At 42.7% G+C, this 72,089-nt stretch overlaps 2 protein-coding genes across 2 annotated transcripts; one reads left to right on the top strand and one right to left on the bottom strand.

The window, feature by feature from the left end:
• Positions 1-35,772: 35,772 nt before the first annotated feature.
• Positions 35,773-44,574, top strand: C3H14orf180 (chromosome 3 C14orf180 homolog). The gene is made up of 5 exons (XM_009947182.2): positions 35,773-35,816; positions 37,102-37,213; positions 39,579-39,702; positions 41,596-41,622; positions 44,372-44,574. The coding sequence occupies exons 1-5, from the start codon at positions 35,773-35,775 to the stop codon at positions 44,572-44,574; spliced, it is 510 nt and encodes a 169-aa protein (XP_009945484.2).
• A 14,038-nt stretch (positions 44,575-58,612) lies between these two features.
• TMEM179 (transmembrane protein 179) lies at positions 58,613-67,759 on the bottom strand. The gene is made up of 4 exons (XM_009947183.2): positions 67,458-67,759; positions 63,225-63,362; positions 61,604-61,682; positions 58,613-58,792 (listed from the first exon to the last, which is right to left on the bottom strand). Exons 1-4 carry the CDS (start codon positions 67,757-67,759, stop codon positions 58,613-58,615), a joined length of 699 nt encoding a protein of 232 aa, XP_009945485.1.
• Positions 67,760-72,089: the final 4,330 nt, after the last annotated feature.

Raw genomic sequence — 72,089 nt, 5'->3', positions numbered from 1 at the left:
TGGACAAGACACCAGACAGGCAGACTGTTTTGATTTACAAGGCTATGTAAATAAATACCAGTGACGTGTTTTGTTCTTCAGGTTGCTGTATGTATCTCTTCCTTCTGGGCTGCTGTCAATGCAAGGCTGTGAATTCACCTGCTGTTGCTGAGTTACGAGTGGGGAGGTACTGTAGGATGGGGAGGAAAACATGGTGAGAAAGCAGTTGCCTGAGCTATGCTGCAGATGTTTTTTTTGTCATACAATGTAGGTGCTGCATAACTCTGCAATTGGTAGTATCAGAAAATTACTGGGACTTCCCTGTGTCTCTGAGATTGTTAACATTCAAATACCCAGTGTCTCAGCAGTGCAACCTCTCTTCTCTTCTTCTGCATGCTGTTTTTTCTTTTTTCTAAGGGGGAGTTCATGTTGGTGTGGGAATTGCTGGATTGAGGATGAGTTATGTCCATCACAGGCCAAGTTCCTCATGCATTTCCCCCTAGTGGTAAGGCACAATGACTTCCCAAGGGCTTGTGACTCCTCAAAGGGTGCTGTGTCCAGCACAGCCACCAAAAGCAACCGAGAAGATGTCTTATGTCAATAAAGAAGATCTCTGAGCTGGAGAGAAAATCTGCACCTAAATTAGCTAACTACGTTAGGTGCCAAAAGTAGAGTGACATTAACATCTGCCCTCTTCCACAAATGAGAATTTGGTTCCTGAGTACCAAGGAGGTGGTTTTGTAACCCAAATCCTAATAGTTACCATAGTTTTCTTCTTCCTTCAGCTAGCTTTTAGTGCTTGGAGGACTCCAGTAAAACTTACCAGTCAATGTAAGTGCATAAAATGTAAGTAAATTAATATTGGGTCAGGCAAGACATAGTGCAAATGTTGTATGTAATGAAGAATATGACCAGATACCAAACATGGCAAATTTTGGAGAAAGTTCCCAGCTAGCAGAATTTCAAAAGAAAAAGGAAATAAAATACAAGCATAATTATGTCATTATTTTTATGACCTGCATATTATGCCTTATGCTAGTCATAAACTTTCAACTTTGGACTTGTGTCATAAAACCGTATTTTGGGGGTGATGGGAGGGAATAACATGAGAGAAGAGGTCATGAATGTGACTCTGTCCCTACCCTTTTCTCCCAATACATGGTATCATCAAAACATTACTACACAAGTGCTGGTGACAGTTTACAGAGACAGAACTACAGGAAAAGAACTAAAATGCCTGAAAGCCAGAAGCACAACCAGAAGCACATCAGAGTTCCTGCAGCACCACTGCACCAGTTCATAATTCAGAGAGAAAAATACAGATTGAGTCTTAGTTCTGTGCTCTCTCTGCAGCTGCACTTTGCCCTTTTTTTAAGCTACAGTCTTGTTTCCTTTCAGCCCTCCAAAATTTCTTCATGGCCTCCATCTCCGTATCGTTGATGTGCACTGGGTATTTGGTCAATTTATTGGCAACTCAACCTTTCACTTCCTCTTCAGTAAAGCTAACCAGGAACAGACTATGAATCTTGTTTTGGTCATAAAAAGCAGAAGTTAAAGAGGATGCGGAGCAATAAAGAAGGCTCTTTCAGCCTAGCATTTACAGTTGTCTGCTCACTTTGCTTCTCTCTCATGGCTGGAAAAAGAGGATATTGTTTACAGTGCTGCCTTTGACATGGTAAGTATGGATTTATCTTGAAAAAAGTTAATAGTTCATCCAAGTGGTTTCTCCTAGCAGGAAATTACACACCTCTACCACTCTGGCTATGAATGGCAGCTTGTCCCAGATTTTTATCTTGCCTCTGGCATCAGCTGAGGTTCACAGGAAGAGTATGATGACATCCCTGTCATTCTGCTATTGGACCTGATGTATGGAGCACTTCCACCTTTGCATTGCTAAAGGAATTGCATGTAGGCTGAGTTTGTAGAGCTTAAGGTTGGAAGGGGCTGTCAAAACCTATCATGCTGTGTCCTGTCTCATCCCAGCTTATCTTTCACCAGAAGTTACACAGACTCAGGAATTTCTGGTCACTGCAATAACATTTTGTCTACCTATGGCATCGACCTCTGGGTCTGCTTCAGGTGGATTCCTGTGCCTTTAACAGTGATGATGTGGTTTGGTCTGGTACTGTCACACCATCTTCCTTGTGTCCATGAAATTGTATGTGTTTTAAGAATTGTTGAGCCTTTAAGCCTGCTGCTATCTCTTCAGGGTCTCCAGAAACCCATCAGCACAGGCTAGACATCCCTTGGTGTTACTGGTGTTGTCCTACCTCCTTGGTACTTTGCTACCACCACTACTTCCCCTTGTCTGAATGGAAATTACCAGGTCATCCCAGCCTGGTGTTTTCCAGCTCTTCAATTTGCATGGCTCAGCAAAGCAAAGCAGTCATCCAGGTCAAACAGTAAGGAAATTCCTTCAGGAATTGTGACTCATTGACAGAAGCAATTGGAGCAACCTACCTGTCACCTGAAGAGGCAGAGATGTCCTGGACAGGAACATTGACAGAGAGGCAGAGCCATCCTCCTCCAGCACCTCACTGCAGGCACAGGGGTATAGAGAAAGCAGAACACATTTACTGCCGTGTTGGGCTGTAATCATCCTGATATGCAGAAGGTGATGTTCCCATTACAGCAGTTCTTTAATTCACTTAACTTCACTGGGAAGTTATCTAATTTGTTTAGTTTTGTTCAGAAGTAAAGTAATCAGAAGGCTTTTGCTAGAATTATCTCCAAAGAGCTAGAGTTAGCTCTCCAACTTGCTAAATTTAGCTCCTAATATTGACAGTGTGGGAAATTCAAGCCTTGTGACTGGATTTGAAAGCTGTTTTTTATCTTTTTTCTTGTTTCTGAATCCCCAGCTTCACACTACTGACTGCAGAATATCCACCATCATTTTAGAATAAATATGTTAATTCTCAACATTTGCAACTGAATCAAATGTATGATATGCACCAGGACTACTTTTTTTGCACCCTGAAAAATAATTCCTAGTTTTAAGTCCAGAAAAAATCTCTGCCACCACTCAGTCAGACACTTCCTTATAGGTAGAACCTCGGCTGAATATCACTGAAATGGGGCATATTGGGAATCCTGTTCCACTCCCAGCCTGCACAGCAGAGATGGACCAGATTCTGGCAAAGGTATCTGTTCCTAAGGCAATAGATGAGTGCTAAAATCCAACCAAATGTAATTAAATTCTGTTAAAGGGTTAAAATTCTCTGTGGTCTTCATGAGTCAGAAGTGTTTTGATGAGCATGTATGGGATCAATGCTGGTGTATTTTCACTTTCACAGACAGGAGTGACGGTAACTCAGTGACGGTGAAGGACACTCAATGAGGCCAGGATGGTGCAACAGCTAATACCATGGCAGGAGCAGTCTGGCAAAGGGACCAGTTTGCTTCAGTTTGCCAGGCACAGCTTGTCAAGGCAATTGCTAGTTCCAGCCCCAAAATGAGTAAAGCAGTCAAGACTGTGATATCCATGTTTCCCCATGAAAATGTACCAGTGGCCGAAAATCTCTCTCCCTCCTTCTTTCCCCCTCTTCTCTCCCTCTCTTACCTCTCCGCTCTCTCTCCCTCTCTGCTTACTCAGGTATATAAAGAAGTCAGTGCATCCTGACAAGTTCCTGTGCAACCACAGATCCACAGCAGTGATCTGTATGCAAACTTCTAGCACCAGCAAGCACGAAGTAATTCAGCTTAGCTTAGCCCACACTATAGGTGCCACCACCTGTATTTACTTTGGGCTAATGGCATGCATTAGCCCATGCAACATAACTTCTCAAAGCAAGGAAAATTGTGAGCCTGAGCCCTCTCCAGTGTGAGATGGAAGGAGGGAGGTGGAATGCTGCAGGTAGAGATCACTGGGTCCATCCCAGGCAGGAGCTGGAGCATTGAGGGTCAATGCAGTCAGTCAGTATTTACATATACACATCTGTACTGGTAAGGACTGGAGGCTGACTGGTCCCAGGTCCCCTCTCTGACCTCTGATGCCAGAACACAAGGGCAGAAGGTTTTTACAGAACACTCTCAGCAGCCAGCACTTGGAGCTGAGGCACTTCTTACCAAGGAACAGGATGGATAGATTATTCATCCATGACTTTATCCAGTCAGAGTTTGTAGCCCTGTAAACTTTCAGCATCCACAACATATTGCAAAGAGGAGTTTCTCAGCTTACACGTACACTGGCAATAAGGTACTTCTTTTGTTTTTCTTTCAAACCTGACAATTGCACTGCTTCTCCCCAGCTTCGCAGCTGGAAGATGCAGAGAGCAGTTGCTCCCCTTTTGCCGTTCCTCATTTTGTAATCTCTGATTATATCACAGAGTCACAGAGTCACAGAATATTAGGGGCTGGAAGGGACCTCGAAAGATCATCTAGTCCAACCCCCCTGCTAGAGCAGGACCATCTAGAGTAGGTCACACAGGAACGTGTCCAGGCAGGTTTTGAATGTCTCCAGAGAAGGAGACTCCACAGCCTCTCTGGGCAGCCTGTTCCAGTGCTCTGTCACCCTCACAGTGAAAAAGTGTTTCCTTATGTTAATGTGGAACCTCCTACGCTCCAGCTCACACCCTTTGCCCCTTGTCCTGTCATTGGCCATCACCGAGAAGAGCCCAGCTCCATCCTCCTCACACTCACCCTTTAAGTATTTATAAACATTAATGAGGTCACCCCTCAGTCTACTCTTCTCCAAGCTAGAGAGACACAGCTCTCTCAGCCTTTCATCATAAGGGAGGTGTTACACCCCCCTTAACCATCCCTAGACAAAAACTTTTCTGAACTGAAGTATTCTAGTCTGTGTAACCATTCCTTCTGTGGGAGCCACCACACATCTGGGTATCTGTGCTGCCTTTTTCCAGCCCTTCTCTCTCCTTTTAGAGACGGGCAGAGCCAAGCTGCAGTACTCAGCATGCGCCTGCATAACTTTTCGTTGTGTTTTCTTCTTAGTAACTTCTAACTGGTAATTTGCCTATTTGACTCTGATGATTTGACCCTAGCATTTACAGAGAGCTTAGCTGTTAGGGGAAGGAGTGCAAAAACCCACCTTGATATCTCTATCAGGCGTGGGAGCCCTGGCACTCATGGGGCCAGGCATGAAATTATTCTGTTATACTAGTGGAGCTAAAGTGATTCTCAGTCAGAATGTAGTTAGCAAAGAAGTCATCAGGCAGGATAACAGACTGACCAGGGCTTGACTGGAATAGGGGATCAAGCTGCAACAAGAAATCGGTAGGGAGTTGCAAACCTATCAGAAGAAAGGAAAGAATCTTTCAAAGCCAAGAACAAAGCAGTGTCTGTCGGGAGCACAGCAATGAGCTAATTGAAGCGTCTCTCTTCGTTCTTCTCCTCTTTGGCTACAGGAGCACCTGCTATCACTTAAAGGCAGCTCTCACTGTCACTTTCTCCTTTGGTTCACGTGCACTTGTTCATCCTTTGAGCTTTAATCTTTTGCTATTGATTTCCACCCTGTTAGCTGAAATATTGTCCTGCTCTTTGAGAAAGGCAATCACCCAGACCACACTATTGCAAATAATTCGTACTTTGGAAAACAATGATTGAATTCCCATATTATTCGCTGAAGCAAAAAAACCTCTACCCTGCCAAAGAGAAAATGCTCTGCAGAGATAAGATCATAGAAATTCATCAAATTGGCTTCAGGGGTTGCGTGTGTGCACGTGTGTGTTGGGTTTTTTTCTTTTTTCTTTTTTTTTTTTAATTTGCGCCACCCCAGAGAGATGCTGAGATTAAGTGTATTATCCTTAGATATGGGGGCTAACCAACCCAGTGAGTCCTGTTACTCAGGATTCAAACTATAATTCACACTCTGGAAATTGCAGATCCACCCTGAGATAAATTTCAGCTAGAATGCAAAAGAGCCAGATACAGTTTTACATGCATATTTAGTTTGTATTCATGTATATACAAATCTTCTGATAAACTGCCATAAATCTGCTACCATATGTTTCAATGATCCAAAGGAGAACTGTGTGAACATAAGGAGTTTTATTCCTCCCTCAAAATGTCACATGAAAAATAAAAATGTATCCCTGCCTTATCTGGGTGATCTGTAGAACTTTTAAGGCTATCGATCCATTTTATTATTATTATTTCACTAAAACATGGCACATTTGATAGCAGAAGCTACTGTTAAATATAAGTGCCTCAGATTAGGTATCTAAATCCATAGCTAAAGGTACTTCAGTAAACTTAGGCCCAGCTTTTCAGATGGGTGCTCCCTTTTTTTGGTATATCTGTACTGTCAGATTAATGTTCTCCAGATTTTCGTGGTGAGACATGTGGGGGTCCCCTGCTCAGTTGTGCACCGACCGGTTTCGCCGGTGAGGATACCTCAACATAGCCTTGGATGTTTCTGTTAAAGATAGTAGAAAAACAGAAAATGAGCAGGTCAAGCTCCAGGGGGAAAGAAGAGACACCCAAAGAGCTTCCAAGAGGGGCATATACAACACAGCATTAGTACCAGGAGGACTGAAATAAGTAAGTGAGCTCAGTCCCTTCCACAAGCCCCCGGTTTGCCACAGAAGAGGCAGGTTTTGCACTTACACATTGCACTCTGAAGGCACCATCACCAGGAAATCAGAGTCTAGGTGGGCATTTCATGATGGTCAGGGGGCATCGCTCCATCCTACTCTTCTGAATTTCAGTTGAAGAATAAAGAAGAGAGAAGGATGTCCAACCAAGGCTCTGATGGTATCTCTCTCTTCTGTTTCCTCTCTGTGGTACTTTTCCTCAGTCACAGATCACCAGACTCTTTGGTATTTGATCTTGTTTGTCTTTATCACAAACAGTTCCTGTTTTGATGGTATTTCCCTCTTCCTCATGCCATTTCCTGGCTTTTCTTTTGTAATTATGTAGTAGTAATGGCTCTTAAAACTTTCTACAAGGGTATTACATCCATTACAACAGCAATTCCATTTTAGTAGCAATTCACATATAATGAAAAGAGATATTAAATTGGAGGTGATGTTACAATAAAAATCATACCATTATAAAAACAATATAGCATTAAACCCAGTATTATAACAGAAATATTTTAATAAAGGCACTAAATAAACCCAACAAAAGAAAACCAGGGATGAAACAGGGACAATGAGTTTTTTACTGCCACACTGATTTTCCTTTGTTTTAATGTATTGATGGAATATTTCATTGCAACAGCTCCATGATTTTATCATAAATGTAAGCCATAAAGCATGTTTCTTGCAGGCAGTGTAATTGCTCCATTTCCTTTCTAACAGTAGGAAAGGGCATGTGTGGTACATGGAAACAGCAGAGTGAATTACTGACTGGACGGAAATCCTTTCCTGCTTTGCTATATTTCCTGCATTTCCTCTGCCAGAGGAGCTGGAGTGGGAGCAAGGAGAGCTGGTCCATGAGGACCTGGATGGGAGAGTGTGTAGCATGACGGAAAGTGACAGCAGCATTTCCAGGATTCCCCACAGTGCACAACCTACAGCATGTATTGCAAAAAGAAAATATGTCCAGATAAAGACATCCTTTCCAGGGAGAGGCAAATTTTTTGGTAAAAAGTCTGCTCAGCTCCACAAAGACATAGTGATAAAGCATGGTATTGTGTACCATGTGTATTAAACAGCTCGTTCTTTATCTTGTTCTTTGGGAATGAAGGTCCTCTCCCCCTGGCACAGAAAAAAATTGGAGAAAAACATTTGATTTCAGATTCACATAGTAGTTTCTACCCAGAACAAAGATGTGCTCAGCATAAAAGAGATGATGGCTGCCGGGGTAAGGGAAGAGTTTTTGAAATGTTTTCAAAATCGCCCAATATTTTATTATGAAATTTTGTAAATGCAATTGAGCCAGAGAGCTTAAGTGCCAGGATTTCTACCTCAGCTTTGGGACCCTGTTCCTGGGAATCCCGGATAAGGCGGGACTCTGGGAATTTGAGCATGAAGGAAGCTTTTCTGGCTCCCTGGTTGCCTGTACAGTGTGCTGGGAGCCCAAACTACCACATTACCAGCTGGAATCTCATTGCCTTTGTAAACTTCTTTACCCTTTTACACACAACATCCAGGGACTTCATTACCTCACTGCTAAGTTGGCAGAGGGGTTGAGACTAGATGATCTTTAAGGTCCAACCCAAACCATTCTATGATTCTATGAATGAAGACATCAGGACATGTAAAATCATACAGGTCATCTGTTCACATATATTGTTTTTCAGCTCTTAGTAATGACTTTTTCTTTACTTATTTAATAAACAACGGAAATATAACCAATGAATTTAACTGTGGGGATGGCAGTCCTTGTGATAAGCTTTATTTATAATCATTCAACCTCAGCCCCTAAATTTTTTCTTCAGAATATTTGGTAGGAAACAGTAGTCCTTTAAAAACCTGGAAAGCCTAAGAAGCCATTGAAATCTGTAATTGAAATGCAAATGGAAAGCCTCTAGCACATCAAATCAATTTTGCTCTTAATAAGAAAAGGAAATAAAATGTGACACGGAAAAGTCCTGATGCCCTACATAAAGGTAAGGCTTTTTAAGTAGTCTGGTGCAAAACAGAAATTCCTGTTTGCTGTAGTGGTAATGTGATACAATTAAAAGGCTGCTGTTTGGTTACAGAAGCAATTTTCTTCAAGGTATGAACCTCCCTTTAGACCATAAAATAAGCATTTCCAAGCTCATGTCTGCAGTGTCTGGCTTCACTGTATTTACAACTGCTCCAAACAAATTCATTATAGGGTGTCAGCTCTGTGTCTCATTGCCCTGGTTTTACCCTGGTATTAGGATACCTGGGCCAGAGATAACCTCGCTGTGCCCGGATTCATTATCAATGCCCGACTCTAATGATCATGTTTCAGTGTTTAGTCCAAAGATCATGGAAGTTAACGGAAAGATTCATTCTGACTTCCATCCGTAATTAGGGAGAAGGAGAGCAGAGAGGTTTGACTTTTAAGGAACTGAATGATTCATGTAATCAATAAATAGATAGAGTTAGCATAGTCAAACAAGGTATTCTCCTGAAAAGTTTTAGAGGGTACTTAACTTTCTATCCAAACCTTCCCTGTTTAAAAAGTTTTGAACCAGACACTTCTTTTATATGTTTTATTTGTTTTTAAAGAACCATTCTATCCAATTTGATTTGAACTAACCTGACTTAAACTGTTCTACTATAATATCATCCAGAGCACAAGCACGAAGCTAGACAGTGATACAGATTTTCTGATGCTTCCATTTAGAGCGTAGGTGATTAACTTCCTAAAAAATAAGAAAGCAATCATTTATCAAAGACATGTTTTTTGATTGCAAAAGTGCCTTCTGCTGGATTGATGTAAGAATCAGGAGGTTGTGAGAGTGAGAGTCCCGGCGATAAGGATCACGTGTGGTCAGAGCAGGGCCAGTGGAGCGACTGTGGCATTTGAAAGCTGCCATGGGGTCAGCCCAGCAAAGTCCTCCCAGTTTCTGTCCCCTGCCCTTAATTCTGCTCAGGTCAGATGTGATGCTCTTCTCCCATGTGCCCTGATGGCCCTTGTGCCTGAGGTGCGGAGCATCTTCTCTCGGGTCTCAATCAAAACACACCTTTATTGGCAGGAAGGAGGCCATGCTGTGATGCGCTTCACATACGTTTATGTCTGGAAAAGAATAAAAACTCCGTACAGTGCCATTTAAGATGCTGAGAGCTGGCTGGCATGTGTGACCTTGATGCACAAAATGCCATCTTCACTTTTCCATTTTCCTCCCTTAGTAGAGAATAATTACATTAGTGGGAGATCTCAACCCAAGAGCAACCTGCTCCACTGACATGAACAGAAATATTCTGGTGCTTTCAGTGGCTTTTGGATCACACTTGGGAGTTCTAATTCTGCATGATGCTGAGTACCCTCCACTGTGGTAAACTCAGGTTACGCTTCTTATGAGGAGTTTGGGAAATTCCACAGCTTCTAGGACATTGGTCTCAGAAAGTGTTGCAAGGTGTTGCAGAGGAAGATGTGACTGCAATACTGGTAGCCACATGCCTGATTGACCCATGAAAACATGCTGGCACAGATTTTCAGATTTCTGAACATCCTGCTGGTTGAGCAGCATAAGCTGAAATCCTGCCTGAGTCCAGTGAGACGAGGCAAAGCTAACACAGCTGTTCTAATCTATGTGTGATCATGTCTTTCCTCACTGCACAGGCATGTTTTAACTCTGTCGTTTGCTTCATTCCCCATACAGCACAGAAACAGTCTTTATTTATTGGTCCTGCCTCATACTGATTTGTCAATTACAAGGTTTAGCTGGTATATCAAGTTTATTTGTATACATTTCATAAAAGGATTATGCAGCAGAAAAGGAGAAAGAAGGGACTGAAAAAGCTATCGTTTCAATCGTGCTATATTTCCAATATAAGCAGTATTTTACCTGGTAAATGACTGTCTATTATGAACTGTGCTGCATATGTTTGTTGCCTCTTAGTACCTATTCAACAAACTAAATATCTTGCTGTGGGTTAAATGCAATGTCAGATCATGCTGTCTCTCAAGAGAAATACATAAACGGGTGGTTATTTCACTGGAAAAAATGATGCATGTTCCCAGGGCATTAGGGAAATATCAGCAAAAGTTATATGGCATAAAAAATATAGGAGCTGGGTTTGCAAGCCAATGTTCAATCACTGTAGCCTTGAATAGCGGGTTAAATTCGGAGAGGGCAATAAATCCAGCCGTAGCTCTTTAACCGGTAGAGCCAGAAGTATGGATCTTGTGCCAAGAAATAATTTAAAGGTGAACAAATTCGTTTCTAAAGCTTGTTCAAAGATAAATAGGGAAAAACCAACTACATATAGAGGTTCCAACCCTCATACATTGACAGCTACAGATGTGTCTCTGAACAGGTTCTGGGATCTGTGGGTGTGAGAGAGGATCCATGCACTGTGTTGAGCATCCTGGCCATCATACAGCACAACATCCCAGCATGGCTCTGAGTTCATGCATCTTCATGATTCTGGGTAGATAGTCCGTGGGAGAGAGATTTTTGGAAAGGGTAAATCTCTTAAATTCCCAAAACAACCTTTAGCTGACGTATGTGGGAATAAGCAACATGAACTTTCTCTCTCTGTGAATAAAACCTTTAAACTGATTTAAAAAAAACACAGTTGAAAAGAGGAGTAAAGCAAAATTCAGTCTGTCAGAATAACTGACCCACACATGTTCCTGAGTGTACTGTCCTTTGCTGGAGATAGACCTTTAAGTTAGCTCTTCCTCTATGTTTTGAGGGGAGGACTTGCACCTTCCTGTCCTACACAGCACAACACTGCTGAGTTTTGTTAAAAAAGAGCATTAATCTTGGCTGATCTTAAGCTTCAGAACAAAAGCCCACCCTTGGTTCCTCTCACATCTCACTCCTGCAAGCTTGTGATGCAGGTGATATGTAGCTTGGGGATCAATACAATGCATTTGCCCATAAAGAGCAAACCTAAAAATAAACACAAAAGAAAAGGACCTGGAGACATGCTTTGCTGTCACTGGGCTATGTATTTACCCCACAGAACCACAGAATGGCTCAGGTTGTCAGACACCTCTGAAGACCATCCTGTCCAACGCCCCTGCTCAAAGCACAGTCAGTGAAAGCAAGTTTCTCAGGACCATCTACAGTCAGGTTTTGAATATCTCCTAGGATGGAGACTTTGCAACCTCTCTGTTCCAGTGTTTGACCACCCTCTTAGGAACACGGGCCTCAAAATTACCTCCTGAATCATCACATCTGGTTCCCACATCATATAAGATCCTTCATCAACTGGTACAAACCCAGCTTGGCTTTGTATAGTTCTTTTTTTATTACCAAGATGTTCCATTTCTTCTGATGGCAAGAAATCTTCTTGCTGTTTCCAGGTTGAATGTATTCTTAGCCCTTTTGCTCTTGTGCCAGCACTGCTGCTAGTTTAGGTAGCTCATCCTGCTCTCTGGTGCTTAACTCCATTTTGCTGCAGAAAGCTGCCATGTCTCTCCCCTCTGCTGTCTGTCATCCCCTGCTGCCTCCAGGCCCAGGAGACTGCTGGCATTAGAGGAGTTTAGAGTGAGCTCCAGGCTCACCTATACATCCCAGCACAAATCCTCATACCTGGGGGGGGGGGGTCTTGATCACAGCAACAAAAAATTGCCTCATCAAGATTAGCGTGTGTGGCTTTAGACTTGACTCCCTCTTCACACTCCCTCCTGCCTTCCAGATGAGGATCATAACTTGTGCAATCTTGATCACAAAGAGTAAGGCCTTTGTATGTGATTAAATCAATACTTTTGCAAGTCTACTTTGGTTCAAGTGGGTATTTTTTTAATTTGCTTTCTTTTAATGAAATATTTCCCTTTCGCTCCCAGCAACTACAGCTATGCTGGAACTGCTTTGCAGTGAGTCTGAATACTGGTGCAAAGTATGAATGAAGGCCTTTCAAAAAGAAAAAAATCTGTTTATTTAGCCAAACCTCATCAAAAGAAGTAAGCTCAGTTCTAGCTTCATAAGCACGCACACAGAAAATGTAATTGTTTCTTGGACAATACTTGGAAAATCCTGCAAACGTGCAGCTGGAATCCAGTGCAGTCTGACCACAGAAACAAAGACGGGGCTGCAATAACCGCCAAACACCAGCAAGGGGAGATGAGGTTACTCCAAAGCACTTTCGTACCTCTTTCCAACCACTGACGAGGTCAGGTTTTGTTTGCTTGCTTTGCTCTACCAAAACAAAACCCACAGTTTGCACAAAGACTCCCTCTTGCACAGGCATTTGTCAGCGGTTTAATTGTAGTTAATAAGCAATGAGAATAAATTATGTCTCCCGTATTTCTGGGATCCTGGTTCTGTCTCTGACTGGAAAGAAAGCTTGCCAGGTCTCATGTTTGGAGAGTGACGCTAGGATATCTCCCCATATGTCCTCACCACCCCATGCATCTGCAAAGAAGAGCTGTTGTTTCTCCCTTATGCTGGAAACACTCCTAGTGCACACAGTGGGACAGTGGGTCCTATACTTGCAATTCTCCTCTCCAAATGATATGGAACACTCAACAGTGCAGGGGTGTCCCACCAAGACACTGTCCCTCCACAGGGAGCAGCCCTGTTGGACACCCACAGGGACAGAGCAGACACAGCCCCAGCCCCTGGCCCTGCACCTCCACAGCCTGGCCGGGTGTGCAGAAGAGATATGGCAGGTCCATGATTCCTTCCCTCACCAGTGCAAAGCTCAGTCCCTCGTATGCCTGAGTGTGTGCATGAGACAAACACAACAAGGCAAAAAAAATACCCTTTGTAGTATGTCAGGAGCTTCTCTGGGTCAAGCAACACCAAAGTTATGACTGGGTTGTGGGTCAATCTCCGTCCCATCACTGCACACTGCTGAGCAAAACAGCGGTAAGAAGGTGTCACCTGCTTAGTGACACATCTTCACTTTATCTCTGACTAAGGCACGCAGGCCAAAACCTTTTATGGGTTCAGCCTAGTCACACTTCTCTGTGTCATCCAACTCTGACACCACAAAACAAGCATGAACAAACCAGCTATAGATAGGATTGTGACCCCTCCACAGAGTTTATTTTTCAATAGTTGACTAAGGCTTTCAGTATTTTTGCCCTCAGTGATCACTTATGAAATCTTGCAGGCACAGAGAGTCCTGAATGATTTAAGGACAGCCACACAGTGGGCTGGAAGCAGCATGAGGTCTGGAACACAGAGCCTCCACCTTTGTGTGCTAATCAAAGGATCCAGCTTTAGATCAATCCCTCATATCAGAATTGCACTGCAAAAATACATAATTCCATGGCCGCTTCCACAATCTTTGTTATTAGATCAGCACTGATTATGTACATTATTGCAAGACAAAAAAAGCAATCAGTCAAGGCTGTATCTCTGTTCTCTTGCTCACACTGGTATCACTTTATCTCTCTCTCTCAGTGCTTTCACAGCTTTCATAACAACAGCATATGAGCATCTCATAATCTTTAATGTACATGTCTTACAACAGTCCAGTGAGGTGTGACAATATTATTATTCCCATTAGAAGACTAAGCACCAAGCAATAAACTCTCATATTCACCAAAACTGTTTAAAGCCTTACCCCCGATAGCTAATTCCCAGGGATAACAAATAAAACACCATCAGCAAAGTAACATCAGTGGGACTTATTTTCTCAAGCAGAAGTTAAGTGCCTGAATACACTTGTGGTTGTAGATGGACACGACTTCTCCAGGCCTCAGCATGAGGTCTCTGTGGGAGCCAATACTCAGCCCAATGCCAAATTTTAGATCGATGTCTTGTCCACCAAACCATCCTTGGAGAGCGGGGTTAGCAAAATGCTCCAGTGTGAAGGGGAGGAGGGGGGATATGGATTTTGTTATACTTCTGGTGACCCTCAGGGCTGGAGCAGCATGAATATTGCTAGTGATTTTAGTTAAAGACTGATGATCTCTTTTTGCCCAGCTAACATTCCCACTTGCATGAAATCTTTGGGGAACAGAGGAAATTTCAGTATGGTAAGCAATTGACACTATTATTTTTAAAAGTCTCTTCCTGTTCTTCCCAGAGTGATACAGTGCTGTGTCGTGCTTACAGTGTTGCCATCTTGCTGCCTCATTCTTCTGAGACCATTTGGTTTCAGATGTGAAGCAATTATCCAGACTAAGCATCAAGGAGAGGGGCACAGGGGGCAGGGGGCAGGTTCAGTCAGACCTGAAACAGGAGTATGGCTCCTCATTCCTATAAATGAAAGGCAGCAGAGTACCCATCTAATGGGACACCAGAGCTACCTTAACCCCCAGGTAAGCACTGTTGCCATGGTTTGCATAAAGGGGCATGGGAGAGTAACTCAGTGTCTGTCTCAATTATTTGTATGGCATCCATTGTAGTAGTAAGTGAGAAGCCTCATGATCTTTCATGTATTTGTCCATATAGCAGCCAGGTAAAGAGGTTTTATTATGCACCCTTTTTATAGGAAGGAGTACTGACGATAAAGGAGAATGAGAGCATGTCCTCAGCAATAGATTCAATACACAGACAAGTTTGTATTTTCTAATTGGACACTTATAATTTCAGGGTGGGGTGTTTTACTTACTGAAAACCTACCCAGTTCTCCAGGTGGAAAATACATTAAGATTTATGCTTGGATGTAATGCCAGTAATGCGAGAAGCATGGAAATACATTAGTTGGATAGAAGTTGGAAGAGTCTCCTTTCTAGCAGGCATGTTATTAAGTAGAGCACGTACTGCTACAGCCATCCAAAACAGATTAAATCTATTTACATAACCCTAATCCACCTCTGGCTGAATGGAGACAGTAGCTTGCCCAGGACAGAAGTAAAATTTCCAATAAATTGGATAGTTGCTCCCCAAACTTCCATAATACCCCGAAACCTACTGCATCTCAGCAGAACCAGACAACCTCCCATCCATTTGCAGTTGGAGATAAAAAGTACAAAAACATTGCATCAGGAGTTTTGAATTCTCCTTGCTGGATGAAGGCAGATTCTTAGTTATTAAATATTTACCAGATATCTAGTCCAGGTCACACATCTGGCCTGAGCATTTCCCTTGAAGCTAACTTCGAATATTGTAAAAATACTTAGTCTCCTTGATTGAGCTATACTGTTTAAGGAGATAAAATGTGAACAAAAGATGTAGTTAATAGGCTGATTGGTTACATGAATATTCCTCCCTGAAGTATTATGGTGAAATGTCTTCTTTTAACGCCTGAATGATTTTGTTGAAGTAGTTCAGTATTGTCTTATGCATCACCTTAAAGTTTGAGGATAGGAAAGAAATGTTAAAAAATTAAATTGATTTCCTATTCAAGTCCCAAAAGCTTTTTGCAGCAACCTTACCTGCTCACTGAGGACTCTACAATACGCTGAGAAAAAAAAAAAAAAAAACATTTTGTGGGAGTCTCTGGTTTAAATACAGACAACAGTGCACTGAGTTCTTAAAAGATGTCACAAGGAACAAAACAGATCATAAATAGGGACAGCAAAGTTCTGGATGAATATTCCAGGACTATACCTAATCAATTCTGCACACATAAGACGTAAGTAGCTCACCAAGCTGGTGCATGTATAGAATCCAACCTTAATTAACTGTGTGAATTTTGGGTTGCTGAAAAACCATGTGTTGTTAATTTAATAAACCTTCATTAATGTTTCAGGTAGCAGTGACCACCACAAGAACCATTACAAATTGACCCTTTTCAAATCCTCACAATCATGCACTGGAGAGATATACCTAATTGGGCTCATTAAAAGTAAACATTGATTGACAGGGCCGCTGGGATCCTTAAAAGAGCTGCGTGGTCAAAAAGAATCGCTGCATTCCTGATCTCCAGAGCATCAGCTTGTTGGTTGTTGTGTCTGCCATTGTCCGAAAAACAACAGGATAACTGCTGACAGCAAGAAGTGCATAAGGCAGCAAGGAAGGGTGTGGGATTACATTTGCAGGTAAAAGGCCTTAAATAAGGAACATTTCCACACTCAGGTCACTTTCACTTCCACGTGGCTGGCGGGGAACTTACACTGCAAATAAATATGGAGATAAAAGAATTAAGGACCTCTGAACGGTGATTTACTCTTGTTAAGACTTTGGGGCTGTTCCTGCAATGTTTTATGGTTTGTAAGTTATTAGCACCTGTGCAAAATGAATGTAGAAAAACATGGGCAAATCAATAGCGTATTACATAGGCATCAGTAATTACATAGCAGTGGGGAACTGGGCCTTGAGACTTTTCAATTATTTTCTGTTGCAGATGATGTTCAGACACCGTTTGGGAAATCATGTTTCAGTCAAACACTACGTGTTTTGCTCAGTGTAGGTCAGTATTATGGAGGTAATCAAATAATATGGATCTCTCTGGGCTTAAAAAAATCTATCAATTTCTAAATCTCCATTTCTTAGTCCAAGCCAAAAAAAAAAAAAATTTATTGTCTTATGATATAGCTTGAACGTCATCTGTCTGGAACACCCATGTCATTGTGAATGCTCAGACACTGCCCTGGACGTCTAATTCAATGCCCACTTTTCAGTGTGTAGTTTGTCTGCTTTTAAAGTCAGTCTCATATTTTCTTCTGTAGAATGTATAAATTTATTTAATCTTTCTGTATTCCAGAACTACACAGACATGAGCACTTTAATGACATCTAAAAACCCTACTGCACATCAGAGGAGTTCTGGTAACAGCCTACATAGCTGTTCCAAATGTGCAAAAAATGGACAACAGTATGACCTAGTGCAGATCTCTCAGGTCAGTGTCATAAGTTGAATTATCTCCCAGTTGCCTTGATCCGTAAGAGCACACGTGGGTGGTTACATGGGACCTGCCAATGTGCAGTCACTTGCTCAACTGCCAGAGTTGCATGGCTTGTCTGAGCCCTTTGCTTTATCTATAGCCTTTAGTTTTGCTGCACCAAAAATCTCTTGGGTGACTAAGAGCCACAGGAGTTTGTCCCAGTTTGTCTCCCTCACTGCTTGCTCTGGTTTCTCACGGATGTGTGAAGCCCAGATGCAGAGACATCCCCACATCCCAGGGATACAGCAGCTCTGCCTTCTCTCTGGGCAGAGGGCAAACACTTCAGAACAGGCTGCAGTGGAAGCCTGGGAGGCACTTCATGTTTCATTGCAGTTTGAATGCAGTAAAGAAGTGGAAGTGTCAAAAAGGTTTAGTGTGTTAGTGGTTAAAATGATTGTGGCATGAATGGACTGAGGGCTGCCAAAACCAAAATAAGAAGAAAGTGTCTCTGAAGGTACTCCTGATGCATCATTTTGACAGATGTGCAGCTCCCCGTTAACTGTAAGTAGCAAGGGAGAGCTGGTTCCTCTGCAACAACCTCCCTGGCCTGAGACTGGGAGTAGATTTGGGATGGACCGAGCAGAAAATATATTCAAAAACAGCTGTCTTGGTCAGATCAGAGACGTTTCTGGTGGTCTGCCACTGCACCATTGCAAGCAAAAGTGATGGGGCTGAATGTGCAAATAACATCTTTCACCGCTTTAGACCTTAGCAGGACCCAGGCAGGGTGGATATCAGTGACCCTCTGGCCTTCAGCATGAGAATTAAGACTATCCCACCGTCACAGGGTCTGAACCCTCACTGGAAAATATCTTGACACTCTCAGATTGCAAGTTGGGACACTCTTGCCAGGACCTCATAGAGACCCACCTCAGGCACCTACTAGAGGCCAATCTTCCTTGTCTCCCTTTACTGACCATGGAGAAGGAGAGATTTATTCAGACGACAGTTCAATTCATCCACTGAATTCAACCCTTTCCTCCCGTGCTTACATGGGGAGCATCAGGAGAAGAAATTTCCACCTTAAGCATGCAGAAATGCTCCTCCATTCCTGCCTTCTCCATTTCACCACCCTTCCAAGGATCCCACTCCCAGCCAGCATATGCTTTGACCCAGAGTTACCGCTTAGTCTAAGGGCTGTGGGACTGTGAGCTGTGTTTGACAGGGGCACTTCCATATTTCTGCTGCATGTTTGATATGTGGTGTACATCCTTGTCCTGGTTTCCCTACATTCGCCTGCTTAGCAGGTGGGCTCTGGACCATTCAGCAAGAATGCAACAGTCTCGAATATCAGCCAGGATAACTTACACTGCTCAGACAAGCATTTTGTGGGAATCTGAAAAGGAAATAGCACAAAAAAAAAAAAAAAAAAAGAAAAAAAAGAACACAAAAAGGTAAACACATTTTGTTATTTTCGTCACTTGTGTTTCTGCCTGATTTCTTTGGAGTTGTTTTCCTGACAAAAATGAAGTGAAACAGCTATGTTAGAAGTGCAGAATAGCCTGTGCAGTTCTTGGACTGCCTGCTGCTTCATATTTATTAATTGAGAAATCTTTGGGCAAATTGCCACTCGAGCCACAACATTGTTGATAAATTCAGCAGTTGCTGGTACTCCAGCAGCATGCAATGAAGGTGAAGGAGACAGATTACGCTGTGCAGCTCTATCTGCAGAAGGTTGATTATATGGTTTGCTTCCTAATTAAACATCTAAACATCCATTTACTGAGGAAAATGAAATTGAGGAATTGTCATTTAGAGCAGCCTTGTGTTGAATAAAGTGAAAATTCCTGGACCACAAAGACACTGTACTGGCCAAGCCCTCTCCAAAAAGCTGGTTGGAGCTCATATGCATTTTGACATAATGAACATATCCTAAACCTTGTGGCTCTTTCATGAGCAAGGGTGAAATGAAATCGGATGCGGAAGAAGCAGTAAAATCAGCTTCTGTCCCAGCTTCTAGTAGGGACTGGGCCAGAGCTGTGATTGCGAGCAGTAGACACCGCAGCATTGTGTCTGCTGGCATCATCACAGTCCCTGCCTCAGTGGCACAAAAATCTCCATTCCAGTAATTACTCCAGCCGGTCCTGAAGAATCACATGTGAGAGGCTCACCACTTAGAGGAGGAGATGTAAGGGGGAGAGAGGGAGAATTTCTTTTATACTGTCTTTTTTCTTGTTCCCTCAATACCTTGTCTCTCTCTGATGCTAAATCAGACATTTACAAGCATACCCAAATGCAGAAATTACCATATGGGCTCAGCGGGATATCTGGGAATGGTTTTCCCCATCACAGATACGTATTAGGTCTCATCCTGATCTTTAGCATTATACAGCATTTAATCTAAAGTGAATAATTAAAAATCAAAGTAAAATGGCACTGCAGTTGCTTCTGTGGAGGAGCTGTGGAAGCCAAAGAATGTTGCCATGAGAATAAATTACTATAAACGAGCCCTCAATAACTTTAAACGTTGATGCTTAGAAGAAGAGAAAGTCTAGGAAAGGTTTCTGGTGGATGCTGAGGGCTGAGAGTTACCACGCTGTTGTTTGTGTGAAGGTGGCTGCATTTAGAAATGAAATTGTATGATGTGATTGCCTGTAACAGGGGACTGCATTTAATGCCTAGTGCATCCTTTTGCTTCTCGGTCACCATCCAGCAGATCTCCAAATTCATTTCTTCATCATTTAAGGACTGTCATTTTGAGAAAATACAATCTCAATGAATGCTGTTAATATCCCATCCTGTCAAAAAGTGCTAGAGAAAAAAAAGCCACTAAAAAATTTGAAAACAAAAACCAAAACAACCCTTTATTTCATTTGCATTTCACTTGGGTGGAGCCCTGCCTTGTTGTTGTTGCTGTTATCCAGCTCAGCTAAGTCACTTGCACAAGCATGGTACAGTTAATGGAAATAGGGTGAGTGAAGTGTTGATGGAGAGAAAGGCTGAGCACGACCAACATCACTGACGGTGATCCCGGGAGTGAGGGCAGACATACTATGGAACTAGTTTGGGGTTCAAGGGAGAACTGGATGAAGGAGGCAGGTCCTGAAGTTGAAGGTGGCACATACGGTTAAGGTGAAAAACTGCTCTCCTCTGCCTTCCATCCCACTGGTTGCTGAATATATCAGAAAAGTCCTTAACCACTTAAAAAATAAATGAAAAAGACCTAGACCACATCCCACAAAACCTTTTACTACTTGATAACTTTCTTCTTGGGTAACAGCTGATTTGTTTGTTCCTTATGTCCTTGTTAAATGGAGAAAGGGTGCCTTACCCGGATGCTCCAGCAGACTGTCATCCTCCCCAACGGCCATCAGAGGTCAGCTACTCATGCTATTCAAGTCCACGTTTTAGCTGTGTGTATAAAAGCTAGTTTTCCTCCTAGTCTTTCCGAGATCATATTTATTCTGCTCTAGACGCTTTGCACAAGACATTTTAAGAATCGGTTAATAGTATCCCCTAACAGACAATGTCTTCTTTAACTACAATAAAGGAAAACTAACTAGATTATTCTGCTTTACCATCGTGTTCAAATTCATGTTTGGACAAATTGGTCTAAATTAGCACCTTTTGTTGCATTTAACAGAGCTAATTCCGTTTGCAAATGAGGTCTGACAAGGATCTAAGAAATTGCTTCTCAAAAGTTCACCTCTTACTTCAAACATAAGATCTAACCTTCATTTTCCATATAGCTCTTTGTTAGAAAAAAGGCCACAATATAAACACAGACCATCATTGCAGTGTCCATGGTACAACAGATGGTATTTGCAAAATTAAGGGAATGATATAAGCACCAATGATTACAACAAAGCACACTCAATACACAGGAAAGGCATACAGTTTATCTCCAAATTTAGTGGTGACAAGAATCTGTTGCACATCAGCTATGAAAATAAATGACAAAAATAATGAAGCAAATTGCATAATACTGGACTGTTAAATATTATTACCCTACCAGGAGCCCAAAATAAGTAATATTAAGACTTGACTATATGTGGCTTTCTGTAAATGAAAAGCGTATGGTTTAAAGGAAATGGTAGTCACTTAAAGCTGTCAAGTTTATGTAAATAAAGAAAACAGATACAATAGAGTCTTAAGAGCAAGTTTCTCCAAGAACAAAGCAGGCCACAAATGGTTCAGCAATTCCCAAGGAGCTGGTTGGGGCTGATTGGGCTATTTAAGCGATGTGTCTCACAGGTTACTAATGTGAGCAACAGTCTGCCTGCTGCATTTTAAATTACCAGCCACTGCCAGCCCATTGTTTTATGTGACTCCCCCTCTGGATAGATATATTTATTCATAAATAGCTGGCTGTTCAGTGAGTCTCCCTCCTCTTTGTGGAACTCACTAAACAGTATATTTCTTTAGTCAACTCACACCAAAACCACCCCATACAAGCTTCTGAGATCTTCATTCAGATGTACGAACACTTGGTCATTATTGCCTTTTGAAGCCTGAAAGAGGGTCAAAAATCAGTTACTAAACGTTGCAGTTGGTCACCAGACCTCTGTCAAGAGCAGAAGGGCTACAGGAACGTTTGAAGAAGCAAAAGGGGTAACACTCTGGCTTGAGACAGGCTCCTCTCGGGACTGAGGGCTCTGGTTAAAAACTGCCCTGGGGGCATGGCTTGATTTGCCACAGGCTAGTGTCACAGCAATGGCACCAGCACAGTTCAAAACTGACTGCATGCTGTAAAATGCTATTATCTGAGGTAATTTCCTGCACTACAGGTCTCACTGACTTCATAAAAAGAAGAGGGACTTTCGGCAAACGAAGTGAAGGAATGGATGCACTGCAGAGGTGACCTGGTGGCTTTCCACAAATATCACCAGAGCTGAGCGTATTTAAGCCATCAGCAAGTGACCTGCATGGTGTTAGTGCTGCAGGTAGCAGTGGTGTCAATGAAGCAGAGACATTGGGACAGGGCATCTGACCATGATCTCACTCTGTGCAATGGCAATGAGCACCATGCTGAGCCCATGGACCAGGAGCAATGCCAGGGCATCTGAGAGCAAGAGGCCACTTCTCCATCGCATAAGCTAGCAGGCAAGGAAGAAAAGGCAAGAAGGTGGATCCATTCCTCTTTTAATAACAAGCATTATAGTTATTCTGAGGACTGGAAGGTGGCAAAACCATCATAGTAGTGATGGGAAACTGCCAGTAGATGTTTGCAATGCTGTGACACTGCATCCAAACCTGAAAATTTTGTCATGCAACACCACCCTCAGCCATGGGATCATACCAAGAGAAAAAGTACAGATGAAGAACCTCACAGCCTGCACTGAAAAAACAGGGGTATCACAGGGCTGGTAAGATTAAGGATTCATTCCTCTTTTCATTCTCTTTCACTTGTACCCTGAGCTTGAACAGGAGTTGAAGGCTTTGTAAGATGAAGACTTCAGCATACAGTGAATTTCTGAGCAGAGTTATTACCTCTGTTGCCTGGAGCAAAAGTGCCCCTTGGGATGTTTGACAGGATATAGTGTCTGACGTGATGATGGAAACAAAAGAAGTCCTCTCCATGGCAGATTTAGTCTCTTGAATTTACTGATAATGCACTCTCCTCCAATAAATCAAAATTCCACTTCAAATGTCTGTTCCGTACACTGCTGACACAGACGGAAATGCAAACCTCCCATAAAAGTAAAAAAAAATGTAAATTATGTTCTGATAAACAAAGAGAGACTTCAGAAGAAGGAAAAGAGTTTTCATTTACATTTGAAATGAACTCTCTGAAACACAGTTACAGAGAGAGAGATACAAAGAGATGGTAATGTTGGACACCTGGGTTGTTGTGTACCAAGACTTCGATATGAGTGTTAGTTTGCACTTTGGTAAATCCTCCCTGCCTTTCCCATTGCAGCCCAACAAACTCACCCTGGAGAACTCACACGCAGCGCAAGGTCACCCTGAAGGGACCTCCCCTTCCCATTCCTTCCAGCGATACGTATTACAATGTCACTCCGGTCTTCAGGAAAAAAAATTTCTCTGCCTGCACATAGTGTAGGTGTGATCCAGCTGACTGGGTGGAGGCATCTGCATCAGAGCTAGTCCTTCACACTATGGGGAGAGGAATAGGCACCCACAGGATAGGACCCATCTGCTGCTGATGCAGACATTTAAATTAGGGTGGATTAATTGCCCCTAAAACACTTGTTTGTCTCCCTTGACTGTAGTGTGAGCCTGGGATGATGTGCTGAGGTGGGGTATCTGCAGGGCAGCAATCATCAGAGGAGCTGAATCCTGACTTTGCAGTTGGTGAGAGAAACTTTTCTGAGGTGAGTGAGATCCTACACAGGGTGAAAGCACTCATGCTTTTACTCCATCCAGATGAGTGTGGATCTGCTGTCGACTTTTGCCAGCTGGCGGACCTGAAGAGGAGTTGAAATGAAGCTGGACCTTTTGTAGCTTTTCTAGTTTAGGCTGGTGATAACATGGGAAGGAGCAGAAGAGGGAGGATGCTGCATTTACAACACAATAGCCCACGTGTGGTAAGGATGGTGGAGAATAAAACAGAAGTCCTGGTTCATGCCCAGCTCCCCCTGTGGCAGGTCATTTGAACCCCTACAGCCTGCAGTTCCCAAGGCAGCCCAATTCAAAGTGCACTCAGCAATGAAACCATGAACACTGGCCCCTTAAAGCTAACCCGGTCCCACTCAGAGGGGGACCCGGTGCACGTCTTCTCAGCCACATAAAACTCAGATATCTCATCTAAGGTAGCCACCGTGGCTCCCTGGAGAAAGTATCTCAGAGGGCTATTAGCTGTTCTGGTTTAGAGCTTTTAGGATGGGATAACTGCTCTCTGTGACTGCCTACACCTCTCCTAACTGTTTATTCACCCATTTACTAAGGAGGATATATTTCTCTAAATGAAACTCAGCAAAATATTCAGAGCACTTTGAATCCACCTAGCTGTTCAAAGCACATTGAGGGCAAACTTAGTTCATCAACACACAACACAGCAATCCTTGCTTGGCAGGGAAATCCTCTCTTCTTTCCTCTCATCCCTGCCCTTGCAAGGGGTCCAGGAGGTGACAGGGGCTCCCCAGTGCTCAGTGAGGGGTTTCTGGAACTGGAAGCCCTGACAAAAAACACAGATCAAATGAAACTCATCTGTGTTAATTTGTCCTGGGGTCTTGGCTCTCCCTAAATCAGCAGTCTGTACAGTCAGCCACAACCTGCTTGCACATTCGTAGATATCAAACCAATCAAATATATATCAAACCAATTAAATGAAATATTGACAGAAGAGCTGAGTTTCACGCACTAATTCAAGAAGCAGCCTGGGTGAAGGCATGTCAAATTAAAGTGTCTCCTTCCTCCAGCTTCCCATTTCACCCAGCTCCTCCATTCCAGCAGCAAACTGGAGCACGTCCACCCTCCCACAATGCAGGGAGGGGTGTGTAAGAGCCAAAGTGTTATGTGGACTCAGGCTGCAGGCCAGGCACAGCCAAAATCCCAAAACCCCACCCCTCTGTGCACTTGCTTTGTGTGGGCAAGGACCTGTCGTGTATGACAGGTGAGAGCTGCAAAGCAGGCAGGTCAGCACTGTGGTGAGGGTCAGTGTTATTTCAACGGCTGAGAGATGCTCTAGTTATAATGTTGGGGAGGCTGAAAGCTGCCAGATTCGATATGGGAATAATGTGGCACGGGAGCTACAGAGTAAAGACACTTTTTGTTTTGTTCTTGGTTGCTTAACTCAGGGACAAAGCCTTTGAGGAAGGAAAAGCAGATTTAAGGTTATAATTGAGTCCCAGGAATGCTGAATATATATATAATTAGACACAGAAAAAAATGAAGGCAGCCTGGCTCTGTCTCCCATGTTTTTGGCACTGTGGATTTTCAGCTGAGCTTTAGCCAGTTGACTGGGCTGTTAAATACGCTTCACCAGGACAAACAGCTGAGGAAGCCCTGCAGCTCAATCAAGCACAGTGCCTTTGATGGGTGTTGCTCTTTGAGAGGGTTCAGGCAAGTACACGGCTTTATATATATTGCGATATTCCTCTCTGCTACCTGCTCCATAACCTGCTCCGCCTCACTGCAAAACATTCTCAGGGTTGCTCTTTGGTGTTACAGGATTTATAGTGACATTTCCCAGAGTTTTTATGCCCTGTTCTTGGCATGCTCTCCCGGGATAGTTGTGAGCTTCACAGCCAGCAGAAGCTTTTGATTGAAGCACTTCAGAGCAGCCACCTGCCCCTGGTAGCAGGGGATTTTGTAGGAGGTGGGATGAGCAATCAATTGACCCCAGCACTCAGCTTTGTTGCTGGCTTGCTGAGTGGCCTTGAAAAAGTCACTTTGCAACCTGGTGCCTCAGTTTCCCCTTCTGACAGATGGGAAAAGCACCACAGGATCAGCTGGGTGAAACACTCTCAGAGACTTTGATGAACACAGCTATCAGAAATGGGAAATGGATTCCTCAGTATCCCTAATGATCCACCTCCTGGGACTGGTGTCCACTCCTTGCCTGCACCAGCTTTCCCCATGCCTTACTACTCCGAGGTCTCCCTAACTGTTTTAGAGATCCCCATGTCCTCACATCACACCTCCACCTCTCCTGTAATTCAGCAGCCTCTCCTCCAACTACCTTTTTTCAGAAGCTCGGTGGAGCCTATGAACTTCACTTTCTTTTTTTTTTTCCCCCCAGAGATTCCTCTCCTCAAATACTGGCTGCTGCTTTCAGTTTAGGCAGCCTGGAACGCTCTTTCCCCTGCTGTGCCCACCGCAGTGGCCAGGGCACTGCCTGCTCCTCCTGGGCAGCTCTAAACCCAGTGATGTGAAAGGGCTGGCTAGACCATCAGCACATCAAGTGTAAGATCGATCAGTGATTTTCCCCAACTATTCCCGCCTAGGAGAGAGGGTGTTTATTCCTCATTTTTTCTATAGTTAAGCAAACATTCACACCACACACTGTGATGATTTCTTTTTTTTTAAATTTGAGCACTAGGAAAGTGCAGGGAATGAGTATCTGATGTAATGCCAGAGCACTGGAGAAGCATTGAGGACGCATTTTGATTTATTTACTCTAATACTATTCCTCAAGCAGGGATCAATCACCTAAAATCAGAGACAGTGTAAACTATATACCATAAACACAGCTAAAATCAAATATACTGATACCCTATAATTTTATCCAAGTCTGGGTTTAGTCAAACCCAGGCCAATTTATCCCAGATGTAACTCCAGTAACAGCAGTAAACATTGCGTCAGAGAGGATCTCAGTCCATTTTCTCTTCCTTACTGATAAACAATTTATGGAAACTGCAAAACTGCTGATGCAAGCACAAGTACAAGAGAGGATGCAAATGCACAGCAATCCCCTCTCAGTGGTCACCATGGCTATTGTGCTTTGTTCCACTCTATTTACAAATTATTAAGCATATTGACCACAGCTTCATGTTTTGAAATCAAGAAGACAAAGAATCCATTTTTATTACTTTGTTAACCTTTTTTATTTAACCTGGCAATAAAACTACTCAAGTGTGTGGTGAAAGCTCAGTTAAAATTTGCCTTAGCTCCAGGAGCCTCACAGGCAAATGCTTCTGTAGTTATCTAAGTTGCTTTCCCAGTAAAAGCTTTGCTCTGTTATCAGATTCTGTTATGTGGAATAGATCCCTGCTTTACAGCCAGCATCATTTCAGGAGGTAGCTTGAAAGCTTTCGAGCTCTCCCAATGATTGCTTCACTTTTCTTTCACAGCAATTACATTCCCTTCATTTAATTTCAGTGGAAACTTTAGTGTTTTAGACCTTGCCCATGTCGCTGAATGCTCATCTCTGGATCTTATTTCCAGTCCTCAGGAGGACCGGTTTTGATGACCTAGTCTGATTACAGCATCTTTGACAGCTTTAAAGGAATTTGCTCAGGGGAAGCAGACAGCTGCTGCTCTGATGAAGGATTTTTCTAAGCAGGCCTCCCAAGCTAGACATGTCAGTATGAGATGCTGCCTACGTTTTTCATCGTGACCAACAGGTACGTCTGAAAAAGGTTTTGTGTTCTTGCCTGTACAGGCCAGTGTAGAGAAAGCCTCTATCATAAAACTGCTTAACTTGCTTCTGTCAAAACGCTGTGGCTTCTTGGCTTCTTTTCCCTTACATTATATATTCAGCCTTTTTGGAAACTGTGGGCCAAACCTTTAGTCTGGTGTAAACTGGCATTACTCCTTCAGTTTATACAGACTTCAGGGCAGGAACAGTCTCTTTACCAGTATCTGTAGCCCTCTGATACAGCCCTAGTCTTAAACAAGACTTATGAAAATGAGCGTATTATTTATGATCAATAATAACATTTATTAAGAGCAGCAATAAAATCTCTTAGCAGGCTTTAGAATTGAATCAGTTTAAAAGCAGTATGACAATCTTTTCCTCTAGAGCCCATTTTGGCATTAATGTTGAAAACAAGGTAGACAACATTTTGGATCCCAAACGTCCCACTTTACCTCCAGAAAGGAGGCCTGACCTGCTTAATTGTGTGTGGATCAGGAAAGCTGTATGTTTCCTTCCTAATGTCACTTCCAAACCCTGGAATTAACTTCCATTTTGCTCATATGAAACACTTAGAGTGAAAGGGTTGTTATTCAGCCAGGAATGTTTTGCAATAAAAAGGTTTTGACAAGTATCTGAATTTATTAAGTTCTATATATGCATCCTGGAGGAGCTACTTTACTTTTTGGGGAGCAAATAAAAGATTTAAGATAGCACGGATTTAGTTGCACATGCCTAGGGCCAGAGCTACTACTGCATGGACTGTTGGGCAGAGCCAAGATTTGGGGCATTCATCCCCAAACATCTCCAGCCTTGGTTTTGTCAAAAAAACTCCTGTGTAAGCAGATGGCTTGAAGGACTGAGAGCTCCTTGCTACACTGGAGCACTAGCTTCTCCTCTCCAGGGCCAGCCTGTTTCCACAACTACACACTGCCCCAAAATCCAGCTCTGAACTGACAAGTAAAGGTGACAACTATCAGTGCCACCTGTTCCAAATTCCCTTTCTTTTTCCTTCTATATATTGTTTATTTATGTTGCACATCACCAGAAAAAAGGAAGCGGTGCCATTTTGCTGCCTTGCAGGTGATTGATTTCTGTTTGGTAAAGGCAAAGGAGCTGAAAGTGTCCTTTCTGAAATAGCCATGGGGAGCACAGAACAGATAGTGTATCGTGGCCATGCAAACCATGGCCCTTGACCTCCTTCTCCAACACTGATGCTGGTTCACACCAGATCCTCCTGAAAGACATGACAAGAGTGGTGGCTCCAGAAGCCACCTTCCAACCAGTTTGTTTGAGGAAATCCTCTCCACTTCTAGTCTCAGATGTACTTTTTCTATGTGCTTTAGCCAAGGGATGTGTTTTGCATCCAAGGATATTTTGCAGGCTTTAAGAAAGCCTATCTTTCTTGATACCCCGCCTATCTGAAACAGGAGAGGCATTCAACACCTGGATCATCCATCACTCTCTGGGAGCAGGCTGCAGCCAGTTCTGCAGTGTTTGCTGCCGCCATGACAAATGCCAGGTAAAGTCACCCAGCATGGCCTGAAGGAACCCAAGCTGGAGGAGAAGATGAGGAGTAGGCTGGCTACTGGGCTTAGAAATAGGAGCCAGGTGCCGTGCAGAGATGGGTGGATGTGAGGAAAAGTCATTCAAAGAGAAGGAAGTATGAAGCAGGCAGATACTTTCTTCACTCATGTACTGCAAACAGAGTATATTATTTAGAAGATTATGCTGTGTGTCCATGCATTGGGAGTGCCAAAATGCTGGAAATTCACCAGCTGTGATAAGCTATTGATAGCAGACCAAGCAATGGGAATGTGACAGATGAAAATACCTGGCCTTTTGGCAGAAGCCAGTAGAGCCATAGCTCAAGAGAACAGAGTGCCAGTCTTACAGTCAGAATGCGCCCCTCACAGTAATGTTACTTTAGCCAGAGGAAAATAGAAATCATTGCTCTGGTCAAACAAGAAATTTGGTATCTGTGTTTTGGGATCATCAACAGTACTTTGCTCCAGTCTTTGTGTTTCATATTACTTCACCAAAGAGCAGAGGCCATGCACTAACAAATTTCCATTCACTGCAATGTTGTTTCAAGGGTGTAAATAGAAAGGCGCTTGACCCAAAGTGCCCTAACAGAGATAAGTTTTGCTTATTTAATGGAGATCTATCAGTCCCATAGATGTGAGTTGCAGAGAAGAAATCTTGCCTGGGTTCCACATGCAGAACTCTTCATTGGGGTCAGTGTCATCCCTGACTGTGGAGTGGCAAACAACCAGGTGTCCTTTTACTTTCTTTTAGAAATGTTGCACAAAAAAGGACTTGTAAAGAAATATGTCAGTCAAACGGAAGGCAGCTTTTCTGTAAAGAAGTCTTGTAGCATCCCTTGTTAATAACTTTTTGTCAAATACTTCCACCAAAGCAGTTGACAATTATTTCCCAGCTCTGACACTACCCATTCAGCAAGTGGCAAAGCTTACCAAAGCCAGGAGTGTCAGGAAAAGGTGTTTCAGTTCCACAGCCTCAGGAGAGTCACAGAAGCAGGAGAGGTCTTCTTCTGGGAAGGAGAAGTGGTGGCATCACCTTTCCATCATCCTCACTTTAGAGCTAGAAACAGCCTTTTAGCTGAGTATGCTCCAAAAGGGATCTATTTTTTTTTCAGCTCTCTAATACACAGGGAGAAATGCTAACAATAGGTAGGGAGCATAAGAGCACTCCAGCCTAGTTACTTCTCCCAGAAATGCTTGTTAGAGTGGGTATACTGCATGAAAGAGAATGCAAGACACTGAACCAGCTCTCTGTACCCAGAAGTTTTGCTTCTGTCAGGGAACAGCCACGTAGCCAGAATCATGATAGACCAAAAGCTCGGTTTCAGTTCTCCTCCCTTCAGACACTATTAATTCACCATCTCCATAGCTGTCCTGTGAAGCTTATTCCTTGGCTTTGCATTCATCTAGCTTTAAAAGAAAAGGCAATGTAATCTCTGATGTTTCATTGAGGAGACTGATTGAAAGGCTCATACATTTGAGATGATGAAAAATATGCTGATGAAACGCTCCACACCAGAAGAAGTGCATTTGTGGAAACAAAGATGATTCTGACCAACATATTAATCTAAGCTGAGAGATTTCCTGGTCCCGAACCAAATTTCCAATAAGAATGAAGGAGAGAGAAGGGGGAGCGGGGAGAGAGGTCTGTAACTCTAACAAGGCAGCTGGTAACAAGCTGCCTCCTAGGGGCACTGCATTTTAAGGATCTGATCCAAACCTGACAGGGATCAGAGCGGGACCCCAGTTTCACACTGTCTAGTAAAAGCCCATCCTGCTCTCAGCTACCCCATTGTAAGACACAAATTGACAGTGTGAGCAGGACCCTCTGACACTCCTGCAGACATGCCAAAGGATGCTCTGCTTTGAAACAAAAGCATAACTTAAATCTTCAGCTTGCCTGTGCAAAACATAATTGGCTTTCAACCTGATTTACCCGTATATTCTCATGTCCACAAGCATTCTTTGATGTGCTTCCTGAATTCTCCCTTGCTTAGTTTCCAAGCCTCAGCTTAAATTGAGATGCAATTGAATATAGGCTCCAGAAGCACTTGGCTAGTTTTGGAAATTGCACCAATTACTCTTTGTTAAACCTACTGGTTTACTCTGAAAACACCAGCCTCCAGGGCTTGGAGAGGTGGAGGAGAGAGGCTTACATACTAATTACAAGAAATTATATCCAGAACAAATATCAGCATTAATAGACTTAATGTAAAGTGGCTACCAGTGACAGAGGGATTTGCCACTTGCTCTTTATAGTCTTCATCAACCAGCAGCACCATCCAAACTCTTTCCAATTCAAGCATATTTTACTCATTAGGGTTTTTCTTATGCTTAGATCTGCTCTTTTCTCCATTTTTCTGTTCTTCTTTCATGTCATTAATCTAATCTAATCCCCTTCCAAGGTGACACTGTAAATGGAGCTCAAAAGCATTTACATCAGTGCCTTCAAATCATCTTATGTAGCAATGCGTGCATCTAGGTGCTTTATGATTCCCTTGGCTTCTTCTCTTCCTATTGCTGTCAGTCCCAGTTGCTGCCCTTCTCAGGAGCAGTTTGGCATTAATGCCTACCAGGTTTCTAAAATCCATTAAGGACAGACAGTGGCTCACAGAAGCCAGCAGGAGCCTCTTGATATCTGGGATTTAGACGAGACCACTAATTCCCTTTTTAGGCTATATCCTGCAGTCATCCTAGCCTGAATTCTCCTCAGGCCAAAACTCACCAGAAAAAATGGGGAATTGTTACAGAAATCCCCTATCAACATAATAGAGACCAAAAAGTGATTACTGCTAAAACTGAACTCCTGAAGATAATTCCACTTTTGCTGTTTCTAAGGGGTTTTCTTTTCATGCTTTTTTGCCTCCAATTTCTGTTTTATGCCAGCTCAACCGTCATCCTGCTGGCAGCAGGTTCATCCTTCTAATTTATCTCATGGCTGGTGGCGGTCCTGCCATCAGTAGCAGCCCAGATGCTTTAAGCAGAGGTTCCAGTTCCACACCTTTTTTTTCCTAACATATGATGAGTGTGTGATAAAAGCTGACTCAGAATGACCTCACTCACTCCAGCCCTGTCCATCTCCTACATCCCCCATCAACAGGACTGGCTGATGTGAAATCAGTGAGCCAACAGCAGATATTAGCATTTGGTTACTTGGTAACTCTTATTTGATCAATACACGCTTTACATTTAAGATCCCAGCAGCAGGATGAACAGAACAAATTAGAAAACCTCAGGTGGAATAAGCCTAACGGCTTATCGGACATTTCCAAAATAAAAATGCATGTTGAATCACAAATAATAGCTTGGCTGTAATCTCAGGAGTCTAATTATGAAATGGATATGGAATCATTCTGTAATTATTTAGAAAGTTCATTTCAGCAGCCAGAAATTCTCTCTATGTTTACTATATATCATTAAAAGTACCCTGTGTTTTTTTGTAACATCTACCCAGAAAGACGCATGAGTAAGAGAGGCAATTTTAAGAAATGGAGACAGATCCATGCCTTTTATAAGTCAATGGATTCATGCTGGTGATGAATTGAGACCAAGTTGCTCAACAGAGTTAAATCTTTTCTAGCCAGTCCCAATAGAGCAGAAGTCACTGTGCCCTGCAGAGGAGATATTCTCAGCATAATGCAAAACCCTGCTATGCATTCGGCATGGTGCCTGTGTCTTTGCCTTAGAAAAGAGCTCAGTTCAAAACCAGTACAAACCCCTGCACAATGTGGATTTGAAACTGGTGTCACGGCTCTAGGAAGACGATCATCCCTCAGAAGGACCTGCTACATCCACACATGAAACCAGGGCCCCGCCTTCAGAAATTAGTTCTGCTGTGCTGGATCAGATGGCTGCATGTGATACTACCGTACCTAATGTAATTTTTGCAAAGAGTAGTGATCCAGCCTGCTGTTCCTGGATGAATGCCTCAGGTCTGCCCATCTGCATCAAAGGGGAGCTTATAGATCTGTGTGATCATGAAAACTTTCAGTGCAGAGCAATATCTAAAGGGTTAAGAGGAAGTCTCACTGGAGTATAACCTTGTGGCTCCTTCAGGGAGCATCACAGGGACCGTCAATGTGCTTTGCACTGACCACGCTGCACTTCCTTAGGGACAGACACACCTGGGAACCCAGATCTCTAGGCATCACAGGAATTAACAAATATACAGAAAATAATATACAGGTTGCTTTTGGCCTAGCTGGCTACACACGCCAAGTGTTATCAGAACATCTTCTCATTCATTGATCTGTCTCCCTTATGCTTTGCTGTTGATCTTTTTTTTCCCCAACTCCACAAACATGCCCATTTTGGAGTGACCATTAGAAGAGAGATTAACTGTGACCCTTCTAGCTGTGGAATACACATGGAAATGCACGGTCCAAAGGGCTGACTTTTGCCTTAAAGTTGGGATTTATACTGTGCTTTCATCCCTGGAAGGTCTGAGGAGCAGAAATGGCGCCTTATGACATCTCATGGGTGTTTCACAGCTTTCAGCAGTAAATCTGTTTCTCCAGAGGCAGGAAAAGGAAGAAGACACACATCTAACTATACTCTGTGGGGCAATTTGCTTTTTTATTTCCTGATGTCTTCCCTGAATGGTGAAAAATCACTCTTGGCAAACACAAAACCTACCTTGCTGCCAAAAGGTGCATCTCTAAATTATTAATCAAGAGCACACAGAACCACGAAAGGTGGAATATTGAACAAAGGCTCAACTGACACTCTGGAAGTTGAAGAAGATATGGAAGACTACCTTCTAATTTATTTATTCCTTTTCTGTTCTGTTATCCTGATATGCTGCTTCCAGTTACCACTACACCCCGCACTGTATGGTATTACGTGATTTTGTTTTCGGATTGTTGGATATAAAGTTGCTTCATTATTAATATATATGCACTGTGCATATCCATAAATATTGAATATATACGTGTGTGTAAACCTACTGGAAGTGTTAATAGTTAAGATAAACTAAGTCCATTATCACAATGAGTGACTATTTCTATGACCCTATTTGCAATAAAACCAGATTCAATGATATGAGAAAATTGCTAGGTTTCAAAATAATTGAACCAGGCCAGACGAATCCCCACAAAGGCATCATTTACAAAGTACTTTGCTTGTCTAGAATATTTATTCCTGCAGAAGGAAATGGAAAAAGAGTTCATGTGGTTACACAGCTATCCTCTGAGTGTAAAATTGTTTTATCATGTTATGTTTATTTCCCAGACATCTTCCATTGGGGTATTGCAGGAAAATACTTGCTGTGCAGTTAGTTCCTTTGTGTGGACTGTTCATTTTTATTCACTGGGAAGTCAATCATGTTTTGTGCAGGCTTGTTTTGTTTTTCTGCTGAGCAAACACTTAAGCAACCCTTTGTTGTACAAACTTATTTGCATCTACAATGTGTGCCATTCAAAGTCGGCACTACATAGGTAGTTGAGATGTCTTTGCTTTCTCTCCTATGTGCTCCTGAAAACACTGGCTTTGCTCGTTAAGACTGTACTATATTGTTCGTGTGCAAGGACTCCATTAATAGTTACAGATATTTTTAATTTGTCTTGTATTGAAAGCCTGGATAGATTTTTACTATTAAATGTTCACAGTGAAATGCTTCCAAGCAATCTACAGACAAAGAATTACTCCCAGCAATTATCCACTGAATAAATCTGAATAATGAATACGTTCACAAAAGTCACTATCTATTTGTGAACAATTAGCTGAAAGAAATAGAGGTGACACTCATCAGCTAAATAATTAATTTATGAATTCTTTGTCCAGCTTTGCTTCTGACATATGTTGCATGAAATAAGATCAAAGCTTAGTGAAAAATTACTTTAAAAAGAAGGGCAATGTTAAAGGAAATTCTTCCAGCCTCCAAAGCAGAAATCATCCCACTATTGTAACTACTATTATAACCTATGAGGTTTCTTTCAGAGGCTAGTGTAGCTATTTTCCTGGAATCTTTCACTTCATGCATTAAACTGTGTTTTATTCCTAATATATATCAAATTTTAGGTTGTTAAACTGCAATCAAAAGCACTTAGTAGGAATGGATCTGTCCCTTTCGTGGGATTTGAACTCCTGACATCTTTGTCCACTGGAACTTGAGTGCTCAGGTAACTACTAATTACTCAAGCATTTGCAACCATTAATATCAATACAGTTAACACATTGTGGGAGTGATAACAGCACTATGGAATGATCATTCTTAGCATTTGGATAGCAATCTTTCATGAAAACATTTATAAGCTGCCCAATTATTTTTCAATCAAATGAACAGAAAAAAATTGTTTACATTTAAGGGGAATCTACAATTGAAAAGAAACAGTTTCTGGCATCGAAAATTATAAGTGTGGTCTCCACATGTCAATTTCTTGAATACAACAAATCCTCTTGGCTTTTCTGTAGGGTATTTTTTTAAGAAAATAACAAAAAGTTTCTGACCAATTGTTTAGAAAAATGTGAGACCTTTCTTTCAATGAAACCAGATTCAGTGAAAAAGACAGGAACACAGTTTTTCATTAAGGTCTAAAAGCTCACAAGCTCACTGCCTCTCTCTGCAGGAATAAGAGGCTGCATAAGACCTTCTTATGTGCCTTGCTGGATGATACTATTAAAAATAAATGAGACTATTCACAATGAGAAAGTCAAAGCCAGATGAAGACTAGAGTTTGACTCCCTTCTTCCCACCTCCATCAGTTTTGCTGGCCAAAATAGCAGGTAAATTCCTTCTTATAGCAATAACAAGGCATTACCATGATAGGAGGAAGGAGGAAGGGGGAAACAGAGGAGAAGCTAGGGACCATTGTTTGGAAGGCTTCATCTCCTTTCTGTTTAGGATCTACTATGAACAAAATTTTGAAGAATGACTTTTCACCGCCAAAATCTCAGCCTAGATATCCCAAAATAACTGCTGTGAAACACTTGCAGGACACATCAGAGAGTGGATTTTGAGAGCATTTTACAAGGCCTGCAGCTGTGAGCCTGTTGCAGCATGAGGAAAAGCCCTCCATCACTCCAATGTACAGGAAAGAGAAGGTAAGATGACTCTCTCCAGATGGCTTTTACATATGGTGCATTCAGTGAAGAACCCTAGGTGAGCAAAATCATTTCGTCTCCATGTTGACAGTGCTTTCACTGCTGGCAAGGGAAGGGCTTGAGGACAACAGTCCCTGCAAGTGCTGCAGACCCTTGCAGAAGCTGAGCTTCAGGAGGGCAGCAAGCCTCAAGGGGGCTGCTGAACCCACATCAGCCACAGATGCCTCCCCTGCTGTGCTGGCCCAGTTTTCTCTGGGGGAGGATACCCAACCCTTCCCATCTACTCATGCATTCCCCAAGTCCCTGAAAGGAAGATTAAAACAGTGAAGCCCACAGAGCTACTCTGCCTTCTGGTTCCTAGTAAATGTAAGCATCTTGCAACCCTTGCTCCACTGGGTAGGCACAAAACAAGGGCCAGTCTGAGTGTGCCATGGGAACCACCTGGAAAACAACACAAAACTGGAATATTTTAGACATGTCACAGTAGATAAATAGCTCCAGGAAAAGAACCACCAAAAAACTCAAGCTTGTGCTTATAGAGACAGTAAACCACCATATTTCAGCAGTCATGGCAGGTATTTCTGTCTAGAAATTGTATATTTGATGATGACCAGCCTTCAGCATTTAACAAGGGGAGCTTAAAGCCTCTTGAACAGTAATTCACCTCTCTTCCTGTCAATAATCTTATTATAATATCTGTGGAAATGTCTAATGTTAGAACCCCACTTTATTACTATAATAATGGATCTAATTTGTAAAACATATAAAGTGAGGCCATAACAGTACTGGAGGGAGATATATGTGATCCCACTACATCTGCATCCTTTCCTGATGGTTTATCCACATATTTTGAAATGGAGAAGGATTAAAAACAATCCTACTTGCAAGATTTTTGAGATTGGGAATGGCTTCTGGAAAAGGAGATCAACATGATCACAGAAATGCAGCAGTCATAAAAAAAACAGCCTCAACTTCATGTTTATGTATATAAATATGTAGGTGTTTATCTGTGATTTGCTCCATTCTGGCCCTTTCCAGTTGCCAGGAAAGCCCTACTTTCCAGCTGCACGATCACTATTATCACTATGTGCTATTTTTGGCTACTGAGTACATTTCAAGTAACGTCATCCTTCCCAAGCCAGCACTGGTATGAAGGGCGGAAACTCTTCTTTCCACTCCTCTGTCATTTGCTGGTGCTCCCATCTGCTCGGTGACACTGCCTGCTCAGTCCTCCCTGCAGAGGGATCTCCAGACACTTTCTCCTGGTCCTTCTCATTTTCTTGAGGAAGTGGCTTTCCGACCAAAGCTTTGTGTGGGAGGCTTCATGTTGGCATCCAGAGTTCATGTCCCAGATATGTCCAGCCCCACCTTCTGATCCTAGTGCAGAGGAACTGACGGTAAGTAATCTCTTGATGGGCAACAGAGGCCTTGTGTCCGATGCCTGGAGCTTTTCACAAATGGGTTGGTTTTAAGGGCATATAATTTCCCAGCTAGCACTTTGGCAAGTTTCTTGCTCTTGGCACAGTATGTTGACACCTGGTTTCTGTCTGAGGGAAGGATGTATCATTTCTTCTGACACTGTGTAGCTTTGATTTCCTAAGTTATTACAGTTAAATATTGTAAATACTGCTTCCTTTTTAAGGTCTTCCTTGGCTAGGTGCTACCCAACGAGCTAGTTTAATGTTTCTCTCTTCTGGTGTGATGTTGCTGTTAAGTGTTTAGAAAAGCTCATATGGACAAAAGCCACACTCTGAGTTATAAATCTCTTCAAATATAAGGTTCATTTTCCTTGGCTGTGCCATGGGAGGAGCTCTCCTAACTGAAGCTATAACCACCGCTAGTCTGAGCTGGGCTGTGTCTCCCTAAACCTGTTTCATTTTACATAGAATAATTAAATATTCATTATGCCAGAAAATGTGTCTGTTTGTGTGTGTGGCTATAACAGAGTGATTAGGGTACTCACCTGGTAGATGAGAGACCCTGTTCCCAGTGACTGCTCCAATGAATATTTAAGTATTTCATATTAAGTATTCATTGGAGCAAGGATAGGAGCCCACTTCTCCCACCCCCAAGGGAGCACCCAAACACCAGGCTGTTAAGTCATTCTTTCATTCTTTCTTTCTGTAGCTCAATGAATTTTTAATTATTTGAGGCCAAATAAGACAGCTTCAGTGGCAGAGACTGAGATTCCCCACTCCAGTGTGTGCACCATAACTCCAATGGTGAGGTCGTGCATATAAGAGACGTGGGTTCATATTCCTTTAGACTTAGAAAGAAGTTGAATTCAGGTTTCCCATACCGTGTACAGGTCTTCCAGCTTCTGAGCTGCTGAATAAAAACCACAGAGCTCCAACACACGTCCCTGCTCATGGGACAGAGGTGGTATGGATGCTTGTATGACCCCAAGATCAGAGAAAGTATCCTTATCAATGATAAATTAAGCTGAAATCTGGTTTATAATTCCTCAGGAGAAGGTATCAGAGATGAAGACATTCCTCATTCCAAGGCAATTTCTGCTAGCTATGTTATCTGCCCTTCTGAGATTATCCAGAGTGTGGTGCATAAGGAAACCTATCCTTATCCTCTGTATTCTGGGGTCTGACACCCCCAAACTGCAATTAATGGGACTTAATCGTGCTTCTGCAGTCCAAGGAGTGGGTCTGTGAAATCGTAAGTGTGAGGAAATCATCCAAAGAGAAAAGGTGTAGGGCAAGGGTATTTGAGTCTACAAATGGGCAAAAGTAGCAGGCATTGAGGAGCAGAAATATTAAAGCAGGAAGAAAATAATGGAGGAAGGAGCGTGTAATCATTGAGTGGGGAAATGACACACAAGGTGAAAAAAAGGAGCAGGGACAGTGACCAGAAGGGGCAAACAAACCATCTAAGAAAACATACCCTTTACCTAGCAGAGGAACAGAGGGGAGGGGGCGAAAGGGACAGAGAAGAAGACTTTGATCTCAAAGCAAAAACAAAATGTGGAGAATCTCTGACACCCACTTAGGTCTTTGAAAAGTAGAAAATTTGCCATCTACTCTCCACTTCCAGAGGACAGTGGGTGTCTCTGAACTGAGATGCTTTGGATTCACTTTGGTGACTTGACTGTGGGAACATTCCTAAGCAGAAGAGTGACTTATTACAGTTATTGCAGCTCTGTTTCTTGTCGTTTGGCAGAATCCACAGCAATCTGATTCTGTTATCAAAGACTGAGTGTTGCTTCCGAGCAAAAACCAGAGCAACAACATAATTGTGATATAGAAGTGCAAACAAATCACTTTCTCATACTCACCAGGAGAGTGTCAAATCCAAGACTGCTGCATAGTCTCAGTTGTTGAAATGGCAACACAGCACTCAGAATGGAGCTGCTTAGCTCAGAAGAACATTTCAAAGGTGCTCCCAATGATATGGTTCATACATCTTATATCATACTTATGTCTGTCTATCCCAGGGCTGTTGAGCAGCCACCTTCAGTAACTGTTCAATTTAGAGAAATCCTTTCTGACCACTTTGCTGCCTGTTACTTTAATCAACATTTTTCCTGAGAAGACAGCTTTAGAGTAGTGAAGATCTATGACAATGAAGGAGTATCCATATTGTCTTGCTATAAATATTACAGTGGTCTTACTATAAATGTCAAAATAGATGTGTTTCGTATCGTGTCCTTCGAGTGACATGGTAATATAGCCACAAAAGCTCAAAGCTTTGCCCAGATACATTACTCCAGTTTGAACGGCCGTGTGTTTTGTGTTTTGATCAACTCTTTAGACAGATGACAGTAGCTATCCTCCTTCCATACTGAGGAAAAGGCCACCTGTGGACCAAGCTGTGGGGGAAAAGCGGAAAGCAGAGAGAAGGGTTCGGTTTCGTGAGCCAGAAGTCACTGAACATGGTACGCTCAAGCTATTAAGCCTTTTGCCATGATCTTTCTAGCTTTTAACATCCACCCTGTCTGTCCACATCAGCTTCCCCCTCTGATAATGTTATTTGTGGTTTTAAGCTCAGCACAAGGAGAGGACAGATAATTTTTGCCCTATGCTCTTCAGAATGGCATCTGGTCCACTTGCCTGCCTGCCCTGCGAGGAGACAGGTTCCTGCATCACATTAGAGCAGCCTCTGGGCTGTTCTCAGAGTGAACTCCTGAGCCAGCCCCCACAGGGATCATTGTAGACCACGGGTTTGGCTGAGCCCCAGGTCTATCCCAGAACAATGCTTCCACTCATAGAAAAGGATCTCAGACCCAATTTAAACACACTTATGTCATCCTGGGTAACTAAAATGTAATGGCGGTGAGGGAGCCAGACCTTTCATGTTTCTGAACAGCATGCATGCCACAGGCTACAACAGTAAAAGTCTGAGCCTAGCAGGGCCACTGAGGTTGAAAGCAGCCAGGATGTAACTGTTTCTGCCAACAAGGGCACCCAAGGAATTACACAGCTAACATAACCTCTGGTCTTTCATTCATGAGCCAAAATAACAGTTTGCAGGTAGATCAATTCTGAGTGACCTTAAGCAGAGGTCTAGCACAAGGATCTAGTTTGCATTTCTGCAGGTGCTACATACAACTCACAACCAAATAAGAACTGTTGTTTCATTCTGACTTTCACAAACTGATATAATTAAGAAAAATTGTATTCGTTGGTAGGGAGTTAAAATTCTGTGGTTTTGATACCTCAATCAGTAAAAACACAGGTGACAGAATGGTAAAATTTTGGTGTCAGACACCTGTTTGAACTGCTACTCAGCTTCTGAAAACAAGGCTTGGCACCTGCTGATGTGTCTGTAAACAGACCTCTCATGGGTTTTGCAGTATCTTGTTTCTGGTGCCTCCTGATTCAGGAGGGAAAAGCTGTTTCTTGATAAGGTTGTTGGCATGGCCTGAGCTTTCCCATCAAAGCTGAACTCCCGGGAAGACTCAGTGAGTGCCCTAAGTTCTTCAAAGCTCATGTGACTGCCTAAGAGCAGGATTTTGAAGAGAGTTAATACCCTTCTCAGCTCCCTGCCAGAGTCCGTGCTGGTAATCCATCAGTCAGCACTGGTAATCCTTCAGTCAGTCCAGTCTGGGTCAACTAGGTTCACCTCCCACTGGATCTGAATTCAGCACAGCCATGGTGAGCTCCATGGAGATGCAAGGATGGAGAAGACTGACTCTTTTCCATGAAGACATGAGAAATGTTCCAACTCATAATTGGCATTCTGTGTTGTAAAGAGCCTGTGGTTTAGATGATGTGTTGTTTGTCCACAAAACATTATTAACATAGAGGTTGGTAAGATGAAGGTTGCTAGCACCACTGAAATTTTTCCATTCTCTGGACTTTTCGTTCTGGGTTTTGTCTGGGGCCCAGCTTCCAAGCAGAGGCAGTTCCAAGACATTGGATGAAATTTGCATCTGGTAGTGGGCTTTGCTTTCTTAACTTGTCATTCTTCCCTCAGCTTGCCGGTCTGTCTCCTTTTCTTTCTAGAAATGATGTGGAATAGGGATGTCTTTTTCGCAGGACCTGACTCCTGACCTGCCTGCAACAGCAGCAACCTCTGTCTCTGACCGCCCCCCATACAATGATTTCTTCTCACTTTCCTGAAGTGCACCCACATCTGCATGTTTGCATGGAATGGGTAGATGCTCATCTGACACAAATCTGCACAGCCAAATGCAGTGTAAGAGGTGGCCCGGTATCTATAAGGCGACAGGCAATTTCAAAGACACCATTTGGTGCTTGCTTTCTTGTTCATCTGTTGCAAAGAGGCCTTTCCAAGCATGTAAGAACATTTTCATTTTGTTTTCTAGCCATTTCCTGCTGTGACTACGTAGTGGGTAAGTTGAAGTTTCACATTACAACTGTGAGCCGTCCATGGCACTAACCCGAGTTTGCTTTGCGGCTGCTGGGACGCACTGTGCGAATACATGCTCCGTATACAAAGCGTTTTATACTGTCAGTGGTTGTTGCTTTTTGCTCTCAACATATGAAGCACAAGGTGCTGATGAGGTCTCGTGCAGTATTTTAAACAAGACATCTTGGAAGACAAATAGTGGAAACAAAAATGAAATCCCCAAAGCTATTTTTAATCTAAATATAATTAATATACTTTATGGCAATAGAATAAGTACAGGTTTTTCACTAAGATATGCAGGGAAAGCACCCCAAGCAAAACAATAGTTCTTCCTGCTGACTTTCATATGTGGGGAAGAGACAATTCATTTATATGCTGGCAGCAAGGTAGAAATAGTAAAAATAATCTGTTTTTTCTTTTTTGTTTGCAAGGATGTTTGAGGCAAGCCAGCCTCACAGACCTTCAAGCAAATGTGTCTATCTGGATGTTCTTATGATGGTGATCATTTCTAGAGGCCCTGGCCAACATCCAGCCCCTGCTGTATGCAATGCAGTAAGGGGAGAGGGGTAGATATATACATGTATGTATACACACGCACACACACAGAGCAGATGACCCCATATCCCCTAGCTGTTGCTATTGCCCAGGAAGGGGGGTTGTATGGTCATGCCAATGGCAGCATCAGCTAAGGCAGTTATTGGGCTAGGAACAAGGTATTATAGGAAGGAAAAAGACAGGTGGAAAAGGAAAGACCAAATATCCCTCAGGTGACAGTGGAAATGTGTGTTCAAGCCAGGAACGGAACCAAAATCTCCTGTATCCCAGCCCAGTGCTTTTCTGAGATGAGTTGCCTTTTTCTGAGACTGAGCATATGGCTAGGGCTGAGTGTACTGTTCCAACAAGCAATTTAACTTACAAATTTAAGCATTAATTTTCTATTTGTAATCTTAAAAAGAGCAAACTTACATTTAAGTACATAATTGTAGTGATGTGATGAAGCTATTGTAAGCATAGCCAGACACTGTTTTGTGGGTGGGATTATTCTTCCACATTATTTTTTTTCTGTTCCTGGACTGAACATACTCCCTAATTGAGAGGATATAAGAAAAAGAAGCCAAGTTTGCATTTGAAATCACCCAGAAATTTCAGATGGAAAGTAACTTTTGCAAGATTGAAAAAAGTTACAGAAAAGGGCCAATGTGAAAAGCTGTTCAGCTTTCACAGAACAGTTTCACGGTTACCAGGTATGCTCATTAGCTGTGTCCCATGCTTTGAAAGGCAGGTAGTCACCCAGTCGAGAATTCTATTGTGTAGTCTGGGAGATCACACAAGCGAAATACCAACTTCCAAATCACAAATCTCTGCAAAAGCAGAAAGTGGTGAGTAATTCCCTGGCTAAATACCTTCATATAAACCATTCATAGAATAATGCCAAATAAACAAATTTATAAAAATTGAAGTCTGCTCATGGATAATTTACAAACAGAAAGGAGGGCTAAATTCAAATGAATAAATTATTTCCTGCAAATAATTCACTCAGATCTATCATGGGACATTGATTTCGTTTCTGGTTAGCTATAAAATGACTGCCTATTAACATTTTACCTTTTCCCCATGCACTTTTTGATACATTATTATGTGTTTCTTGCTTGGTTTTACGACTTTTACCTTCCTCTCTGTACATCTGTATGACAGTTTAATTGACTGGTGTGTATTCCAGGGCTCATAGTAGAAGCTAATTTAAATATGTTACAGCTAATGTTGGCCCTTTACCCATAATAATACACACCGCATTTTTATCTCCTTATTGATTATGTGCATATGGCAGGAAAATAGCTGCACACTATGGGTTTTTATTCAGTCATGAATTTGGCTTTATACTGCATGTTTAATACTCAAAGTGCTTTATAAAATAATACCAATAGTACAATGGCCATGCAGTCAAACAGAGCTGCCAGGTATGAATCGCACTGGATCCCCGAGGCCCATGGATGGATACACACGTGTAAGGGCTGGGGTAGGGATGTTGGTGAGCTGAATGTAGACCATTGATTTCCACATGTGTACTGTGCCTGACCTATGGCACTTTAAACATACTTGAACCATATTTTAAAGGCAAGAAAAATGTTTACAGTGTCTTCCTGCTTAACACAGAGCACAGAGGATGTTCCAGTGTAATTAGCACACCTAGCACTTAGAGAGAGGTTAAACCTGCCAGAGCTTTCTAAATATGCCTCTTGGTTAATGGAACTATGTTTTGGTTCATACCATAATTAGCAGAAGCCCCAAACAAGCTGAGTTACCAGGGAAAAGACAGAAATCTAGATCTTCTCTCTTTTATGGAACATTTGTGGGCATTAAATAATTAGATGAGGCAGCTTAATATTCTCCTAATATTTAACTTAACATTTAACGTAAAGGTATAAAAAGTAATTGCTGGAGGGAAACTTGAGATCATGGGTTACCTATGGTAATCCTGTTCTTATTGTATGTAATTAAACTCTTTAAATGTTCCATTAGATGAGATCTTTTATGCTCACCACCCTCCATCAGGAGGTGTGACTCACTGTCACTTAACTGATGCCTACAGAAGTACACACAACCAGAGTCCTGTGTACCCTGCTGTTCCCAGAAAAGTGGGACAAAGGCATCAGCAGGGTGTCAAATTTGGGAAGTGTTTAAGATGACACTAAAATAATGCTGCTTTCTTTTTTCTCCTCATCACTGTTCAGTAGATGACAGGTCATCATCTGGATTGCCTGTACTCCTGTGGCTCTCATTTTGTGCAGTGCTGATCCTTGCTGTGAGTCTCTGCTACACCAGCATGAAGCAAGATGTCAAAGTCCTGGAGGAATTTCAATCCCGACTTGTTATCTTCTTTCTTCAGTTAAGACATGTTGCTCAGAAATGCTGGACTTGGTTTACGAGGCAGTAGCAACATCCTCCAGCCTGACAGATATCTCAGAGAACTGCTAACCAGCAGCAGTGCAAAGCTCCCAGTCTACTCCAGCCACAGGCAGGGAACAGTGACCATCCACCTGAAAGAGCAAGAAAACCACCCCTGTTGCGGTAGCTACTCTCTAGTAGCCACTTGTTCTCCTTTCTTTTTTCTTTGTTTTTCTTCACATTAGTGGGCAGACATATTAGTGCCTTGAGGTCCCACAAAACTCATGCTCCATCATCCTAAACAGCAAACAGGTATCTGAATTTTGTCTCCCAAAAAAGCTTATAAACTGCTGATATGAGAGGCAGAAGTAGAGAGAAAAATATATTGATCTGTGCAGGCAGAAGCAAGCTCTGAATAAAAGTCTCCCGAGTCTTAGGTCAAGGCTTTAAATACCAAACTATCTTTCTCCTCAAGTCTCCTAAGAGCTATTCTGCAAAAGTTAAAATAAAGCTGAGCTATTGCACAAACACTGCTCTGGTGGCCAAAGGCTTGGCAAGCTGCTATATTTATACACCTGAAATGATTATTAGTAAAATCCCAGGAAATAGCTTTCTTGTTTCCCTTCATGCATTTTTTCCTCCATGGGCAAAAGCGGTTTCTTAATATTTCACTTGACTCCCAGGTGTGAAAAAGAACATGAAAACTCATTTAAAACATAAATAGTTTATTTGACTAACACAATAAATAGCAGCATTGAATCCCAGGCTAATTATCAAATCAGCAGTTTCATCCTCTGGGTTTGATTCAGTCCATAAACCTCCCTAGCTGAACTTACAAGATTTATGGTAGTGCTTATATTCAGCCCGAGGTTATGCTTTTATGCCTGGGTGTTCAAGGCCTTATATAATAGTAATATGGACTGTTTATGAAGGTGTGGGAGGTAAAGCCCCTTTATCCCTCCATTGTCCCACCATAATATGCACCTCTCTGAAGGGAATCCTTTTAATGGAGATCATGCAATAAATGTGGAATGGTGCTCTCGGTGTCTGAGAGGAGAACAAGTGAGTGCAAGCTTATGAGCTACAGCTGTGTTTTCTTCCCAGACAAAACCAGCACAAACAGCTTTTTAGGTCTTAGATTCTTGCCAAGTAGCACCTAATGTGTGCTTGGGTTTATTTGGTGTGATAAGATTGACACCAGAATCTGTGAGAGCTGAAGAAAAGGAAAAAGAAAAAAAAAAAAAAGAAAACACTGCAGATAAGATGGAAGAGATGCCTGCAAGATCTTGGCTTGAATTCCCCCACCATCGCAAGCCACCAAAAAGAAAAAAATGGTGCTTTATTTTTAATTGATTTGGAAAAAAAAAAAAGAGCCATACTTCTCTGCCCCAACAACCTTCTTCCAAGCAGCCCAAGGACTATAACCAGGCAGAGGATAAACAGAAACACAATATGCAGCCTTCTCTCAAGAGGAGGGTGTGCAGCGACTTGACTGAGAACAAGTCAAAAAAATTGCAGTCCAAGACAGAAAGAAGTGATTTCAGTGGCTATTCTCATCCTCCTCCTAAGATGTCAAAGGCCACAGCAATTGCATTCAAGACGCTGCCGGTCTGGGAAGAAGAGGTTGCTGCAGGAGGAGTGTTTAGCTCAGGGGCTCTTTGTGCAAACCACTTGGGTACCCCAGCTCAGAGGGTAAGTTTCACCGCTGCTTCTCTTCCCTCTCCCGTGTCTCAGCCCTGCTGTCTGGGTATTAAAGAAGAAAGGTTTTAAACTTATGTGCTGGTGAATCTCTGATGAAAAGGTTTGGACTGGTACCTGCATGGGGCAAGAGGGTCATTGCAACATCTGTTTGCAATTTTTAAAGTTTATGATCTTTTTAATATTCAAGTTGAAACTCGGAGCAAGTTAATGACATTTCTTTTTTTGGCTCTGGACTGACATGTCCGCTCAGCACTTAGCAACTAGCCCCTTCAAAATAGAAGCCTTTTTTGAAGGGATGGTTCTTCCACTATAAATCATGGCACACTGCAACAAGAAAGCAAAGCCTGAGCTGACAAGAACTGAGCAATATCAAGAGCACTAGAGTGACCCTTCCAGTAAGTTAGCAATCTGTTTTCAGTAACTTTAAAACAAGCAAAAGGGTTAAGGTTAAAACAGGAACTCCTTTTAGGACTGTGAGGGAAGATGTGGAGTCAGTCTGGAGTCCATATGTGTGCTCACCTCCCTGCACAGCTCCCCAGAAGACGAGCATGGGATCACCTTTCCACCGGGTCTGCTTTAATTGGCCACATTCTCCTTGCTGGGGCCCAGCTTTATCGGTGCGAGTAAGAACAGCTATCACATCTAGGCTGCCGGGGAAATTAAGCAGAGGAATGGCTATTCTTGGTTTCTGCCTGGGCTCTGGTTGGGACAGTTTTGGACATGGACAAAGGCAGCACTTCGGTTGTCTGTTGAGGTCTCGTCCTCCTGGGTCTGGATTGTTTACTGCAGTCAGTCAGATAAGTGGCAGGCTGCAGAAAGCCAAAACAAATTCATTACAAAGCCACAACATTTGAAATAAATAAAAGCTCAACTCCATTCCTGGGAGAGTGGTGGCATTTTGCAGGTGAAGAAATTGAAGCTGAGAAAGCTAGTGCATCTGTGTGAGTGAATGAAACAAGCCAATAACAAGGCTGGGAAAAGGAGAAAAAATCCCAGCTCCTGGGCCTGCATTTATTTACTGCTTCACAGCCTCACTGTGGACTTAACTGTTTTATTTCCTTCTCACACTGAAGCTCTTTTCCTGTTCACCCATCCTGCTTACACTCCACACACCCACACACACACCCTTTTCCTGCTCTGCCCCTTCTATCTGCTCTTTATCCATCATAGATCTATTCTCACCCCTGTAAGTCGGATGGGATTTCTCCTTGTTCTTGTTCAATACTGGTTTTCTAGGTATGAAACCTTTGTGAGTTTGGAAGAGCTAATAGGAGCTCTGAAGTTACACAAAATCAACCTTATTGGGTAGTAACTGCCTTGCTGGCCATGCTGGGTAATATTTCCTTTCAGTACAACTCCTGAGAATTGCCCATAAAGAGGTAAAAAAGAAGAGGGAGTGCATAATTTATTACAAACATTCAAGATGCTCACCTGAATTCATGCTGGTGCCAGCGTGGTGAATAGCTTTAAAAGTCAAGAATCCTGCAGCCAGCTCTGAGCAGTTATTTAATCCAGCTTGGAAATAGTCATGTTTTACCTTTAAAGGGCTGAAAGAGGGAGTGATGGAGGATAGAACTCTTGCAGGCATTTTTGAAGCAAACAGTGAGTAGGTGGGCTTCCTAGGAGCAGTGTCTAGGGTGCAGGAGTCAAAGGGCCAGACAAGAGAAGAAGGAGGTTTGTGCATGAAAATGGGCTACTGGCAGGGCCTAAGGGCAAAAGTGCTGCACAATATCCCTTATGCAATGAGCATGAAATGAATGCACAACAGAAATCAGCAGACCACAACAGTATGGGGTAAAAACTGTTTTGGCAGCGTTTGGTACATTCCTGCAGCATGAACAGAGGGCAGCTGCCAACACCCTCTTCAGGCAGGCTCAGCACATCAAGAGCACCTGATTGCACGAGCAGGCATCCCCATACCCGTATGATTAGAGGAGATAGAAAAGGACACAGTGAGATGACACTAGACTTTTTTACATTAATCTTTTAATGCACTCAGCATTAACACTGGTAAAAGGCAGCCCCAAAGACTGCTTCTAGTCCCACTCCTTCCCTTCATCTTTCCAGCCCTGCTAGTCTGGAAACAAGTTAATGGATCAGCAGAAGCCCATAGCAGCAATTTTAATTGTCATTTCTGCCTTTTACCACTTTAAAGCAAGCAGAAGGGCTGGCAGCATGTGACTAGAAAAATGATATTACCAGCTGCCCTCAAGGAATAGCTCAGCAACCTCTAAGATAATAGAATGGACTTGTTTCTTACTAATTCATCTCTCCTGGATAGCTGTTGGGAACCTTTAGGACCACCTCTGAAGAGAAAGACTGGTGCTCCTTGAAGAAAATTAATCAGTTAGCATTTAGAAGATCAACCTGCCCATGCAGCCTGTGGTCCCCCTTTACATTTGGTAACAAGCTGTCTTTCAGCTGCATGCTGATGTGGGATCATCTTCTCCTTGCCTCCTATGATGTTAGGGATCACTTCTGGAAGATGGTACCAAAAGCGCTCAGGCAGCTTAGGATGGCTGGACATCTCCTTGACTATACAAGCTGTGTCATAGAGATGCTGGGGAATGAGTACATGAAGTAAGATGCTACCACTGACTTTAAGAACAATTTTTTATCTTACATTGTTACAATTTAAATTCACCTTCAAAAAACAGGCACAGAAATACTAACTTTTCAAGTAATTTATTTGTATATATCACTAAATCATAAAAAGCCAATGCACTGTCCAGCAAAAAGCATCAATATATAAAACACTTTAACTCATTATCAGTAACACTGGAGTGTATCACTTATACTGAACCCAGGCCAGCTCCTACTAAAGCCGAAAGAAACTTTGTCAGTGACTCCATTAGCAGAAGGATTGGACTCAGATTTTTTATGTGCTAGGTGTTTACAAAGGGCTATATTAAAATGCTAGCAAAAAGCTTCCCTTTTAAGACTGTATCAAAACAATAATAAACCTCATTCCAATTCTATTTCTGTCAAATGCATGCAACTAAAGCTCCAACAGCAGTCATTACACTGCAAAAGACCACACAAATCAAGAGATATAATATTCAAAACAGACTAGGCTCTACCTTCAGCTTGTGTGGACTGGCGTGGCTCCAGCATGGCTCACAATGCTAAGCTATATATACACCAGTGAAGGATCTGCCTCTCTACTGCTTTCAACAGTTAAACAAATTACAAAAACTGTTCAGTTTTGTCCCCAAATACTTATTATGTGGGGACCACTTTAGCAGCATAACACAATAGTTAATCTAGACTCATAAAGCTTTTCCTGCCTGGCTATAAGAAGAGACAGTAGCTCACAAATACATAAGTTACAAGACATATGTTTCAGAGAGACTGAAATGCTTTCAGGCTCTGCACTGACTTATAAGCAAGAAAGATCTGCTTCAGATCTTTGAAGGTGGTACCACACAAAAACCCCAAACCTTTTAAGACTGTGGGTGTTAATGAGCTACTTCCAAACCGGCAAGTCTACAGAGATTTGAGAACAGTCTTTCCTTCCCCACACAATCTACGAGCTGCACAGGGCAAAGGGCCAGCTGAAGGGTATCTGGATCTGCCAACATGGAAAGAAGAGGTTTCCAAAGCAACCCCTGCAAACCTGGTGCCAGCACCTTTACATTAGATATCTGCACAGCTGACTCAGGTGGCTCTCTCCAGAAGCTGAGTCTAGGCCAACACATGCTTCAAGGAGATGCTCTGCAGTTTGTGAAGCCACATGAGCAGGCAGCTGCTGAGTGGGGCAAGCAAAGGCTGAAATTGTTGTCAGCACTGCCAGCACAGGCACTGCCATGCTATATCCCTCACATCACAGCCTGAAAGCCAAAATCCCTCATAGGAAATGCACTGACAGTTCTTCTCACTACCTATTTCTGTTCTGATTTATGGCACTCTCTTGTCCCTCTCAGCAGTTCTTTCCCCCAGTAGGAAGAGACATGAGAAACAGGGCCTGATCAGCTCGATGGCAATAAACCCCTCTGTTTGCAGGAATGTTTTTGGAGATGAAAGGATCCAGGGGAAGGAGATGTCAGAGGAACTGTTGGGGGGTTATTTTGTTGTTGTTTTGCTTATAAACCTCCAAAAACCTCTTAGGATTGTACTTCAGATCACAATATATTGATTTCTCAATTGTGTAACTTCAGCTAAAAAACAGCAATGGTTTTATTCAGAGAGTATTTGATCAGAATTTCTCTCATACCATCAGTCTGCACTGGCTGTGGACCCCAACACAGTGGTCCTCCCCCTGGAAGGATGCTGTTCAGTACAGAGCTTCCTGGCATCGTTTAGCAACTCTGGAAGATTGGTTTAATAAGGAGACTGTTAGTCCCTTTTGAAGTCAAATGTTGAACACTGTTTTCACAATGACAGTTAAAACTGTTGCAGCAGCCTAGAAAGTGGAATGGGTTAAGTGATGTGAGCAAGATTCAGTGTGTTGCAGGAATGTGCTGTATTTCAGACACAAACTATTGGACTTCACAGTGTTAACAGGGAAAAATAAATCCCCCTGCTGCAGGAGTGAGGGGGTGAAGAGCTCTGGACTGTGTTGTGTGGGATACCATGACAGACTACTTTCAAACATTTCCATGCCTTAAAATTTATGGTTTAACATAACACTCCTCTAACTCCACCGGGTTCTTCAAAGGACTGCTGGCACCAGCCTTGGAACCTCCTAGAGCAAAATTTCACCTGAATCAGGCTTGGCTTATGTAAAGAGATGGGTTTGATGTCATACCCCAGAGAACCCAAATGAAAATAGGGAAAATCTGTGACACTTTTTCTTATTTTTTTGGCAAAAGGTAAACTTTGCCATAGGAGCTGTAATTTTTCTCTCATTCATAAACGCTCTTCAGAATCTGTATATAAATGTGAGTCAAACTTGCCCCTGTTCGGTGGGAAACAAGGGGAAAGTGAGGAGGAGTTAAAGAGCAGTTTTGTCACAGGACTGTTCACTCACTTGCATGAGAGATCACCCAAGATTTCAACAGTAAAAATGAATCTTCATTCCCACCTCCTGGCAGGTTGTCTCAACCCTAACTTCACAACATAGTCAAGCAGAAAGGAGGAACAAAAACTTCTCAAATTAGATTTCCACCACATAGAAATAATTTAAGCTATTTCAGTGAGCAGCTCTTGCTGCCAAGTACTTTATCTCCTTGATAAACACCAGAACCACCAGGCTAAAACATTGTTATTTAGGAAATTCAAGACAAGTAGAAGAGCTTCAACAGCAGGAGGTTTTGAGGGGGATCCAGGATAACACCATGGCAGCAGCATTTGCCACATAGATGGAGGTTTGTGTCTCCCAAGGCAGAGGAGCGGATTAAACCTGTGCCTTGCAGTTACCCGCCAGTGGGGAGGGCTGGGGAAGGCATGTTACAGGCATTTTAACAAGCAGCTGATTGTTTTCTGCCACCCCTATGAAATGCAACTTTTCAGGTAACATATAACCACCCATGTCTAACAAATTACAGTTGCTGGCTTTTTGTTTTGATGAGGAAAAAAAAAAAAATTAAAGAAACCCAAACCAACATAAAATCACTATTTGAACAATCAAAATGGCTATTCACACAGCCCTTTTTGGGTGCCTATGCCCCTTTTTTAGGAATGAGGATCTGGCAGGAAGCTAATAAGCATTAAATCCTAAATCCTTTAGCTATCTATGAAAAAAGGATTTAAAATCTCACATGGATTCAGTTCTTTTGACTATTGTGTGCAATAACAGTTCAAGCAGTTATAGTAGCTATGAGAGGTAGAAAAGATTAAGCACTCAGGTGAATACATTCACGTTAATCTATATTTGCAATAGCTGTTCAATTACACTCTTTGGCATGGACAAAAGAAACTAAAGAGAAAGCATTGCTACGTAAATACTCTTCCCAACAACAGAATGGAAAGGCACTATCAATCACACGCCTGCCCTGTAATAAGCAGTCTTTGCTGTATATTAAGTAAATTGCTGTCTAAGCTCTCAGAAACAAATGTTAGGTTTTCTGAGAGAGTGCAGTTGTGTTTTCCACTTCTACGTCAGGAGCACATCAAAGTGCTCTCTTTTATGCAGTTGTTAGCTTCATAAATTATTGAGGGAAATTTTGTCATTTCAAAACTTTAAAAAAATTTCAGGTGTGTATCTATGACTACTAAAATACAGCTTAGATTAGTTTTCCTCTTTCTTATGGAGGACAAAAGTAGAAAGATGCACTTCAAGGCATTAGGACCATGAACAGAAACAATTCTATAACTTTTTCAGTGCTCATGTAGCTGTATGAGCATTTTCTTACTGCATGCAGGTGTGGAAACTAGCCAGGCAAAACCTGCCTCTCTTCCCAGATTGCCTAAACACAAGGAAAGGACATTTGTAGTTTCCAAAGCAAACATTCCAATGAGATAAAAATGGGCTATTTCCATCAGCAAAGGAAATGGTTTGAGGCACAAATTTAGGATCTGGATATAGATAGGATTCCCATTCACGGATGTTCACACCCAAGCCATTGATTTAGAAGAAAAAACAAAAGTTTTGTCAAAATCCAGATTTGTTTGTCACAAAATACAGTATGTCTTGCCCGTATGAAAGTCTGGATTTTTGTTAAATTTATCATTTAAAGGAAAAAGTAATTTTAGTTAAAAAAAAAAAGTGATTTTACTTGCAATATGTTTGAGGTGGGGGGCTTTGGAGAAGGGAGATGATAAAAGCCATGTTCACCCGAACACCAAGTTTGTATGTGGTTTCTTGCACCAAACATTTTGCAGCTGGCATCCATTCTGAATTTGCACATCTGATACTGCATTTTTTGAGACCCGTCACATAGATAGATGCCGGATTTGAGATTGTGCAGAAACCTTATTTCCCGCATAAAGTCTGTGGTTCACACTTCCCTAGCAAGAGGACCCCACGTTCTGCACACAGATCAGCCCGAAGAGACTCCTATACACTTCCCCCATTTCTCAGGAGACAGTCTCCAACCATCAACCTAAGGGCTAAGCTGTATGAGGTGCTAACAACAGAGATTGGACCAATATGCAACGAAGACTAAAAGATTCTGGAGGACAAATGAAGGTGAAGCATCACTGATGAGAGCCTTCAGGTGTCCAGGGGAATACTGAGTGTTCTCTATCAGCCAGTCATGCATTTCACATGCAACAGCCATTGCACCAAGAAATCCCAAAGCCCTCAAACCAGGAATCAGTTTGTCCAGTCTAGCCCTTCATTTCAGAGTAACACAGCCTAGAGCATTCTAACCCACTGTTTACATCTGGGATTTAAAAGAAACAGGCCAAGTGCACATGTTTTCTTAAGGTGAGTTTTCAGGTTACTTTAAATACAGAAGTTAGATTGGTTAGACTCTCAGACACCGTAATCAGCTTAACCCTTCTGTCCCTCAAGAACTACACATTAACTTGCTACACCAAAGATCTGCTTGAGTTTCTTCAGTCATTAAGACAATAAACTCGCTACTAAATACATCTTTCTTCCCATTTGACACTTTTTCCAACAGCAAATGACTGTTTACGAAAAGATATGCTGGCTGTTTTGAGCCAGAATATCGTACTGTGTTGTAGAAGAGTATGGTTTCGCAACCAAAGGATTGACACTCCTATCAAAATATGTTCTGTTTGTCACCGACAAGTCCGTACTTTAAGTGAATTAATAACAGGACCATGTTCATGCCAGGGTCATTGCTCATTTAGGAGTCCAAGGCACAGAATTCCGGAATCAGAGGGAAAGTACCCCTTGCTCACGCGATAGAACTGAAAAGTGTGTGCTCCTCTTGCTTGCAGCTCTGCTTCCATCCTAAATACTACATAGGTTAAATCCACAGTGTTTCATGTCAGTGAGGGAAGGTCTTGAAGGGAAATGTGGCTTTCTGTTCCTAACAGGACTAATACAGGCTAACATCAGGACATTACCCAGAGATGCGGGAGGAGTTAAAACATCTGCAAACCCACATTAGAAACCCATCTTAGCTCTTCAGAGGTTGTGCATTGGCCAGTGCTTTCCTATTCTGCTCACATCACATCCACATCCACCTCCAGGTGTCATAACCTATGTATCATTGCACAGATCCTAATACAAGAAAAAAGCGGTATATAAAGTTAAGGCAACCTAACAACTACTCTGACATAAGCTGCCTGATAAGGGAAGAGCCTATACCAATATCACAGAAAAGCATTAGAATTATTTCTGGCATGTATCTGTGTACATTGTACATACACACATACACCACCTCCCTGACATGACATGGTCTGTATACTCAAACATCCATCACTGGTTATTATAACAACAAGTTTTCTAAGGGACTACAGAAATATTGCTATAGCACGCAGGTGTCCTTCAGTTTTTAAAGTAAATCATCATGCTCTTACTTTTGCAACTTCTACTGAAAGCTCACAGCTGAAAGACACCTCATGAGTTAGTGGGATAAGAAGTTATGAGCATTTGTGCCCTCATGAGGAAATTCTAGTCCAAAATATGGCTTCAATTGTTTCTCCATTATAAAAATAATAATAAACATTGATCTAAAAGCTCAGACAGCACTTGTTAGCTCAGATTTTTCTAACCCAATGTGGACTGCTGGCAGGGAATTGGCAGGGAAATTAACCACAGATGGCAGGCAGGACATGGGGAATATATTTGATATAATAGAATAATTATGTGGCAACACCCTAGTGCCTCAGAAAGCAGCATCCAGTTGCATTCGACCAAGTAAGGCTCTTCCTGTGTTACTAGCAATTTTCACAGGTTAAAACAAAGGCCTTTTGACTATGGTTTTAGCAACACAGGGAACACGGTGACTAAACAACTGCATCCAATGTTCTCCATCAGAATGGCTCACAGCTTTGTGATGGGCAGCAGCAGGAGCAGCTTTTCCCCTTTCCACCATGTGACAATAAATAAATACAAGTATAAATACCCCACAGGGTTTTAGTTCTTTGAATACACTTCTGGCTAAAGTGTTTCCAGAGATCTGTGTTTGGAGATGGCGAATTAAAAAAGGCTTTGAAATATCACAGAAATGCAATATTTGACTCAGAGAAACTGAGCCACACTCTGTGTTGTTTTGCAACGGATGACTATAAGCAGAGGTCAGAAATGTACAAAAGAGAGACATGTGTGAGAGAGCATAGGTAGGTAGGTAGGTAGGTATGTGTGTACAAATAATACTGCTATTCTAACATTTTCAGCCTAGCATCAGCATGTTGGCCTGAGGGTCCAAGCTTTGGGAGAATAGGTTGCAGAAAGCTAAATGCAAACAAAAAAGCCCAAACAGGTCCAATAACTGGGCGTTGCACACTACCCTTCCTCCCCTCCAGTCAGCCCAAGAGCTTCTCACTACATGCTCTACCTTCTTACCTGCCCAGGAGTTTCCTTCAAAATTAGCTTTGCTTTTAAGCATCACTGATGCTTGCAAGCTGGGTGCTGGCCTCACCCCATCTAAGGGTGAGGGAAGCTAGGGAAAACCAACTGGGATGCATGTGAGACTCACAGAAGAGCCTCAGCCTCTTTTCAGTTAACATGCCAACTCCAGCAGCCAAGGTGCTTGCATTCATGGACACTGAAACGCAACTGGAGTTAGAAGAATTCACCCGAGTAAATCAACTAGAGGCTAAGATTTGATGCTAAAGTTAGCAGGTGAGTCTGTACATGTACTCATGTTGGGCTAAACTTTCCAAAGACTGAAGTATTTTGTACCTATTGACTTTTACTTCGAGGTGGGATCCTGGCTACTCCAGGTGCTTTAAAGATCCACTTTTTGTCTGTTGAGCTGCAGAACAATGAAGATAGTGTCAGGTTGACAGATGCTAGTGAAAATGCTAACCACAAAAGTCAATAAGAGTAGAAACACTAGGACCAATGTTTGCTGCTTCTCATGGAAGTGGAAAGAAGAAAAAGACCCTGAGACAGGAGGAAAGAGAGGTAGAAGAGAGCATCAGCTCCAGACAGCCTCACTAATGAACAGCATCTTCTTCCTCCTCAGAAATAGAGACAAGGCTTGAGCCCTGGTATCTCAGAGCAAAGATGAGGAGGAGACATTTGCTATCTTCTGCCTCCTGGTTCTTCAAAACCCCAGGCAAGACCAGGAACAACAGTCTCAACCCACATGTTACTTCAGCCTAAGCCTAATTTGGCACATACATAAAATACGTTACACAAAGCAGCAGCATGGTTCCACGTAAGGAGTAAGGCATGCACTAAAGTAATTTGTGGGAAGAGATATCACTGCCGAATCTTAAATTCAAAGTGAGACTGGAAGGAGAAGCATTGTCTTTTACAGTTGGAGAAACAACTGGGGAAACATGGGAATAGGCTAGCTTTCAGGACCCAGCTCTTCTTCGGGATATGAAGGGGAAGGCCATGCCCTGGCAAAGGGCTTAGGTACCTGCAAGAGTATATCTCTTATTAGACCAGATGAATAAAAAAAAGTACTCCTGATGTCTGAATCTTAAATGAGTATTAAGTAATTTGATCTCTGATTTCCTTTTCAGGTACTCTTCCCCTGCTGTCAATTCACAACTTCAAAAAAAGCCACCTCTGTAAATCTTTCAAAGGAATTGCATTCCCGTGTGGGCAGAAATCATGCTGAAAAACAAGATCTCTCTAAGATAGCTGTGGCCAGCTGGGGCTATAGATGATGTTCACAGGGCTGGCTCACTGCTTAGAGCCCATGGAGGGTTTTTTTCCCTAAACCTATGAGAACAGTTTGGCTATTAAATGCAATGTTAGATTTTACGCCCTAAAGTGCTTACTAATTCAGGGATTTGTTATGACTTCAAATTCTATTTCAATCAAATGCTTAAGCCAGTACTTAACTTTAAGCATCAGACAGTCCCCAGAAGATTACAGAAAATCTGCGTGGTTGTGCTAGCCCCAGGCTTGAGCTCCGACAGGGTGGAAGCCTGCTGTCTTCTCTCCCCTCCTTCCTACTTACCAGGCAATACAGCTGTGCATGGTTTGCACTTGTGTTGCAGTAAATTCAGTCTCAGCTCAAACACAGCTGCTACAGGCAGTGTCAGTGTACTCCCAAAAAGTCTTCTTCAACTTAAACTTAACTGCTTAAGTTTTCTGCTGAACCAGGGTCTTCTATGTAATGTGTACCTGGGGATAACTGCCTAAATCTAGCACAACTTTACTTCTCTGCCATGCAAATCCCATGCTCGTCTGAGTGACTCTTCTTAATTATCAGATCTACTTCTCATCTCAAACATCCACCTTATTTGTCGAAGCACTGGCCAAGCAAAACTGAAAGCAACAGCAAAGTCACTAGTGAGCTTTGTGAAAATAGCAGCTCTTCTCCTTTTTCACAGCAAAATTCATCAGCCCTGGAACTCCTGCCCATGAGTGGGGAGAACAGACCCATTCAACACTGAACTACCTATAAAATAACTCAGCTGTTTGAGCTCTTTGCTGTGTTTATAGTTATATAGAGATACCTACAATGCAAATGTTCACAGTAATTTTTCATACCCTGTATGAAATAAATATCACAAGTAAATTCTAATACTCAAAACTGAATACTGTACAATGGTAGGGATCAAGTTACATTTATAAATGCACAAGCATTAATACTATCTATTCAGCCTAATTTCTTAGTATGCAAGCTTCAGCAATTGCTAGCTACACTACACTTCAGGAGTCATAATAAATGTTGGTCATGCCAAAACCTAAGAAGAAACAAAACCACAAAAATTCTCCACCATCCCTCCATATGATACACAGTTTTTGACAGGTAGTATAATAACATAGTGGTTTCATGAAATTCATTAACACTGTCCAATATTAAATATCAAGACTGGAACATGGGTCTCTATGTTCTAAATGAACTCAAAATCAGAGCAGGAGCAACAGGTTTGTCAGCACTATGTCCATACATAGCAAAAGCTGAGACAGTGAGAATCCGTACCTGGACCAGAGCCACAATTACCCACAATAAATTGGCAACAGGGGCAGCTTTACTGCCAAGAGGGAGGAGAGGGAAAGAAGAGAGATGCAGCCCCAGTTATAATTGTTATTGCAGAATGGTTTGAAGAAATAGCCTGGACTTTGTAGCCTGGTCTTGCTGGCTCAGTGCTCAAAAATGGCCCCTGCCCCAAAAGCCAGTGATAGCACGTAGGAACTTTGCTAGCAAGAGCAGGTTACAGACTGTGCCTGCACAGGACCAAAAGTTTGCTGTGCCAACGACACATGAAGCCATTCATTCTTTGCATCCTAATATAAGTATTTCTACCAACAATTTCTCATGGAGGAAGTGGGTGATTCACAAGTGCATCTCTTTTCAGGAAAGAAAAGATCTCACACACTCAATTCCCTGACTCAACTTCAGCTCACACTACTGAATAATAAAATCTAGATCCTGCCCTGGAAATATGCTTACACTTTAGATCATGCCACTTTTCTCATCTTGCAAAGAGGTTCGTGAAGAGGATCTTCCTAGCAACAGCTCCTTTTCGTGGATCAGGCTATCTAGCAGGTCCTCCTGTCTGTAGTTGTGGTAAACCTTCAGGAAAGCCAGAATGGTAATTCCCAGCCAAGTCAGCCAGGCAGCCCAGAGACCAAACTGAAGAAGAGAAGAAATGATAAAGAGGTCAGTACTGTATTTTAAAAACAAAGCCCAGGTGAATGTTAACATCTCAACTGAACAAAAACCCATGGATTCATGCCAAGTTATACCCAGTAGAGGTCCTGGCCCCACTGTTCCTCAACTCTGTCAAGATATTCCCAGTTTAAAAAGAAAAACTCTTTATGTGCTAGAAAACCGAAGTAAAAATGTACTACGTACAATAATGAAAACAAGAAATCTGTATAATCCAGATGCATCCACTGAACTCCCCACATCTGACATTCTGCCTGGCCCAAAATTCTTGGGATTATTTCACTTTTGTTACTTTAGAATTGCAATATGTTTTAAGAAATTTTCCAAAACTTTTTTCCGAAGTCCTTCAGGCCTCCCACCACCCTTGCAAAAGTGTTACTTTTAAGGTATTTCTATTCAAAATATTGTTGAGAAAATCTTACAAATTGAGCCTTCACATTCTGGGGTCCCTGGTTCACATTAGCAGGAACTCAAAGAGCAAGAGAAGTCTTCTACAATGCATCCAAGTACCTGGTGGCTCATTCATACCTGGCACAAGAGACCTGGGCTTGAAGCCTCAGATCTCAAATAAGTCCCATCACTAACTTAGTCTCTTTTGCTTAACTTTGTAGAAATAATTACACTTTGACTGGTTCAAGTACTCGAACGTTGGCCTCCCTGCCTCAGAGGAGGCTCATTTGTAGTAAGGCTTTCTTGCAGAAATTCCATTTTAATTCCATGACGCCCTTAGCAAAAAAACATTAGTTGAATCCCTGGATTTCAGTATTGACACACTGAATCTTAAATTAAAAAAATACAACAATTTAAACACTTCCAGACAGTAATACAGCTGTGTACTCTAATAGCAAATTTAGATAAGAAAGGGCCACTATTTTTTAAAGGAAGTTCATTTTCCTATATATCGTATGCACTTTGGAAATTTCCTTAAGTATTTCTGCCCATACTTACAATTATCTCAGTTTACCAGTAAAAAATACTTTTGCATTATTCTAGACACCTTGGAAATAAGGACATATTAATTTGTCTTTATATGGCTATATCTAGAGAATTGGAAGCTTTGCATTCATTTCTTAAACACCACTTAGTTAATGAAACATTATCTTAAAGGCATTCAGATTTCTGCTACTGCTGTGATCTTCTCAGCGTATTTGATATGAAAGAATCTACTTTGATTTAGCAAAATTCAGTGAAACTCCCAAGGCCATTCTGATGTGTTGGAAGCATCCAAATGGAGGAAACCAGAGACAGGGACAGAGATTGCTTCTAAGTAAAGCCTACTGTAGGAATCTATTGCATTTATAAGGAAATGTTTGCTTAGCTGGTAAGTCTAATCTGCTCTTGGCTTTTTCTTTCTACTGTTTCAGAGAAACTCATTTTCCCTTCATAAATAGACCCATTCTCATACCTTCATCCAACTCTGCTTACTACACCTTGGATATCAGAAGACAACGATACAGGATTTTGTTCCCTGCTTGGTCCTTTCTTCGAACAGTCACAATCAGGATTCACTTTGACACTACCACGTTCAGCTTTTGAAGCCAAATGGAGTTTCTCTGGAGCTGTTACACTCCCAGGATCTTCATACCTGGGTCCTTGCAGAGATCAGTGGCTGCTCTACCCAGGGTCATCTGGAGGGACATGGATCAGTGTGGGGAGCCACATCCAATGGCTTGGCTGATCCATCTACACTGTGACATGTTAAGTCTCCTCCAACTGAAGTGCTATGGGTATGGACCTTGACTTTTTAGGCATGGGTCCCTGTTAAAGAAATGCCTTCTTTTCCATATAGATTACCAACTGTCCACCCTGAGATCACAAGGTGAACATGGACATTTAGTCCCTATGAACTCAAAGATATAGACTGATAACGGGTTTACTTCCGCTACCCTCCCACTAGCTGGCAGATTAGGAGCTAATGGCAAAATCTGCTGCAAAATACAGCTTGGCCTTGGGCTAGCATCATATAAAGGGGTCACTTTTATGGCATATTTCTGTCCTACATGTAGATATGTCTGAGTTGGATGTGTAGATGCCAGTGCTGGCAATGAAGACACAAAACTAACTTGTGTCCAAGAGGCAGAGTTACCTTCAAGGAGTGCCCCAGGCAAGCTCTTCCTGGGTGGGACAACATAAGCAGCACGTGTATCGGTGCAGCCCTACATAGATGGGGGCTACTCTCCTTGCAGAACTCATATGTGCTCACACACGTAAGTGCTGAAGTCCCACTGTTCACTGACTTTGCTTGTTGACTTAGAGCTAGCATATTCAATAGAAAGATCTGACACCCTTAGAGGTCTAATTCTGAAAGATTCGTTAGAAAACACCCCTATCTCAATTACAGTAATCTTTCATTATTTTCCATGGTCTGATATTTATATAGCTCAGGTAATCTCAGACAAACTCATGGAAGGCAAAGCCAAGAGCCCAATGATCTGGTGCATGTCAGGCATTATTGTGTCTGACAATGAAGAGCAATGAAGAGCTTCAGGACACCAGAGTGTGGAGAGATCATCCTTTGAAGAAAGAATGAATTTTCCCTCATGAGTAACAAGATCAGTGGCAGAGTCAGGATTTGACATGTCTGCATTCAAAACCATCTATTCTGAATTTAAAATGCAAATGTGCCCATCACTATTGTCCTGATTCAGCACTTACTGAAGTCAGTGGAAACATTCCCATTGATTTCAGAGGAACGGTAGTTCAGCTCCAGCAATCCCAGATCAATGAGCAAATGGCAAATGAACTGGAATAGAACCATGACCTAGTCTGACCTACCTGTGCAATAGCAAACTGGTCATAGAAAGCAGAGTTTTCTAAGTTCAGTTCAAGGTCTATATCCTGTAATTCCTCACAGCTACCCAAGGAAGGCATTCGGAGGGAAAAAAGAAAATTATTTCAGAGATTCCAATCAGGAAAACCAAATATAAAATGAAGCAACATGTGTTTCAGTCACAACATCGTGTTCTATGAAAAGATATTTAAGTTATTGCAGTAACCAGGTTGCTTGCCAATCTTCTCTAAAACTAGGCTAAAAGAAGCATGTAATTAATTTCTTTAAAAAAAAAAAAAAAAAAAGTATAATTATGTCAATGATAACACCAATCTTTCCTAAGTGGAATCATAATAGTTATTATGGAAACAGTATACTTAAACCCCTCTTTTCCCACTACCCGCAAGCCTCCCACATATACACATTTGGCATCACCCCAGACTGCTTTCTTCACCCCTCAATGAAACAAAGTGTATGAGCCTCCATTACCTTTTGACTTCATCAGGAAAAGCCTCAGAAGAAGGGATTGTGTGGGTGTTTTTGTTTCGGATGCTCCAGCAAGGAGATGATACTCTGATGGTAAGATAGAGGCTGCCTACAGATTTTACAAATAACTTGGACTTTTACTGGTGTGAAAAAAATCCCAGGACTTTGAGGTTGTCTTTCTATCTCTTGGTTGATTTCTGCAGCCTCTTCTCTCTCCTTTTCAGTGCTGTCGGTCATCTTGGGTTCTTATCCGAATATTCGATTAGACGCTTTTTGTAATTGAGTTTTTAACCGAATATTCGAATAATTCGATTAATCGTTGCAGCCCTAAACAGAACATCGACTATGGCATTTTACAACATATGACAATGCACAACATAAATGTCTGCTTTAAGTAGTACGTTTATTCAGTATCATATGACATAAAATGTCACCTTTTCCTCTCTCTTCATTGTTATTTGTTTGATAGGAAAAAATCTACCTCAACTTATCATGTTTCTTATGAGGAGCATAAGCATCGTGGGATACAGTAGACCGTTTTAGGATCTGTACATTCTGTGCACTGTGAGAAAGTATCAACCATCTGTACTTTGCATTTACAAAGTACTTTCCATTCTTCGGTTCTCAGGGTGTCCACAGCACCGTTATGAGGCCAGCATCTTTATACCAGTTTTTGGATGATGGTGCATGGTGGCACAGGCAGGGTGAATGACTTGCCCACTGTCACACAGTGGGTTGGTGGCAGAGCCAGGACAGCAAGCCAGTAGCCCTGACTCCTAGTCCCCTGCCCTGCTCTCAAGACCACACTCCCCGCATCGTAACAGCATTTCCAAATCTAGCTCTCCTTTGGAAATGAAAATTTTTAAACTAATGGATTTCTTTTATGTATGAACATGACTCTTAAAGAGACCATCAAACGCCATGGAAACTGTACTTTTCTTTGTGGGGAAGTAAATGCAAAAAAAAGTTTTATTTTTTCTTTTTTTGTTCCAGATGAAAAAATTCTGGATTTCCACACTACAGATGCCGTCTCCCCCTTGCTCACCTTGCGTGTAATAACTACAGTTTGTAACAGCATTGTTCATTTGTGCGTACATGAAAAAAAAAAAAAAGGAAGAAAAAGTATTCTTCAATACTAACCTATTTGGCATGCTTCCTTTTTCAGTAATTGCATCACACCACATGTTAAATCCTACACTCACTATAGTGCTAGCAATAAATGTGATAAACACTACAAAGGCGCTGATCAGCAGATTCAGGAAGGCATAAAAGAAAGAGCTGCAATAAAAAAGAAGAAAAATGTAACTCATAAACAGCTGAAACACAACATCAGCAGTCTTTCTAAGCAGTGTACACTGGTCACAAAGATATCAGTTTCCATTTGAAACATATCTGCTTTAATTAAGAACACCTAATACATTGAAAAACTATGGGTTATGATTTTGAGTTACATTATCTTTATTTGTAAGTGCTTTCGGTTTTGATTTTTTTTTCTCCATAAGTGGATGAGGCTTTAAATCATAAATACTAAGTGGCGATTGTTCATACACACCATGGCTTTCATTAGCTGTAATGATGAAAATCACTATTGTTAAAATAAATGTCATTAGCTCAAATTATATAGTAACTGGAGCTAAAATTATTTCATGACTAAAGTGATAATTGGGACAAAAATTGCCTAGGAGTGGGAAACTAAAATAAGACAACACAGTACTGATAGCTATAATCATTTTAAGCAATGTAACACAAGGTAGTGCCATCATAGGGCACGAATCTCAGTTTTATGGGCAATCTGCAAAGCAGGCCAGCTTCTCCTGGGACTTCTCTGGCTTTGGTGTCATTATGTTATTTCTGCCAGCTGAATGTCAATTTACTTCAGCCCTGTTAAGTCTGCCCAACCAGGGCCAGGCCTAGGCACCTGCTGTGTTTGGAGTGATAAGGGGTGGGATGCTTACAGTGGTCCCTTAAGTCCAAGGAATTGTCTGCTCATCTTCCAACCTCACTGCTTAACTCTCCCCCTTAATTCTAGTCAGTGAAAACTTTCTAATCCTTTTCTCATTCATCTGAAAAAATCCTTCACTATTGAAACAGCTCTAGCTGGCACTTGGAAAGTCTCATTATCTAAAAACTAGGCATCTACTCTAGGTTGAAGAAAGACTGGCAACTCCAAGAGGGAGGTCATCCTATTCAGGTTAGGTGATAAGGATGAATATGATGAATTTCCCACCAGTGCCACTCTCATTATGCTGAGGACAGAAGGAGTCTACTCACCTCAGAGAACAAAAAACCAGTAATTTCTTTTCCCTGGTGGCTCATTAAATGAAAAGTCGAGAGGCTTTTTGAGTCAGTGTTTGAATCCTGGGAAGGTTCTAGGCTGGTCAATCCTGATTTGTACAGGTATACACGGTGTGACATGTATGACCTCAGGATGACTTCTTTAAAGTGAGATGAGGAAACAATTGCCACTGAGGTGAGGGTGTTTTTTTCTGGGTTGATACAGATTTAGAGGGGCTGTCTAGGCTTTCTCCAAAGTGACAGTCATCCCATCCCAACACTGACAGAAAAGAAGTTAAATAAACCATCTTCCAGAAGTGCCCTAACAGACTGTAGGGGAGGCCAGAGGCCAGGACACCTGACTCCTAGATGAACGTTGAGATGAAACCTACTCTCATCCTATGGCTTCACTGGACTTGGTGGACTAGATCATCTCACCTCCACAGAGTGCTGGGGTCACCATGTAGCAGAGGGAGCTGGTACAAGCACAACTTGGTTTTGCATGTTCACTGCCCCTGCCCTGATTTCACACCTAGCCTGGATTTCATCCCAAGTGTTACTAAAGCCATATTCACTCTGTGCACCTTAGCATGGTGTGCTGGCCTGAGAGGCAGAAAAGACTTGAGCTGTCCACTGAATGAAAACAGAGGTGACACTAAAATAGAAACAGCTCTAGAAAAGGAAGTTATCAGGATTATTCAGTGGATCATTGCCAGCCCAGGACCTCTAGTCCTCCCTCTGCTTCCTACCCTGCAGCGTGAGAGCTGCCAAGGTCCAGAATCTGACCTCCCACCAACAAAGCAGGGCTCAGCATTGCACTTGATTTGCACCAGGCAAGCAGTAGCCATCACTGTGTGCTGGAGATTCTTAAGAACAGGGCATCCTGGTAGAGAACTGTGCTAATTTGGCTCTCTACCTTGCCTATTTGTCTCCTTATATCAGAATTTCAAGCTACACATTCCTGATTGAGTGAATGCCCCCTAACGATAAATGCTTACACTCAAAGTAGAAGGTGCTTTGCAATCATAGTAGTGAACTATCTGGGTTGTACCTCTGCCTTTCAGCTGAGCGGAATAGTCCCAGGCCCAGAGCATGGCTGGCAGCCAGCACTTGCTTTCCCTACTCCTGCAGGCAACTCAGACTCAGTCTGTCCCTGAGGCAAGGGGTGCTGAGACCCTGTTAAGAAGAATTTTTAGCAGTCTTAGCTGACAGCAGTCATTCAAAGCCATTGCACACAAAGACTGGCCACTTTGCTAGGAGGCATAAGGTACTAATCCTGATTGCCTTGGGCCAGCTCTCCCTGGAGCTGGCCCAGCAACACTGATCCTGCTTAATAGGATCACTAGTGTTGTCATGCTAGTTCTTCCTCAACTGCCTCTAGTTGGAAATGGCAATTATCATTTATGGTGAGGAGCTTGCATTTATCTCTCCACCCAAACAGACCTGTTTTCACTCCCATTTGAAGCATTAACAGATGTCTGTCTAAAATCAGAACAGCCTGTGTCCTGCCTGCTTTTCAGACAGACTGCAGCAGATCCGATACAGGGTAGACCTTCCTTCTTACTAGAAAACTGCTTTTTTCAAAAAACTTCCCTTTTGTCCTGTTTTACCCCTCTGTGATACTCTACGGTTATCTGATGCAAACTTGCTCCATCTTTGCTCCCCACCACCCTCCTGACTCCTTTCTTGCCTGGAACAATTATGAACAGTGTCATACAGCTTCTAACGCTCAGCCCAAAGGAGTCTGAAAGCAACTCCTAAATGGACAATTTTCAGGGTTCTGCCCAATGGTTTTGAACTAAATAGCCATATTTGGAAGCAGGCCAAACATCTGATCCAAATTTCACTGTTACAAGGTTTTTACTGCTGGTTTCTTCCAAAAATTAACTAGTTCTGAACTGCAAAACTGAAAAAAAGCATCTATATTCAACTAATCTGCTATAGGTAGTTGATCACCTGAGGAAGCTGAATTCAAATGTATTAAGAAGTACATGGTTATATTTAGCACTTGTAAAGTTTTAATATGGAAATAAGTTTCTTGTCCATACTTACTATAGCATGTTTTAGTATTAGGCAGCTAGTGGTTGGAAAGAGCCGGAGAGACAACATTGCTACCCAGTCCCCAATATTACCAACATCAGGGTGTTGTACAAGCCCGTATGTGAGTAAGAGCCACTGACTCAAGAAAGCTCTAGTCCAAATAGATCTGGACACAAGTGATTTACCCTTGGTATGGTCCCTAAACCATGAGAAAATTACCTCCTTAGTCTAGCCAGCCACCAGTGCCTACTCCTGCCTTCCCACATCTGTGCAGCTGGATGCTTGAAGGACCCTGGTCCCATAGCAACAACAGGCTGGGTTACACGTGCCAGGGGCTCTATCCAACAGAGAGACACGCACAGAGCCCAATGCTCCTGAGATGTTGCCTGGACCACCAAGCTGATGCCCCTTGGTTTGTCTGAGCACAGTAACCAGCTGCCAGTGCAGCCCTGTGGCTGCTGCAGGGAGCTCTCAGCATTGCTCTCCTGTCGTAACCAAGCAATAGTTGTTCTCTGCAATAGTTGCCATGTCCACCACAAAAGCAGGATAAAAATAGAGGGGGACCACCGACTGCTCCCTTTTCTGCCCCCACCCCCCTCCCAACCATGTTGTTTCAAAGGTTTTCAGACACCCAGTGTACATCCCGCGAAGGCCCCCCTTTGCAGGGACGTGTAGTGGGAAATGGTCAGGAGGTACCTGCAAGCCCCAGCCTCCAGCATGGCCCCACAGCCCCCAACACCCTCCATGCCCACCACAGCTGAGCTGGCCAGACGTTGCTCCCAGATTGCCAAAGGGCATTGGGCGCATAGCAGTGAATCCAGCCCCCCACTCCAAACCCCTGCAGGGGAGCATCCTCTGGAAAGGGCCCTGGACACAGGTGGGTGTGTATGTGGTGTGTGTGCAGACAGACGCAGGCAATACACCCCCTCACCCCAAACCCCTCTAGGGAGCAGGATGATCTGGATGGTGCAAAGCCCGATGCTTCACCCCCAGGCTTCTCCCACTTGCCCCAGCCTGCAGGAGGGACGGGCACCCCATGCCCTCCCCAGCGATACTTACTCCTCATGCCCTTTGCAGAGGAAGAAGAGGGTCCTCCAGGCCTGCACTGTGGCCAGCAGCAGGGAGAGGAGGCCGGTGAAGATGCTGAAGCGGCAAGCGGCCTCGGGCCCCCACTCCTGCACGGTGAAGCGCTGCCTCTCCACCGTCAGGTTGGCATTGAGCCACATGCCCTCAGTGAAGAGCAGGCACCGGCCGTGGAAGTCGTTGCCATTCTCGGAGAGCGGCACCACCACGATGAAGCTGAAGAGGAAGGCCAGGAAATAGCAGATGCACTGAGCGAAGAGGAAATTGCTGAGCGCCATGTCCACGGCTCTGTGCAGGCAGAGGGAGGGATGGAGGGAGGGATGCAGGAGGGAGGGATGCAGGAGGGAGGGATGTGGGGCGGGAGCTGGGGGAGGATGGAGGGATGAAGGGAGAAAGCCTGCAGCAGCAGGGGGTGGGGAGGGAGGATGCGCAGTGCAACGCAATGCAATGCGATGTCTCCTCCGGGCACGGCTGCTGCCTCTCCCGCGGCCCGAGCTGCCCCTACTGATGGCTTCAGGGCTTGCGGGGGGAGGGGGGTTGGGGGGGCAGAGCGGAGAGGAAGAGCTGTTGTGGGGGTTCCCTCTTCTTAGGGAAAGTCTGGACGCTGATACATCCTGGTGCCCAAGGGGTTAAATAAGTCCGTGCCCCCCCAACAGGGCTGGGTACCACCGGCTCTTCGGTGGGGTATCCCCCTAATGACACAGGACACAGGCACTCCTCCACCAAAAAAAAACCCCACCCCAAAATAAAAAAAACAGAAACCAACAACAAACACACACCCCCCCCCCCCCCCCCCCAGCTTCATCCTGTCATCCAGATCCCAGCAAGTTTTGGCTCCAGTTTCTAAAAATCTGGCCACTAACCTCAGATGGTGGCAGTAAGAGACAGGGTGCACAGCCACCCCAGGACCTGCAGAGCAAGTGGTTTTGTTCTTAGCCCAGCTGGTCACTCCCCGCAACAAGATACTGCAAGTTGCAGCAAGGGCTCACCAGAAGTGGAATACCTTTTGTTGAGCTTTGTTGTCAGTGAGGGCTGCTCAGGGTTGGGATCACCTACATTGTCCCCTGACTGGCAGATGGAGTAGGGGTGAAAGAAAACAACTCTAAGCTCCAGCTGGACATCAAGCTGAGAACGGACCAGCACAACAATGGTACGTGTGTGGCATGGACAGTCACTGCTCACTTGCTTCCCAAGGGTGAGCATCCACCCTGCTCTGCACTGCCAGGGACCACCCGCATGACCCACACCACTCTTGGAAAGCCATCAGAGCATCCCCTCAGCTGTAGGGCCCAAAACTGCACGGCCAGGGTGCAAGAAGGCAAAAGACATCGGAGAGAGGAATGTGACTTGCGCCCAGGTCCCACTGCCCGGCACAAAATTCCAAATTAAATTTACCCAAAGTTAGAGTTTCCCCTCAATACCTATTTCATTTTTCCATCTAAATGTGAATCCTCTTTCCAACACAAGACACCACAATTCATTTCCAGTTCCAGGTAAAGTAATTTCCTAATCCAATTTCCTAGCCATAGACAGTCTGATATCAACTGCAGGTCTCAGATCACTTCTTAATTCTGGGACTGTTTTAGGCACTGTGCCACTTCCCAGGTAGTGTTTAGAGGAGCAGATGAGGGACTGGGACCTTGAATATACTGCACATGGGATTTCAGGTTTTTGTTTCCATTGGGCAGCAAAACAATTGCTTTTCTATGCTGATAAGAGGTTGCAGACACAGTCCTGAGGCAGGTGCTGGGGGGATTCTCAGAGAATACATTAATTCAGCTTCATTGTAAATCATTCGTAATGCATATTATCTTGAAATCTTGCTCTACCCATACAGGGAAAGTATTTTTTGTGCAGATTGTGCCTCTTGAATAAAAACTTTTGTCAGTATATATGAAATGAATCAGACCATTTTTTCTGATCCTTACCCAACTCTGATCATCAAAAATTGTATTTCAGTTTTGCAAGATGAGTTATAGACCACTGACCTGACCCTGTGGGGATAGATGTGCACTCCTAACAGAAGATATTTCGCTGATATTTCAGTCTAGTAGTAAGAAGGAAAGTTTATTGCTCTTAACCTTGCTTCCAAGCAGTTCTGGGTTCCCAAAGGATTTTGTCCTTTATCTGAAGGAAATCAGACCTGGATTGAGCTGGAAAACTCTTTTCTTTGAAACCCGACACATCAGATTTGCCAGATAATGTTTTCTGAAGTTAACTTGGGAGGTCAACACCAACATAAAAGCTCAGTTATTGCTTACACTGGAGCCCACAGAAGAGGCCAGCAGATGCAAAGGGCGCTTTGCCTCAGGCAAGCCCAATGCTCAGATCTTACCACCAGCAACCCCAGGGCTCTGTTGCAGGAGTGTTATTGCAGAGGTGAAATGTGAGGGTCACTTGTAGAGCACACAAAGCTGTCTTTGCTGATGAACAAACTCAAGTGAGCATTTATCAGAGAGTTTGAGAAAATGTAGTTAGGCATTTGCAAATGTTAACAGACATGTAAAACAGCCACACTTAGGAGGCTGACAGCTTCTGAAGCACAGTACTTGGTCAGATGGAGCAACCACACACTGGAGTGAGCAAAGAGGTAGAAATCAAACCTGTCAGCTGTCACTCATTTGACAGCTGCCTGGATTTCTCATATGCTTCTCTCATGTAAATCCTTTAAAAAAAATTACACTGGGCTGGAACTTGGTCTCTGAACTATACAGCTGTTTTAGTGGAGTAAATTCGATGGTGTTTTACAAAGAGGACTTAAATAGGCTTAGTTTCCTTAACATGGTGAAACTGGGAGAGAAAGGCAAAGTGAATGATTATTCATTCTTTCTCATATCACAGGGAATGGAGGACATCAAATATATAGATCAGGCAGAAATTTTAAAACAGAGGAAAAGATGCACATATTTCACACAGCACATAATTATTCTGTAACACTCATCACAGGACACTGCGGAGGCCCAAAATAAATGTCAGTTCGAAAAGAGATTAGAGAAACTAATGGGAAAAAAAGTCCATCAAAGGCTGCTAAACACAGAGCTGGGGAAGTAACCTTCAACTCAGGAAGTTCCTGAACAGCAGGTTGCTGTGAAGGTAGAGTCACAAAATAATCACTCTGCATTGCCAGAATCCTCCATTCTTCCCTAAACCGAGCATCTGCTACTGGCTGTGCTTGGAGATGGGATACCTGGTGAGATGATCCTTTGGTCTGACCCACTATAGCCATTTCAGGTTCTCGTTAAAACAGCTGACAGTACTAGCTTGCTGTCTCAGCTTCCCCATCCAGGAAGGGAGAGCTGTTTCTCCAAAGCATCCCCCCATGCCTTGACTTCTGTAAATGTCTAGGAGAGGGTTACCATGGGAGGAGTCGTGCGGTCGGCAGTTGATCCTTTTTATACTGTGCAGGAAGCCAGTGGGGTAGTGCTTGCAATTGCCCAGGACAGAGAGAAGAGATGGATGTGCGATGACAGGAGGTTGCACATTCCTGTGATTCCCCCAACTCTGGTGATGCCATCACAAGAAGCACAGTTCAGATGTCTTCCTACTACAGCCCCATCATGACCAACAACATCCTGCACACGAAACTCCGGACCTTCTGCCCACAGCTCAGAGAGGGCTTGCCTGCTCCAGGGCACCCACCCAGGTATTCTGCACAGGAATTGAACTCCCATCTCCTGCAGGGAAGAAGCCCCAAGGGGACCATGTGCTGACATGGGATTGAAGATGGCTTGCTCAGCATCAGGGAGGGTGAAGTCCAAAGTTTGTGAATTCTCTTTCTCTGGGGAAGAAAAAAAGCCACAAAAATAAAACAGGCTGCACAATCAACTACAGTTGCACCTCAGTGATAAGCAGAGAACCCAGATCAGGTGTACTGTATTTGCCTGTATTCCCTTCAGCCCCATATCTCCTTCTAGCCGCCTGACTAATCCTCTGCAGATCAAGTAACACTGTATGAGTTGGACTGATGTGGAATGACTGATGGGGACTGTGGTTTTGCTTGTGCTGCTCCGCACTCCCTCTCAGGTCATTAATTATGCCATCTGACATGAGCAGTGCTCTCAAGTTGATATTTGTGAGGTAGGTGATGAATTTCCTCTCCTCTTGATGGCTCATTAGGACATGTTTTATTATGGGGGAAATTGCAGAGGAATTAATTACTAAGGCAAAAACATTTTTGTGAGCAACTTTATTTATTTATATGTTTATTTTACCTTGGATATATCATTTCTGTGGTCCAAGAAAAATAATGGCTGCGTGTCTAGAAGATGGCTACCATCTTGATACCAGTAATGTGCTGCTTCTTTTTGGAGAGGAGGCACAGAGTCACAACAGTGTCTCTGCAGAAGGATGCCCAAGGAGAAATATGCCTGTATTCTAGACGGAGAACAATCCAAATGGCTGCTTTTGAGACAGCCCTTCAGTCAGCCAAAGGCAACTTCTCCCTGATATGCTTGAGATCAAATGGCTGCCTCAGCCCATTTTACCACATGGTTTAGCAAATGCAGTTTGCCCATTTAATGCAGCAAACCAGCTCCAGGCTTTGGAGTCGTTTTTATTCAGACTCTGTTTTATTATTATATTAATCCATTATTATTATTCCACGAGTCT

Source organism: Leptosomus discolor, chromosome 3, assembly GCF_034619465.1.
Source record: "Leptosomus discolor isolate bLepDis1 chromosome 3, bLepDis1.hap2, whole genome shotgun sequence".
Classification (NCBI taxonomy): domain Eukaryota; kingdom Metazoa; phylum Chordata; class Aves; order Leptosomiformes; family Leptosomidae; genus Leptosomus; species Leptosomus discolor.
Note: the sequence above shows the minus strand (reverse complement) of the source record. Positions and strands in the feature narration are given on the sequence as shown.

Coding starts and splice junctions, on each gene's coding strand:
- C3H14orf180 (XM_009947182.2), top strand. CDS start 35,773: ATGAGGAAAAGCCCTCCATCACTCCAATGTACAGGAAAGAGAAG. Junction 35,817..37,101: donor CAATGTACAGGAAAGAGAAG/GTAAGATGACTC, acceptor CATTTTCTTGAG/GAAGTGGCTTTCCGACCAAA. Junction 41,623..44,371: donor CTGCTGTGACTACGTAGTGG/GTAAGTTGAAGT, acceptor ATCACTGTTCAG/TAGATGACAGGTCATCATCT.
- TMEM179 (XM_009947183.2), bottom strand. CDS start 67,759: ATGGCGCTCAGCAATTTCCTCTTCGCTCAGTGCATCTGCTATTTCCTG. Junction 63,363..67,457: donor CTCTGCAAAGGGCATGAGGA/GTAAGTATCGCT, acceptor TTTTTATTGCAG/CTCTTTCTTTTATGCCTTCC. Junction 58,793..61,603: donor ACCAGTTTGCTATTGCACAG/GTAGGTCAGACT, acceptor TCTCTTCTTCAG/TTTGGTCTCTGGGCTGCCTG.